Genomic DNA, 68,997 nt, shown 5'->3' on the forward strand with positions numbered 1-68,997 from the left:
ACCATGTTTTGCATAAAAGAATGGTCTTTGTACTACTGTTTGACCACTTACAGCTAGTTGTTTTATTGTTTCATTCGGTAAACTGCTGACTTCATTAGATAAGGCTCTTTGATATTTTTATGTCTTTAGGAATCGAACATTTTCGAAAAAACTTGTGTAATCTGTTACGATTGGTTTTTGTTTCTATTGGTGAAGGTGGAAACTTTTTTTTTGGGCTGCTTCATTGAGTGTGGTTTGTATTAAAGCTGTACGTTCATCCTCTGCGCGCATAATCTTTATTAGATTTGCTGTAACTGCCTTTAATTAATCTTCAACGGAGTATCCAGGGTCCGTTCCTCAGAAAACCGTTAGGTGTTTTTTGGATATAATTGATTACCCAATCATAAGGCACGGAGTCATTGTCTTTTCTAGCTATCCTGCTGTTATTGTTTTTAAGTGAAATTTGTGCGCTGGTGACTACTGATTTCATGTTGTTGTAAGTAAAAAGGAAACGTAATTCGTTGTTCATTGCCTTTGTTAGATAAGTTTGAGTAGGTTTTACATGGGTATGTTTTGTTTTGATAAGGTAGAAATTGGGTTTTTTTGGCTGTTTGTTTTTCCGTTTTTCTGTTTTTTTTTGTGAAACTAAATTTGGTTTAAAAAATTGATCGTTTTTCGTCGTTACTTGGATCTTTTCGTTTGGGTGATGATTTTTGATTCTTACGAGAATGCTCTCTATCTTCTGAGAATTATTTTTGATCTTCTTGTCTACAATGTTTTTTTATGTAGAAAAGTGGATATTTTTTTAGATTGATCTGTTTAAATGTTCTTTTTATTGTGAAAGTTGACTTATTGTGTGTTTGTTTTTCAAGTTTGTTGTTATTATTAAGTATGGTCTACGCATTGAGAATTTTTTTGTTGAGCTTGATTTGCTAAGGGATTATTGAAGTTTCTTTTGCGACAAAGTCATAGTGATGATTTTTGGATTTTTGAAAATATTTCTTCCTCTTAGATGTTTTTTATTAAAAATACGTTTTTTGGTTTAATGTCTGTATTTTTGATGATACATATGTGAGTATTTATCAAGAGGGTCTGGTTTAGCTGTTGATGTAAGTTTGATTGATGAAGCGATATACTATTTTGTAATTGTGGTGGGCTGTAATGGTGAGATAGTTTGTTGTAACAATTTCTTCAATTGTAAAATGCAATGGGGTTTGAAAATGTTTTGATTCAGTGTTGTTGTTACGTTCAAATAATCTCTAGCATGATTGAATGTCGAATTTAACTTGACTTTTTCTGTTCCGGTTTGAAATATTGTTTTATAATTTTTTGGTTTTGAATCGGATGTTAATGCAATGAAGTTAAAATAGCTCTCATGAACTGAAGTTATTTCAATTGCAGATCTGTTAGGCTGATATGCTAGGATTGTCTCATCCTTACAGCTTGGGCAAAATTGTTTCCTAGAGTGTTTTATGTTATGTTCAAAGTAGTCAATTATGATGGTCTTGTTTTACTATAGCGGGTTTGTCTGTCTCAATGAGGGTTTCTCGGATTGTATCTATAAAATATAAAAATAGCTTTTTTTTACCTTTTATGTCCTATTGTTTGCGCTAGTGATACATGAAAAATTTATTATGAATATAGGATAGAAGTGTAACCAAACCTTATTGCGAAAACATTATTTGTGAAAATTGAGTTTGAATTGTGAATACTCCATTTTCCGAGGTTATGTTGCCCAGACTTGGTAAGTATTGTTCAAGTATCTGCCTTTTAATCATGACGTTTCGAAATTCATGTTTGCATCGACTATGGCCTTTGGAAAGCAAATTGTTTTTTAGATAAGAATATAACCTGTCATCGTGATGGATCGCGATCTGCATCTATGACAAAGTGTTTCACAGTTATCGCAAAATAGTCGAGCAAAAATTATGCAATGAGGTGGAGGCGCTAAGTTAAGAAGCGTCAAATGCTGTGAAGCTCCAGATAAAGTCCTGTGACACCCAGTTGTTTTGTTTTACGGCTTTTTATCCCCATCTGAAATATTATGTTTGGCCAACTTTTGGATTTACTGTCCGGCTATTTTCCAGATATCAGTACTCTTTTAAGATACACAAAAGAATTGTTCAAAACTTTTACAAAATCTTGTTCGTTTGCTTACGCTCACAAGTTTTATTCTAGTAAGGTAAAACAACAATTATTGAATTGAAGGTCTTTGTAATTTGAATTTCAGAAAAAAATGAAATGAAAAGACAAAAGAACTCTTTGTCCATTTACGTTATTAGACAGTTATCTAGTTTCCTCTCGCAAAAAAAAACTTCTGAAAAATTTCATATTGCAGTCTGCTTGAATAAATTTAGTTTAAAAAATTTTTCAAGTATTTTCAAGATGTTTTTGGAAAACTAGAGACCAATAAAAAAGATGAAACCTAAAAAAGTCTCAAAAATTCCATTTGCAGCAAGGATAGCCGGTCGCAGTGCAAGTCTCCGACAAGATTCATTAAAAACTACAAATGATATGAAATTTTTACAGATAGGAAAATAGAGAATTCGGCATAATCAGTAACAGTTGTTTCCAAAAAATTTATGAAATAATGATATTTTTCGGAAAAAAGTCTTAAGTGTTTCTTGTTGTTTGCACAATTCCAAAAAATTTTTATTGCAAAAAAATTTCAATTTAAAGCATCACGAAGTGTCTTTTTTATTCAAATGTTAAGTTTTTCAACCGTAATGACTAACTTTCAAGTTACTCTATCATTTTACTCGCTTGAAGTTAGAATGAAACTCAAAAACTCAAACCGGTCTCCGGACAACAAAATAAGTTTAAAAATCGTCCAAAAGACAATGAAAAGAGTTTAAATATAATATATTATTCGAACAATTCCAAGACTTCGAGAGAAAAACGAAAAAAGTGAAACACAAGGTTATTCATAAAAAACTTCAGAAACGTTTTGTTTTTGCGACTAAAATAGTGTCATTTTAAGTGCGTAGCGTGACAAGAGGAGTATAAAAAAGGGGAACAATTAGTGAAATAGACAAATTTTACAACAATTGTTTATGTCCTGAATCAGCTAGTGGCAGAAAACTTATGATTTAAATGAGCAAAATACAAAAAAAACGTGCGTTTTCTTAACTGGTTTAGATTTTTGTAAAAGTTGTAAATGTGAACACAAGATTGCTTTTGAGTAAAATTTTGCTAGTTATTTAGAGATTCGTGGTACAAGTACCAGTTTTTTGACATAATCAAGTGGTTTTTGGAAGCTTTTGGGTTGTTTTGTTGTCATCTCCTTATGTCTATGCTTATGTGTTTTTTTCCATTGAATGAAAGTTTCGACTGCCTTTTTAAGCCTTTGAAGTAGCCTTGCCTTAGAAAATTGATGAGTTTTTTTTAAAAAAAATTGAAACAGTTTTCTTAAAATATTTCTTATTATCACCCCAGATGCCATATAAAATACAAAGTGATAGATTTCGCTCAAAGTAACGTATCAGTTAGGACAAACAACTTCCTTCAGCCAATTTAGATTGGTTTCTAAGACGGAGTAAATTGCCGCATACGCGTTAATAATGCGAAATATATCACGCCTTAATGGTGCAAAATTGGCTAAAATGTAATCTGTAAAACAATAACTTTACAAAAAAAATGATCACAGGTAAAAATTGTCTCAAGTTTGAGCTCAAGACAACAATTCTTTTGGTGACTTCCTTCGAAGGTCATAACAAAAGTAGCTTCATTACTCAATTACAAACACATTTTGTCCTCTTGCACAGCTTATTGAAGTCAATGGATGGATGCAATGCAAAATTGATGTTAATGGTAAAATATGGCTTATGTCGGGGGAACGGTAGAAGATTGAAACTTCCAATTGAGAAACAAAATTAATGTTTTTAAATTAAATGTTTTTGCTTTCAAACCAAAACAATTGTGTATTCTTTCTGTGCAGTATTTTTGCTATTTAAAATTAAAAACCTCCAAGAGGACGAAGAAAATAAACCGTTTACTTTTTCTGAAAAATAGAACTTTTTCAATGAACTTTTTCAGTGCTTCTGTTCCTTTTTAGCCATCCAAGATGTTTGGCAGTAAAATCTCTATTTTTTACCCAGTTGCTAAAAAATTGGCAATTGAGCACAAAACTTAAAAAAAAAAGTTGAAAATTGGTCCATTTGCATTAAACATATGTTGTAAAAACCTGGTCACTTAGTCACACTTACACGTTTTTTTTGCAGCTTGGAGCATCAAAAGTCATTCTAATGGATGTTTGTATTTTGAGTTCCAGGAAAAAAATGGGGAAAATTCTAATTGTCAATCAAACCTTGACTAGAAGGGCTTTAAAATGATATATCACTCGACCTTGTCCGATAATTACTTGTGGTACCTGATTTTGTGTGGAAAACAAAAAATTTGAAAAAAAAAATGGAACTAAACCCAAATACAAAGTTCCTTCCTATTTTCAATGGTCGGAACAATATTACGTCGTCTTTTTTTGCAGAATGAAAATTTTTTTGATACCTTTCCGTTTAAAAAGTAACAGCCGGTTGTAGTGCAAGTATCATCGAAATTTTCGTTCGTTTCATAGTTATCGCAAAAGTTTTAAACAAAAATTATGCAATGAGGTGGAGGCGCTAATTGCAGTGAAGTTCCGGATAGAGTCCTCGAACACCCGGTTTGAGGTGTTAGAAATATGTTTCGACCAAATTCGGTCGAAAAAACGAATGCAAATGTTGTTCGACCCAAAATATAAGGTTCAGAACAGCCCTTTTGGTCGAACACAATGTCCATCATACGCGAAAACATGGTGGAGACGTAGTTTAACACTATTTCGAAACCTGTTCGGAAAAAAGTCGAACAAGAGGTGTGGCCAGAATATAGTTGAACCCAAAGTCAAACAAAAATTGGAAACATAATTAAGCGCAAAGTCTATAAATAAGTCGAGCTGGAAATAAGTTTGTCCTTCGGTCGAGTCGGTCAAAACTAGCCATTTTTCTCGAGTCGCTCGAAATGTAACTCGAGCACCTCAAAGCGGGCAGCGAAAACCAACTATGTTCAAAAATTTATTCATTCCTTCCCAATTTGGAATTCAGCGAATCTGTCAAGTTTTAATTAGTTTTGCTTCGCCAATTGGCAATCAAAATAATGCTGCTCTTCATTTGAAGAATGGTTTAAAAATTTAAACCTCAATCAAATTTAAACTGGACGATTTATTATAACACCTGTGCAAATAGACTGGACTGAATAGAGTTCACTCTCATTAACTGGATAAATTTCAAAAGTACTATTATGGAAAACGCGGAAAGCCCCTCCTCGGATAGCGAGGAGATGGTGTCTTTCCTGTGGATTGTGCGTGCATGGCTGCTAGACTGCAGTGCCCATGGGGTTCCTCGCGTGATAGGGACGACCAACTTCAAGCGGAAGCTGTTCTGGTTGGCAGCTGTCACCACCAGTGCCTGTCTCCTTCTCTGGCAGATAGGGACCATGTGGCAAGATGTCAGCAGCCATCCAATCACTGTCAACCTGCAAGTGTTGCACAGGCGCCAGCTCAACTTCCCAGCTGTCACCATTTGCAACTCCAACAAACTCAAACAGTCCCGCGTGTATGAATTCACTCATGCAGGTGGCCAAAACTACAACCTATCCTCATTTTCTTCTTCGTCTTTGGCGCTGGAGGACATGGCAATGACCCTCAAGTTCATACACATGGAGTCCATAGGACTGCTGTCTAACTACGATAAGTTTATGGACGCTAGATTCCTAAGAGGCAGTGGTGCAAATAATGGGCCTGAGCTAGGTGTTTTTGGGGACTTAAATGGCACTTGCTTCGCAAATCGCAGTTACTTAGGCGAGAAGGTGGCAGATGAAAAAGACAGAAGGCGCCAGAAGCGTGTGAGACGATCCGGAGACGGAGTAAATGATGGTAAGAACAACGAAAAGGCAAATGTGCGATTTGTGAGGAACGTTGAGTACGATTATGAGGACCAAGTATCGCCCAGAAACCAGTTTCAGTGTTTGGATGGCAGTTGCATTTCGCAAACTTTCATGTGCGATGGTCAAACACACTGTCCTGACGCATCAGACGAGTCTGTTGAGCTGTGTGGAAGCTGTCCAATTGCTAAATATGAATGCAGGAGTGGATTGTGCATTGACCCCAAGCTAAGGTATCTCTTCGAAAAATATTTAAAAAAAAAGAGTTTAGCGAAGTGCAGATAATTGGAACCGACAAAAACAAAAATTTAAAGTTGCATTATTACATTGTACGTGATAATTCTGCGGAGTCTGCGGAATCCAATTACAACAAATATGTATTCATTACACTCTAAAAAAACTGTTTAGCAAAGATCGTGAACAAAAATCCGCTTGCAAAATCCGCTTGCAAAATCCGCTCACATTTTCCGGACTCTGCTTGCATTATTACAATGTACGTGATAATTCTGCGGAGTCTGCGGAATCCAATTACAACAAAATATGTATTCATTACACTCTAAAAAAAACTGTTTCGCAGAGATTGCGAACAAAAATCCGCCTGCAAAATCCGCTCACATTTTCCGGACTCTGCTTGCATTATTACATTGTACGTGATAATTCTGCGGATTCTGCGGAATCCAATTACAACAAATATGTATTCATTACACTCTAAAAAAACTGTTTCGCTGAGATCGCGAACAAAAATCCGCTTGCAAAATCCGCTCACATTTTCCGGACTCTGCTTGCATTATTACATTGTACCTGATAATTCTGCGGAGTCTGCGGAATCCAATTACAACAAATATGTATTCATTACACTCTAAAAAACTGTTTCGCAGAGATCGCGAACAAAAATCCGCTCACATTTTTCGGACTCTGCTTGCATTTTTTCATTGTACGTGATAATTCTGCGGAGTCTGCGGAATCCAATTACAACAAATATGTCTTCATTACACTCTAAAAAAACTGTTTCGCAGAGATCGCGAACAAAAATCCGCCTGCAAAATCCGCTCATATTTTCCGGACTCTGCTTGCATTATTACATTGTACGTGATAATTCTGCGGAGTCTGCGGAATCCAATTACAACAAATATGTATTCATTACACTCTAAAAAAACTGTTTCGCTGAGATCGCGAACAAAAATCCGCTTGCAAAATCCGCTCACCTTTTCCGGACTCTGCTTGCATTATTACATTGTACCTGATAATTCTGCGGAGTCTGCGGAATCCAATAACAACAAATATGTATTCATTACACTCTAAAAAACTGTTTCGCAGAGATCGCGAACAAAAATCCGCTCACATTTTTCGGACTCTGCTTGCATTTTTTCATTGTACGTGATAATTCTGCGGAGTCTGCGGAATCCAATTACAACAAATATGTCTTCATTACACTCTAAAAAAACTGTTTCGCAGAGATCGCGAACAAAATCCGCTTGCAAAATCCGCCCAAATTTTCCGGACTCTGCTTGCATTATTACATTGTACGTGATAATTCTGCGGAGTCTGCGGAATACAATTACAACAAATATGTATTCATTACACTCTAAAAAAACTGTTTCGCTGAGATCGCGAACAAAAATCCGCTTGCAAAATCCGCTCACATTTTCCGGACTCTGCTTGCATTATTACATTGTACGTGATAATTCTGCGGAGTCTGCGGAATCCAATTACAACAAATAAGTATTCATTACACTCTAAAAAAACTGTTTCGCAGAGATTGCGAACAAAAATCCGCCTGCAAAATCCGCGCACATTTTCCGGACTCTGCTTGCATTATTACATTGTACGTGATAATTCTGCGGAGTCTGCGGAATCCAATTACAACAAATATGTATTCATTACACTCCTAAAAAAACTGTTTCGCTGAGATCGCGAACAAAAATCTGCTTGCAAAATCCGCTCACATTTTCCGGACTCTGCTTGCATTATTACATTGTACGTGATAATTCTGCGGAGTCTGCGGAATCCAATTACAACAAATATGTATTCATTACACTCTAAAAAAACTGTTTCGCAGAGATCGCGAACAAAATCCGCTTGCAAAATCCGCCCAAATTTTCCGGACTCTGCTTGCATTATTACATTGTACGTGATAATTCTGCGGAGTCTGCGGAATACAATTTCAACAAATATGTATTCATTACACTCTAAAAAACTGTTTCGCAGAGATCGCGAACAAAAATCCGCTCACATTTTTCGGACTCTGCTTGCATTTTTTCATTGTACGTGATAGTTCTGCGGAGTCTGCGGAATCCAATTACAACAAATATGTCTTCATTACACTCTAAAAAAACTGTTTCGCAGAGATCGCGAACAAAAATCCGCTTGCAAAATCCGCTCACATTTTCCGGACTCTGCTTGCATTATTACATTGTACCTGATAATTCTGCGGAGTCTGCGGAATCCAATAACAACAAATATGTATTCATTACACTCTAAAAAACTGTTTCGCAGAGATCGCGAACAAAAATCCATTCACACTTTTCGGACTCTGCTTGCATTTTTTCATTGTACGTGATAATTCTGCGGAGTCTGCGGAATCCAATTACAACAAATATGTCTTCATTACACTCTAAAAAAACTGTTTTGCAGAGATCGCGAACAAAATCCGCTTGCAAAATCCGCCCAAATTTTCCGGACTCTGCTTGCATTATTACATTGTACGTGATAATTCTGCGGAGTCTGCGGAATACAATTACAACAAATATGTATTCATTACACTCTAAAAAAACTGTTTCGCTGAGATCGCGAACAAAAATCCGCTTGCAAAATCCGCTCACATTTTCCGGACTCTGCTTGCACTATTACATTGTACGTGATAATTCTGCGGAGTCTGCGGAATCCAATTACAACAAATAAGTATTCATTACACTCTAAAAAAACTGTTTCGCAGAGATTGCGAACAAAAATCCGCCTGCAAAATCCGCTCACATTTTCCGGACTCTGCTTGCATTATTACATTGTACGTGATAATTCTGCAGAGTCTGCGGAATCCAATTACAACAAATATGTATTCACTACACTCTAAAAAAACTGTTTCGCTGAGATCGCGAACAAAAATCCGCTTGCAAAATCCGCTCACATTTTCCGGACTCTGCTTGCATTATTACATTGTACGTGATAATTCTGAGGAGTCTGCGGAATCCAATTACAACAAATATGTCTTCATTACACTCTAAAAAAACTGTTTCGCAGAGATCGCGAACAAAATCCGCTTGCAAAATCCGCCCAAATTTTCCGGACTCTGCTTGCATTATTACATTGTACGTGATAATTCTGCGGAGTCTGCGGAATACAATTACAACAAATATGTATTCATTACACTCTAAAAAACTGTTTTGCAGAGATCGCGAACAAAAATCCGCTCACATTTTTCGGACTCTGCTTGCATTTTTTCATTGTACGTGATAATTCTGCGGAGTCTGCGGAATCCAATTACAACAAATATGTCTTCATTACACTCTAAAAAAACTGTTTCGCAGAGATCGCGAACAAAAATCCGCCTGCAAAATCCGCTCATATTTTCCGGACTCTGCTTGCATTATTACATTGTACGTGATAATTCTGCGGAGTCTGCGGAATCCAATTACAACAAATATGTCTTCATTACACTCTAAAAAAACTGTTTCGCAGAGATCGCGAACAAAAATCCGCCTGCAAAATCCGCTCATATTTTCCGGACTCTGCTTGCATTATTACATTGTACGTGATAATTTTGCGGAGTCTGCGGAATACAATTACAACAAATATGTATTCATTACACTCTAAAAAAACTGTTTCGCAGAGATCGCGAACAAAATCCGCTTGCAAAATCCGCCCAAATTTTCCGGACTCTGCTTGCATTATTACATTGTACGTGATAATTCTGCGGAGTCTGCGGAATACAATTACAACAAATATGTATTCATTACACTCTAAAAAACTGTTTCACAGAGATCGCGAACAAAAATCCGCTCACATTTTTCGGACTCTGCTTGCATTTTTTCATTGTACGTGATAATTCTGCGGAGTCTGCGGAATCCAATTACAACAAAATGTCTTCATTACACTCTAAAAAAACTGTTTCGCAGAGATCGCGAACAAAAATCCGCCTGCAAAATCCGCTCATATTTTCCGGACTCTGCTTGCATTATTACATTGTACGTGATAATTCTGCGGAGTCTGCGGAATCCAATTACAACAAATATGTCTTCATTACACTCTAAAAAAACTGTTTCGCAGAGATCGCGAACAAAAATCCGCCTGCAAAATCCGCCCAAATTTTCCGGACTCTGCTTGCATTATTACATTGTACGTGATAATTCTGCGGAGTCTGCGGAATACAATTACAACAAATATGTATTCATTACACTCTAAAAAACTGTTTCGCAGAGATCGCGAACAAAAATCCGCTCACATTTTTTGGACTCTGCTTGCATTTTTTCCTTGTACGTGATAATTCTGCGGAGTCTGCGGAATCCAATTACAACAAATATGTCTTCATTACACTCTAAAAAAACTGTTTCGCAGAGATCGCGAACAAAAATCCGCTTGCAAAATCCGCTCACATTTTCCGGACTCTGCTTGCATTATTACATTGTACCTGATAATTCTGCGGAGTCTGCGGAATCCAATAACAACAAATATGTATTCATTACACTCTAAAAAACTGTTTCGCAGAGATCGCGAACAAAAATCCGCTCACATTTTTCGGACTCTGCTTGCATTTTTTCATTGTACGTGATAATTCTGCGGAGTCTGCGGAATCCAATTACAACAAATATGTCTTCATTACACTCTAAAAAAACTGTTTCGCAGAGATCGCGAACAAAATCCGCTTGCAAAATCCGCCCAAATTTTCCGGACTCTGCTTGCATTATTACATTGTACGTGATAATTCTGCGGAGTCTGCGGAATACAATTACAACAAATATGTATTCATTACACTCTAAAAAAACTGTTTCGCAGAGATCGCGAACAAAATCCGCTTGCAAAATCCGCCCAAATTTTCCGGACTCTGCTTGCATTATTACATTGTACGTGATAATTCTGCGGAGTCTGCGGAATACAATTACAACAAATATGTATTCATTACACTCTGAAAAAACTTTTTTGCAGAGATCGCGAACAAAAATCCGCTCACATTTTTCGGACTCTGCTTGCATTTTTTCATTGTACGTGATAATTCTGCGGAGTCTGCGGAATCCAATTACAACAAATATGTCTTCATTACACTCTAAAAAAACTGTTTCGCAGAGATCGCGAACAAAAATCCGCCTGCAAAATCCGCTCATATTTTCCGGACTCTGCTTGCATTGTTACATTGTACGTGATAATTCTGCGGAGTCTGCGGAATCCAATTACAACAAATATGTCTTCATTACACTCTAAAAAAACTGTTTCGCAGAGATCGCGAACAAAAATTCGCCTGCAAAATCCGCTCATATTTTCCGGACTCTGCTTGCATTATTACATTGTACGTGATAATTTTGCGGAGTCTGCGGAATCCAATTACAACAAATATGTATTCATTACACTCTAAAAAAACTGTTTCGCAGAGATCGCGAACAAAATCCGCCCAAATTTTCCGGACTCTGCTTGCATTATTACATTGTACGTGATAATTCTGCGGAGTCTGCGGAATACAATTACAACAAATATGTATTCATTAAACTCTAAAAAACTGTTTCGCAGAGATCGCGAACAAAAATCCGCTCACATTTTTCGGACTCTGCTTGCATTATTACATTGTACGTGATAATTCTGCGGAGTCTGCGGAATCCAATTACAACAAATATGTCTTCATTACACTCTAAAAAAACTGTTTCGCAGAGATCGCGAACAAAAATCCGCCTGCAAAATCCGCTCATATTTTCCGGACTCTGCTTGCATTATTACATTTTACGTGATAATTCTGCGGAGTCTGCGGAATCCAATTACAACAAATATGTATTCATTACACTCTAAAAAAACTGTTTCGCTGAGATCGCGAACAAAAATCCGCTTGCAAAATCCGCTCACATTTTCCGGACTCTGCTTGCATTATTACATTGTACGTGATAATTCTGCGGAGTCTGCGGAATCCAATTACAACAAATATGTATTCATTACACTCTAAAAAAACTGTTTCGCAGAGATCGCGAACAAAATCCGCCCAAATTTTCCGGACTCTGCTTGCATTATTACATTGTACGTGATAATTCTGCGGAGTCTGCGGAATACAATTACAACAAATATGTATTCATTACACTCTAAAAAACTGTTTCGCAGAGATCGCGAACAAAAATCCGCTCACATTTTTCGGACTCTGCTTGCATTTTTTCATTGTACGTGATAATTCTGCGGAGTCTGCGGAATCCAATTACAACAAATATGTCTTCATTACACTCTAAAAAAACTGTTTCGCAGAGATCGCGAACAAAAATCCGCCTGCAAAATCCGCTCATATTTTCCGGACTCTGCTTGCATTATTACATTGTACGTGATAATTCTGCGGAGTCTGCGGAATCCAATTACAACAAATATGTATTCCTTACACTCTAAAAAAACTGTTTCGCTGAGATCGCGAACAAAAATCCGCTTGCAAAATCCGCTCACATTTTCCGGACTCTGCTTGCATTATTACATTGTACCTGATAATTCTGCGGAGTCTGCGGAATCCAATAACAACAAATATGTATTCATTACACTCTAAAAAACTGTTTCGCAGAGATCGCGAACAAAAATCCGCTCACATTTTTTGGACTCTGCTTGCATTTTTTCATTGTACGTGATAATTCTGCGGAGTCTGCGGAATCCAATTACAACAAATATGTCTTCATTACACTCTAAAAAAACTGTTTCGCAGAGATCGCGAACAAAATCCGCTTGCATAATCCGCCCAAATTTTCCGGACTCTGCTTGCATTATTACATTGTACGTGATAATTCTGCGGAGTCTGCGGAATACAATTACAACAAATATGTATTCATTACACTCTAAAAAAACTGTTTCGCTGAGATCGCGAACAAAAATCCGCTTGCAAAATCCGCTCACATTTTCCGGAATCTGCTTGCATTATTACATTGTACGTGATAATTCTGCGGAATCTGCGGAATCCAATTACAACAAATAAGTATTCATTACACTCTAAAAAACTGTTTCGCAGAGATCGCGAACAAAAATCCGCTCACGTTTTTCGGACTCTGCTTGCATTTTTACATTGTACGTGATAATTCTGCGGAGTCTGCGGAATCCATTTACAACAAATATGTCTTCATTACACTCTAAAAAAACTGTTTCGCAGAGATCGCGAACAAAAATCCGCTTGCAAAATCCGCCCACATTTTCCGGACTCTGCTTGCATTATTACATTGTACGTGATAATTCTGCGGAGTCTGCGGAATCCAATTACAACAAATATGTATTCCTTACACTCTAAAAAAACTGTTTCGCTGAGATCGCGAACAAAAATCCGCTTGCAAAATCCGCTCACATTTTCCGGACTCTGCTTGCATTATTACAATGTACGTGATAATTCTGCGGAGTCTGCGGAATCCAATTACAACAAATATGTATTCATTACACTCTAAAAAATCTGTTTCGCAAAGATCGCGAACAAAAATCCGCTTGCAAAATCCGCTCACATTTTCCGGACTCTGCTTGCATTATTACAATGTACGTGATAATTCTGCGGAGTCTGCGGAATCCAATTACAACAATTATGGATTCCTTACACTCTAAAAAAACTGTTTCGCAGAGATTGCGAAAAAAAATCCGCTTGCAAAATCCGCTCACAGTTTCCGGACTCTGCTTGCATTATTACATTGTACGTGATAATTCTGCGGAGTCTGCGGAATCCAATTACAACAAATATGTATTCAATACACTCTAAAAAAACTGTTTCGCAGAGATCCTGAACAAAAATCCGCTTGCAAAATCCGCCCACATTTTCCGGACTCTGCTTGCATTATTACATTGTACGTGATAATTCTGCGGAGTCTGCGGAATCCAATTACAACAAATATGTATTCATTACACTCTAAAAAACTGTTTCGCAGAGATCGCGAACAAAAATCCGCTCACATTTTTCGGACTCTGCTTGCATTTTTTCATTGTACGTGATAATTCTGCGGAGTCTGCGGAATCCAATTACAACAAATATGTCTTCATTACACTCTAAAAAAACTGTTTCGCAGAGATCGCGAACAAAAGTCCGCCTGCAAAATCCGCTCACATTTTCCGGACTCTGCTTGCATTATTACATTGTACGTGATAATTCTGCGGAGTCTGCGGAATCCCATTACAACAAATATGTATTCATTACACTCTAAAAAACTGTTTCGCAGAGATCGCGAACAAAAATCCGCTCACATTTTTCGGACATTTAGGATTCGTACAAAATGAGAACGTAGCCAAAAAAACCAACAAGACTGCTCGTATTAGGGCAAAGCTTTTTAAGGTTTTTGGAGCAGTAATAATATTAAAAATTTAAGTGTAATTAATTGATATTTAAAAAAAATTTTATCCAATATTTGATATTTTTTTGAAAATCATCCCCCCACACGCCATATAAAGTACAAAAGAATAGATTTCGCTCCTTGTAACAAATCAATTATGGCATATGAGCTTCTTTCAGTCAATTTGGAACAATTTCTAAGACGGAACAAGACTGCTCGTATCAGGGCGAAGCCCTGAATGTTCCGACTGCCTTTCAAATTTTATGGAGCAGTAATAACATAAAAAAATTAAATGAAATAAAATAAAATGTTTTTTTTTTCTAAAATTTGATTTTTTTTTATTGAACATTGTCCCCCCACATGCCATATATAGTACAAAAAGATATAATTTGTTCCTTGTAACAAATCAACTATGGCAAGTTAGCTTCGTTCAACCAATTTGGAACAATTTCTAAGACGGATTAAATATCCGCTTACGCGTTGTTAGCTCGAATCATATCGCGCCTTTATTGTTCAAAATTGGTCAAAATGGCCAAAATGGCAACCTTTAAACCCCCGTAACTTTACGAAAATTGATCACAGGTGAAATATCTTTTCAAATTTAAGCTCAGGACAACAATACCCTTTGAATGATATAAAGAAATTCCGTCAAAAATGGCTAGTTAAAAAGTCGAAGTTTGTCTGAAGAAAAAAAACCTAGCCCTAGCACAAATATTCCGTTACTTTCGTATCGAAAGTCGGAACAATAAAACTCTGCTTACGCGTTAAAAGCGCGAAATATATCGCGCGTTAATTGTCACATATTGACCAAACTAGCAATCTTTAAACGCCCATAACTTTACGAAAAATGATCACAGATGAACTATCTTTTCAAGTTTAAGCTCAGAAAATTAATAATTTTTGAATAATATTTAAAAATTACGTGAAAAATGGCTAGTTAAAAAGTCGAATTTTGTCTGAAGAAAAAAAAACCCACCCCGAGCACAAATATTCCGTTACTTTCGTATCGAAAGTCGGAACAAAAATTTTCCTTTTAACGACAGATAATTTTTTTCAATTTAAATACCGGCGATTAAAAGCAAAAAATGGCAAAAATTGTTCTAGGAAACTTACATAGAAAGTAAAATTGAAAATCCAACCAAGTTCACGAGTCTTTGTCATAAACCCCAAGCTCTTGTCTGTACAAAAACTATAAATAATGCTTATTTTATAATGCTTATTTTGTAAATAATGCTAATTTATTAAATTTATAAATTTTGCGTCTCTTGCAATACAATACAAACACAGTGAAGCAAGTTAGACAAAAGAAAACAATACGAAAGCTTAAGAGTTATGTGACAAAATAAAAAAAAATTCCATTAAAATTTTTGTACGTATGTCTCAATCAACTTCAATTGATCAAACATACCTTCAAAGCAATTGCCAGGGTTTAATTATCATCGAAACGAAATTACTAAATCATTTCGAGCTCTATTAATTAATGCTAATTGTAAATTATTTACCCTAGTCAGCCGTTTTTTTGGACCAGAGCTTTCTTGAATAAAAACACCCAAACTCCAATTTTGTTCCCATATTCTGTGGTTGGAACAAGAATCCTAGCTATATTTTTGAAGACTACTTTGAATTAGAAAAACAGCGCGGAAATAAGAGAGTTGAACCACCCTTTCTTGAATCTACAAGTTTTTTTTCAAAAGTTGGCCCTAATTATTGTAGCACATTTTGCGTAAATTTACATATTACTCCCAATTAATTAGCTTACATACGATAGGGAGCAACAATTAAGCTCAAAACTTAAGAAAAGCGATGGGATGAAAAAGATGCGGTGCGAAATATATGAGTGCAAATTGAATTAATAATTACTTTTTTCTTAAAGAGAACCAATTTTAGATGCGACAACAACTTCGACTGCGACGACGGCAGCGACGAGAACGAAGATATATGCGACTCTCAACGCAACAGACATGAGACGCACTTCACATGTTGTAGCAGTGATCGGAAAGTTCTCAGAGAGCACCTCTGTGATGGCTATGACGACTGTCCGAGAGACAAATCAGATCAGTTTTTAGAAGCGTGCGAGCAGAACCCCACACCTTTCAAGACGGAGGCCGAGCCAGGGTACTTTCATTGCCCAAAAGCGGCAACACAATACCTCTATGGAGTCTTCAACAACCAGATAAGTCGGTCACAGCTAGGAGACAACATAGTAGATTGTCTGTTCAGTCTAGACGAAACGTGCTCCTGGAAACACAACTTACAGAATTGGAGGGATCCTACAAAGTTTGATAAATATTACCTGGAATACGTTGACTTCATGAAGATGTTGCGTCAAAATCCCATATCTGCCAAATGGTACACAATGGTTTCCAAGGAACAAGCTCGCGATTTAGGTCACGAAGAACAGGTGGTTATAATTTTGGCGCAGAGCTGTTACATTGAGAATATGACGACTTTTTTTTATTAATTCAAGGTTTTTTATGCATTTGCCAACCATAGAGTTGCACAGAAATTATTTTTATTTCTGCTTCGAATGAAGAACACATGGCTGCATTTAGGAGCCATTGATTGATAGCAGTTGATTGTGGGAATCAAAACCCCTGCAAACACTCCTACCATTTACCGCATTATAACCTGCTGCGGTAGTAAAATTTTGATCTAGATTATTGTGTTTGGATTTAAGACTACGAAGTAGTCAAGAGAAGCTTTTCATCGTGTTGAGAATTTTATTATGTTTTCAGGATCTGGTCATCAATTGTATGGCAAATGACAATCCCTGTGAGCGATATGTCGACATTAATGAAACCTACTCTCAAGACTACGGAATGTGCTACACGTTCAAAATGCAGCAACCAGTTATGAATAGCGGGCGAAGCTACGGGTTGAGTTTCATATTCAACTTGGAGGTGTACGACTCTTTGGGAATGTACACAACAACGGCTGCTCTCAAGATGTTCTTAACTCCTAATGGTAACTTAGAAGAATCCGAGTATGTTGACTGGTCTCACGAGATCAGTCTACAGCCAGGCTATGACCACTCCATCAGTGTACATCCCCAACAAATCCATAAACTCTCAGCTCCCTTCAGTAACTGCGAATACTACGGCCATGGACCACTTTCAGCTTATCACGATAGATACGAATGTCAATTCCAATGCAACCAAAGGCGAGTTTAACTAAGCGTTAGTTGCCCACAAAAGGTAACAACCTTAAAAACTATCTTTAAACACTTAAACAATTAAGGTAAGTTTGCTAAAATTTGTTAATTTTTTTAAAAGGTAATTTACCTATAATTACCTTAACATTAAGGTAAATTTACCATAAAACTTTCCCTAAAAATAAAAAAAGTCTAACGCATGTTGATAGTCCAAGCCCCTTTGATCTATAATTTCATTGCAGATCATTTTCAATTCCGTTTGATACTGGTTATGGTTTTATCTTGAGAAAACTTAAGCTATTACTGAAGCGTTGCAAAGAAATTACAATTTCCTATTTATTTTTTATTATAATTAGCAATTGGGAGGTGGTCAAGAAAAAGTGATATTATTAGGTTGAAACAAGAAAATTGCAGCTGTGTGGACGACTTGAGATTCCAAAACGGTCAACTATGCACTATGGCGATGGTCAACGAACGACACTGCGTCGAGGACATCGATAAACATTTCAGTCCAAATGTTGACTGTGACTGCCCGAATGAATGCGTGAGAAAAACATTTGAAGTCGAAATGACTCAATCAGACTGGCCGACCAACAAGTCAATTCCGAGGTTCATTAATGGGGTTTTTGAGCAGCTGCGGACATCAGCAGCAGATTTCATGGTCCAAGTTTTTGAAAAATACTGGAACGATAAAAGAGTTGGTTCTCAGGATGCGCTGAACACTATCAGATCCAATTTTGGTCAAGTAAACATCCATTTCAAGGAGCTGTCCGAAACTATAATAAAAGAGAGACCCGTTTACGAAGTTGTGAATATTTTATCAAATATCGGAGGCCTTCTTGGATTGTATTTGGGATTCAGCGTTCTTACAATTCTCGAAGTTGTTGACTTTGGTTTCGATTTCTTGGAATATCTCAGAATCAGAGGAAAGAAGAAAATGTTGCAGAACAATTACGCAGGAGTGAAAACTGAAAAAACAACAAATCGCGTGGAGCCCCAGTCTGAAAAACCTCCTTGCTACACTTCGAAGCTAGATTCGTGTGCAAAAAATGGCAAAAATGAATCAAATGAGTCGAAATCTATTGATTTGATCTCAATGCGCGCTCTAGTTCCCAACTCTCATTTGGCTTCTGGCCGCGAAAAAACTTCAGAACAATCGGTCGAACGCATAGACAACGTAATCCATGATGTATTTCAAATCTAACACAACAAATTTCTCGGGTTTTTATTTGTCAATTATCAAAAAATGCAGCATATGATCCTATCTGGGAATCACGAATAATGATAACAAAATAATTTACTCTTTAAGTAACGGGAATTTCTATAAATTATTTTATTTCTAATCTGATTTCTGAGCAAAATTTTTCTAGATTTTTCTAGATAGCATATCCATATACCAACAGCTATTGAAACTGCTAATGAAACAAATCGAGGTGATGGTATGGAGTGTGAGTGATACAAGTTTCAATTATCAGCCATATCACGTTACAGATTTTTGGGGAAAAGCTGAGGTTTTGATGACTCAAATGTTACTGAGAGCCTCGTGAGACGAAGCCAAAACCCAACAAACAGAGAACCCACCGTCACTTAAAGTTATTACCGCTATGTTGATTAAAAAACCAAAGTCGTATTCCGACAATAAGCAGCTTTTATTCAGGTTTTATTCCGAGGAACTGAATCAAAAACTTAAGAGCAAAAATTGCTCCGTCTCAGAGTTCAAGGAATACACTATACAGCTTGACTCGCAGCATCAGACTTTGACTTATATCGGAAAGGGAAACCGATTCAAATGAACACACACCTTCTCAGCTTTTTAGTAGTTTACGACGGTGACGACAACAATCTGATTATGGTGTCGGAAACACTGACCATTTTCCCATTGAATATCGACAAAGATTTTTCAATTTTCAATCTCGGGAATCGCCAATCAACTGAAAATTAATGGAGATGGGCAAAAAGATCGTTCGAAGCCGTCCTTCACTATTTTTATAGACTATTTGAGTGACAGGACGAATCCATAGAGGAATTGCTTGGAGATACAAATAATGAGAAATGCAACTACAGTGCTGATTTAAATTATCCGGACAAAACGAACAAAACTTGAAATTTCAAACGCGTTTTTCTCAAATTGGGTTAAGATTAGACAAAAATTGAAGAGAACAAAAGTTGCTTAGAATTTCATCAGAATTAATATGGTGCCATTTTTTCCCCGAAATTCTCAACAAAAATTTTACCCCAAAAATGGGTCATTTTGGCTTTTTTCAATTAATCAAGAATTACGCTGAAACTACTGTGTTAAAGGATGAGAAAATTATATCACAGGAAGCGTCTCACGCAGTTCAACAAAGTTTCGGTTAAATCTCCAAAAACCAGTATAAGAGAAAAAGTTTTCACTTGATAGTCAATAAATGTGATTTTTACTATATAAAACCCAGAATCTCTGTTTAAAAATAAATTTTAAACAATTTGCGCCAATTTTTGGAGATTTAACCCCTCTAAAACTTTGTTGAACTGCGTGAGACGCTTCCTGTGATATAATTTTCTCATCCTTTAACACAGTAGTTTCAGCGTAATTCTTGATTAATTGAAAAAAGCCAAAATGACCCATTTTTGGGGTAAAATTTTTGTTGAGAATTTCGGGGGGAAAATGGCACCATATTAATTCTGGTGAAATTCTAAGCAACTTTTGTTCTCTTCAATTTTAGTCTAATCTTAACCCAACTTGAGAAAAACGCGTTTGAAAATTCAACTTTTGTTCGTTTCGTCCGGATAATTTAAATCAGCACTGTATAACAATAGACTGAAAAACGGGTTTCTGCAACCAAAAAGAGGAGAATTAATTTTAAAAAAGATTAGATCGCTCTGGTTGAGTTTATCGACAAACCAAAGCAATTAAAAAGTACAATGACAAAGACAAGTTTTTCGATAACACGCCCGTACGAGTTTGGCGCCAGAAGATGGTTTTGAAAAATTTAAACAGCGACTGAACTCAAGTAACTCACTAACGAAAAGCATTTTCACCAACTATAACTTGACCTCAAGTACAGAATCTGGCCATACGTAATTTTCAGGAATTTTGTATGAGCACTGAAATCTCTCAAACAACATTTCATCCTAGCAGTTGGTAAAACTGGATTACATTTATAGTTTTCTCCAACAAATATGAGGCCACCTTAAACTCAAATCCACTTTTGACACCGTGTGCAATACTATTAGCGCTGCCCTCGCTCTACTTTTGTGATTTTCTTTTGGACGGATGACCACCAAAAAGGCTTCCGAGATCAAAATAAAACAAACTGTCTTTGCTTCGCCCCATGTAAAATGAGTTATTTGATGTTGACCGTTTAACCTTTGAGTTATACTTAGTTGTGACCTTTTACCATACCAATTTTAAAAAAACACCTACCAAAAGCGCAACGGCTTTTGGTAGATTTGGAGTTTGTTCACTATCAATTTCGATATGCAAAAAATCATCTGAAACCAATTCAACCTTTTTAACATCTCTTACCTTAGTTAGATACCACAGTCTTTTATTTAGTCTTAGATAAAAGCCTACAACCACCTTGTAGGAATCTTAAACAACCTCGTCTTAAACTAGTCTTAGTTTAAGTTATACAGTCTTATTCAACCCAACGTTTTATCCTAATTTTTTAACATGGCGCAGTCAAACGAGTCGAACCTACGAGGACTAGAGTTTTTTTGGAACAACTCATCGAATGAAAATCAACACGATTGGGAAAGGTGGTCAGAAAAATTTTAACTAACAATTATCGCGAAGGATTCCGTAGACATCGAAGATGTAATCAACCCACCGGTAAGAACTGAACTAGTTTACCCCATGGCAGAACCACCGGACCCGTCCAATGATCAAGCCCGTCGGGCCGAAAAAGAAGAACACCACCGAATAGCTATACCAAACTACAACGAAGAATTGAGAAGGAGAAGGGCAGAAGACAACGCAAAATTCAACGGACTTCAAATCGGAGATATTGACAAGAAATTAAAATCACAGTTATACCTAGCACTCGGAAAAGAAGGACAGAAATGCTTTTCACATGAAAATCCTGGTAAAAGAATTTTGGGCATTAATTTTGCCGAATTCTGGGAATAACTCAAAACTACCTTTACGGTCACTACAAATCTAACATAGGAAAGTCTTAAATTTTTTGGCCGAAGACAGAAAGAGCATGAGTCTTGAGAAAAATTCCACGAAACACTTTCCGAATTGGAAAAAAACTGCAAACTGGGGGAACTCGAGTCAGAATTAGTCAGAGACATTTTCATCACAAATATGCGAAACGTCGAGATCCAAAAGAAACTATGTATAGAATACTTGACCCCAGAAAATGTACTATCTTATGTATTAGTTCACGAGAAATGCACTAAAATCCATCAACAGTACCTAAAACTCCCAACCTATAACGCGGTACAGAGACCTCAATACGTAAAGAATGAACCAACCCTAAACATTGTCGAAACCAACAAGTGCCGCAACTGTGGCCAGCAGTTCAAAAAATGGACACTTAACTACATGCCCGGCCAGAGACAAAAATTGCAATACGTGCGAACGTAAAGGTCACTTTGCTAAACATTGCAGGAGTTCAGCAAGGACACAAACAAACATTTTTGAACAAAATCAAGTACCCCAGGAAAACGAAAATACCCGGGCTAACACGCAAGAAAATCCCGGATTTACAGCCAACTTGGACGACTTCCTAGTTCTAGCGGTAGACACGGACAGCCAATTAAATGCAGTAGAAGACAAGATAGAACGTGGAGTGAGAACTGTATTTAACCACGAAGGACTAGAATTAAAGAAGACGTTGAAAGTATCTTTGGGAAATTTCAACCCTTACTGTACTGAAATCCAGATTGACTCAGCAAGCCCAGTTTCATTCATGAAAAAAGACCTACTACATGAACTGAAGATACGAGATAGATTTTTAAAGTTAGAACCTGTGGATGAAATAACAAAGAAGGCGTATCAAGGCTTCGGCAGCACAGTCAACATTATTGGAAGAGTTCGAGTGAGACTTCGATCGAAGGGCTGGGATGCTAGCGATCAGAAATTTTTCATCACCGAAGGAGCAGAAAGAAATCTCCTCGGAAACGATATATTACCGAATCTGGGAATAGTAGTACTCCAGAAACAACCTCCACCCAACGGGTCAGAGTCTCGGAAAATTCAGAAAGGATCACCCATCGGGATAGACGTTAATCAAATAAGATTTGCATCGGATAGAAAACAAGACCAAAACCAAGAGACACCTTCACAAAGTGAGTTTAAAACATACATATCAAGACAATTTTCAGGCCTCATAAAAAGAACCGGGAGATCAAAGAATTTTATAGTTAATACTTATAATAACGAACCATTAAAGCCGATACAGGTAAAGGGAAAACGCATTCCGATCCACCTTCTCCCTAAAGTCAAATCATGTATCTACCAACTACTAAGAGACGGGCGCATTGAAAAATTGTCTAGATACTCTGAAGATTGTTTCATCTCCCCTATCGTAATTACAGCTAAAAAGGACGGATCAATTAAGTTAGCACTAAACTCGAAACTATTGAACAAACAGATATTCCGTAATAGATATCAAATAATGCCGAACCTATTTGAACTAATTGATAACGTAGCAGTAACGATTAGCGGTCACGACGAAAGAAACATTTGGTTCTCATCGATTGATCTAAAATACGCATATAGCCAAATACCGCTCTCAAAAAAGGCAAGTAACCAATGTACTTTTAAAATCGTGGGGGGAGAAGTAACGGGCTCCTACCGTTTTAAAACTGGATTTTATGGGCTAGGCGATATGCCTAATGAATTTCAACGTATAATGGACCGTCTGACGGAAAAATTACCAAATACCCATTGTTATCTCGACGACATCTTAATCGCCACCGTGGGTAGCGAGGATGAACACAAAAAGCTAGTTATTAACGTTTTAAAAACGTTAGACGACGAGGGATTAGCCATAAAATGGGAAAAATGCATATTCTTGACTCACAACATAGAATGGTTGGGATTTAAAATCGATGCAAAAGGGAGGACACCATTAATACGCAAATCGGACGCAATCAGAAACCTGAAAGAACCAAAGTGTATAAAAGATATAAGATCACTAATGGGATCGATTAATCAGTTCAACATGTTTATACCAAACTTAGCGTCCTTATCAGCACCATTTAGAGAACTGATGCAGAAAAATAAACCATTTAAATGGTCCATTTAAATGGTCCACTGTGTTGCATTAAGAAAGAAATTTGCAACACAGTAACGAACCATCATTTCGATGTAAAACTGAACACCCGAGTGAAATGCGATGCCTCACATTTAGGATTGGGCAAGTCCATCGAACCAGACCATCGGGGGAATTGGAAGACGGTAGCGTTCGCAAGCAGATTTTTGAACATAGCCGAGTTGAATTACAGTACCAACGAACTTGAATTGTTAGGGCTAGTGTGGGCATTAGACCATTTTAAAAACTATCTATTGGGTAAAGAATTCTCAATTTTAACAGACCACAAAGCCTTAATAGGAGCACTGAGAGATGAAAAATATACTAAAACGGCTCAATCACGTCTCACCCGTTGGGCGGACAAATTACTGCCATTCGACTTTACTGTCCAACATTTACCGGGTAAAGATATGGGGTTTGTTGATTATCTATCTCGACACCCATCGGGTGAACCCGTACCAGTTTCTCTTGACGACGAAAAATTCGTTATCGCATCGGTAAATCATATAAGTACACTCCCAGGTTTCGATCATTTGATGCCGAGAAATTCGTGGTCGCAAATAAGAAATAAATTCTCCCAACATTTCCTAGCACATGACGTCACTTACTGCAATACGATTGGCCAGTCGACAGATCATATGACCAGTCAAGAAAAAGAACGTGAGAATCGAATCGCTAACGCCGCTGAAATTTTCCAAGCTATAGCTAACTATTTTAACAATTCAGTGTGCCAAAATTCTCACTCGCGTACAGAAGAGTGTGACTCAGCCTGCAAAATCAACGACTTTTCGACAAATTTTAAAATAATGAAAGATATGGCTGAAAAATTAGAATCTACTGAACAACAAGACTATTCTACAAATGAAAATATGGATACTTTAACACCAAGTACCAGTAACCCGTCGGAGAATCCCGTAAAAAGATCACCTATTAAGAAAAAAACAGTTAACATTTTCCCTTTCTCTTGGCCAGAAATATTTGATTCAAAATTTATGTCATTATTATCAAAACAAGACCTTGTACTGAAAAAGATAATCAAAGCAATTGAGGAAGACCGCAAACAAGACATTTTACAATTGGGAAATTACTATAAATCGTACTTAAATAACCTACACGTTAGCGGAGGATGTCTTTATCTAGACAATCGACTAGTTATTCCAGCTTGCTTAAGATCGACAATGCTCCACCGATTACACGAGGCTCACCCAGACCAGTTTGCAATGAAGAGTCTGGCAACTCAATACATCTGGTGTCCAAAAATCTTTCGTGAAATCCAAGTCCACGGCAAAAATTGTATCGAGTGCGTTAAAGCAGGTAAAAACTTTAAACCTCTTTCAAATCATAATACCTTAAGAAAACTTTATACCTTAAGAAAACAGTTTAGAGAACTGATGCAGAAAAATAAACCATTTAAATGGTCCATTTAAATGGTCCACTGTGTTGCTTTAAGAAAGAAATTTGCAACACAGTAACGAACCATCATTTCGATGTAAAACTGAACACCCGAGTGAAATGCGATGCCTCACATTTAGGATTGGGCGCGTCCATCGAACCAGACCATCGGGGGAATTGGAAGACGGTAGCGTTCGCAAGCAGATTTTTGAACATAGCCGAGTTAAATTACAGTACCAACAAACTTGAATTGTTAGGGCTAGTGTGGGCATTAGACCATTTTGAAAACTATCTATTGGGCAGACAATTATCAATTTTAACAGACCACAAAGCCTTAATAGGAGCACTGAGAGATGAAAAATATACTAAAACGGCTCAATCACGTCTCACCCGTTGGGCGGACAAATTACTGCCATTCGACTTTACTGTCCAACATTTACCGGGTAAAGATATAGGGTTTGTTGATTATCTATCTCGACACCCATCGGGTGAACCCGTACCAGTTTCTCTTGACGACGAAAAATTCGTTATCGCATCGGTAAATCATATAAGTACACTCCCAGATTTCGATCATTTGATGCCGAGAAATTCGTGTCGCAAATAAGAAATAAATTCTCCCAACATTTCCTAGCACATGACGTCACTTACTGCAATACGATTGGCCAGTCGACAGATCATATGACCAGTCAAGAAAAAGAACGTGAGAATCGAATCGCTAACGCCGCTGAAATTTTCCAAGCTATAGCTAACTATTCTAACAATTCAGTGTGCCAAAATTCTCACTCGCGTACAGAAGAGTGTGACTCAGCCTGCAAAATCAACGACTTTTCGACAAATTTTAAAATGATGAAAGATATGGCTGAAAAATTAGAACCTACTGAACAACAAGACTATTCTACAAATGAAAATATGGATACTTTAACACCAAGTACCAGTAACCCGTCGGAGAATCCCGTAAAAAGATCACCTATTAAGAAAAAAACAGTTAACATTATCCCTTTCTCTTGGCCAGAAATATTTAATTCAAAATTTATGTCATTATTATCAAAACAAGATCTTGTACTGAAAAACATAATCAAAGCAATTGAGGAAGACCGCAAACAAGACATTTTACAATTGGGAAATTACTATAAATCGTACTTAAATAACCTACACGTTAGCGGAGGATGTCTTTATCTAGACAATCGACTAGTTATTCCAGCTTGCTTAGGATCGACAATGCTCCACCGATTACACGAGGCTCACCCAGACCAGTTTGCAATGAAGAGTCTGGCAACTCAATACATCTGGTGGCCAAAAATCTTTCGTGAAATCCAAGTCCACGGCAAAAATTGTATCGAGTGCGTTAAAGCAGGTAAAAACTTTAAACCTCTTTCAAATCATAATACCTTAAGAAAACTCCCAACGGTCGAAGAACCAAACCAAGAAATGGAGTTAGATTTCGCCGGTCCGTTACCACTAGTATGGGGAACAAAAAATACATATTCGTATGCGTGGATAGATTTTCAAAATTCCCATCTGCTCAAATAACATCCAGCGCATCGGCAAAATCCATCATAAACTTCCTTAGTAAATACATAGCTCTTCATGGGATACCTAGAACTATCAGAACAGACCAGGGATCTGGTTTTATCTCTAAAGAAGTCAGAACATTTTGCTATGAACATAACATAAAAGTTATATTTAGCCCAGTGGGTGACCATAGAGCCACCGGATTAGTTGAGCGTTTAATCAGAACCATTAAGGAAAGGCTCTTGGTTATAGCACAAGAACGCCCAAAACCATTGTTAGAATCTGCACTATTGAAGATAATAAAATGCCTAAAAACGGTAAACCAACAGTCGCTAAACTGTTCTCCCTTTAGATCCCCAAACACCATCTGGCATACTTTGGTCAAGTCACCCTCCTCAAATAACCTTGATTGGAACAAAACCTTGTTATGCATAGATAAGGGCCGAAAACTTATGAGTCGAGAACGAAGACATGACTGGGACGCCCCTGACGATGTAGAAGATGGAGACCTAGACGAAAACTCATCATCCTCTGATGATATTTCAAACGCAGTGAGATATGTTCCAACCAGTGCTGGCTCCCCAGTAAAAGTACTTTCACGGGCAGAAAAACGAGATGCCTTGGGCATAAAGGATTCAGTGCTGAACAAACCGCCGGGTAAGACCACTATTTATAGAAAAGTTCAAGAAAGATCGAAGAGTGAACCATTCTATAGAGAACTCAAGGATGAAATTGTAAGGGAGTCAGACAACCCAATTACCTTAAAAAATGGAAAAGTAATACGTAAATCTGATTTAGCCATCAAAAGACAATCCACTATGAAGAAACCCAGCCCGAGAAAAAGAGACCATTTTGTCAATTTCTACGCAACAAAGGGACTGAGGAAGACTGCGAAACCGCAAAGAAATGTCGGCTTTAAAAGTTCAAGAGCGACTCAAAAGAAAAGGAATCTTCAGTCGAAATTCGAAGAGCTCGATATAGCTAGGCGTAACGCGGCCATGAATAGCTCCAGAGAGACTCTACTTAGAGAGGAGGAAGAACAGCCAAAAGACAAAGATTTCCAATAGGCCTTGAGAGCGACCATGAGACAAGCCCGTCGGGCAAACCCGACCATCGTAAAATTTGTGAAAACGAAACTAGAACGACGATTCACCCAAATGAAGACTTATCAGACGACAATGCTAGCGACCTAATTGCATTACAAGAACTAATGAACAAAACCTCAGATCACCCTGTAAAACCAAAAGAGCATTTAACATTAGACCGAACAGATCTTAAGGCTGAGTTCATGGATCAGACCGAACAGAAAGCAGAGATGACTAAGATTCCGCTTATCGATCTGGATTCAGGCGACAATGGTGTGGAACCACAGGTGACCCCGCAGCTGGTTTTCTTGGATAGCTATGATGAGGCGGAGAAAGCTAATCAAGAAGGGCCGATTCCTCCGGAAAATCCTGGAGGGGAACCGATTGGGAAGAGCGACGAGCCGGTCGTTATGTCAGAGGCGGAGAATCAGCAAATAGACCCTATCAACAAAAAACCGAAACTGTCCGGTACAGCTAAGAGGAAAGCGTCATCTCCGGTGAAATCACCGCCCTCGAAGAAACTACCTGAGATTTTTACCCGACAGAATACTAGACCTATGCGATCCAAAGATGCTGGGTGGAAGAGTGTTTACCAGCGTAGTAGACCTAACTGACGAAAATTTTGACGAGCCAATATCTAGGCCTATTTATACTCCCCCAGCCTACTCAACGATAGAAGCAACCTCGGTCGAAATGGAGAGCCATCATGTTGACGTTGTGGACTTGACAACTTTGACACCACCCTCATCATCGCACCCACAGCAGTGTACCTGCTGGAAGAAAGCTTCGAGTACCCGAGTGATACAAAGTCCCTTGTAGCAGACAATCAAAGTACATTAAGCAAGAAGGTCACATTCAGTCCGGAGGTCTGCACCACCAAATTCCACCCATCGGGCCTACCCTCCGAAACTTCCGAAGCAACATCACCACCATTAGTACTCGATCCGGACTGGTTAAATACTTCCTCTATCATTTCAGCGATAGAAATCTTAGGACGGCCAATGACGCTCGAGGAATTAAGGAGATGGACGATTAATAGAGCTGCAAATTGGGACGCAAGTTAGAAGTATTGAAGTCCAGTAACCTTACCATAAAACTTTCAGAAACTTTTAGACATTCCAAAACTCTTTTAGTATCTTAGATTTTGTGTACTGTCGAGCCTCGCGTAACATTAAAACGCATTTAGAGCTAAAAACAAACTTCAAGTGCTGGCCTAATACGCTAAAATTGAATTATTTCTGGCACCACTATAAAGTTTAAATTGAGCCATATAATCACGCTTTCATCTACTGCTAAATCCTTCTCTCACCCATTGGGTGTCACCATTGGATAATTATGTGACCTATTCATTTTAGTGCTACTTTCATGCCCATCGGGCCCTCCTGTGGGGCTTTTCCTAACCAGCCTACCCGATCATATATCCTAGCGCTAAAACATTTCTTGGTGTGGCGAAGAGTATAAATCATATACTCTGTATTACATTATAGTGCTACCTTCTTGCCCATCGGGCCCTCTTGCGGGGCTTTTCCTAATCAGCCTACCCGATCATTTATCTCAGCGCCAGAACATTTCTTTGTGTGGCGAAGAGTATAGATCATAGTTAAATTTTCGCGGGGAATGTAAAATGAGTTATTCGATGTTGACCGTTTAACCTTTGAGTTATACAGTGCTGATTTAAATTAACCGGACAAAACGCGTTAAACTTGAAATTTAAAACGCGTTTTTCTCAAATTGGGTTGAGTTTAGGTGAAAACTTATGAAGACAAAACTTGCTTAGAATTTTAGCAGAATTAATATGGTGTAATTTGTTTTGCAAAATTCGGGCTCAAAATTTTACCACAAAAATGGGTCATTTTGGCTTTTCTTAGTTAATCAGAAATTACGCCAAAAATACCCAGTCGATCACAGACATAATTATATCAAAGTGAGCCCCTTACGTAAACCAACAAACTCTAAGAAGGGTATTTTCTCCAAACAAAATTGCGTATTGTTTAAAAATTGTTTTCAAATAAAAAGTTGGTATTTTTATAGTAAAAATGACCTTTTTTGTCTATCAAACAAAAATAAATTAACTTATACAATATTTTGGAGATTATACCCTTCTTAAAGTTTGTTGGTTTACGTAAGGGGCTCACTTTGATATAATTATGTCTGTGATCGACTGGGTATTTTTGGCGTAATTTTTGATTAACTAAGAAAAGCCAAAATGACCCATTTTTGTGGTAAAACTTTGAGCCCGAATTTTGCAAAACAAATTACACCATATTAATTCTGCTAAAATTCTAAGCAAGTTTTGTCTTTATAAGTTTTCACCTAAACTCAACCCAATTTGAGAAAAACGCGTTTTAAATTTCAAGTTTAATTTGTCCGGTTAATTTAAATCAGCACTGTACTTAGTTGTGACCTTTTACCATACCAATTTAAAAAAACACCTGCCAAAAGCGCAACGGCTTTTGGTAGATTTGGAGTTTGTTCACTATCAATTTCGATATGCAACAAACCATCTGAAACCAATTCAACCTTTTTAACATCTCTTACCTTTGTTAGATACCACAGTCTTTTATTTAGTCTTAGATAAAAGCCTACAACCACCTTGTAGGAATCTTAAACAACCTCGTCTTAAACTAGTCTTAGTTTAAGTTATACAGTCTTATTCAACCCAACGTTTTATCCTAATTTTTTAACACCCCAAACTCTAAGCTATACACAAAACTGTTTGACATTCTCGAAACGACTGAATCGCGACTACTTGTGATCTCTCTAATAATAACAACTTTTTCTGCATCAACATCTCGAGAAATCACCGTCGAGAGGCACTGTATTTTAAGAAGAGATCGGGATAATTTTTTTCGATGTTGTCAATGGTATCATCAAAATATTTGATAGCATCAACAACATCAACGAGCCAAAAAAATCCTCTAGTCATATTTCAAATAGGAGTTCTCAATCGAGTTTTACTTTTGTATTGTTACACTCACGAAATAATTCTAGAACATCTCTTCTTAATTGACGTCATCCATCCGACCCCAAGCGCTGGTTATAAAGATTCGCTTGAATTTTTGAATTTGCTACAGGAAGCTGGGACGATGTGCTTCAAGCTTTAGGCAAAATAGCCGGTCAAAGTGTAACAGTGCAAATCATTGCTTTAATCACACTTTTGAAATAACTTCGAGATCCTTCACTCAATTCCAGAGAGATGATTCTTCATGATTCGGTAATGAACACTTAGAATTTCGGGTTACTTTGCTTTAACAATGAAATCATATTTATGTAAGTCAGAAGAAATAATCTGATATTTAAATTTACAACGCTGCAAGACACTGAAAAAATGTGTAGGTGTTAGATTGTAAAAATATAGACTGACTGATGTACAGATGGTCAGACAATTAAAACTTTGTGCCCTAAATTTGGCCAGTAGATGAAAAGCTTGAGGACAAAATTGAGAAAGTGTCTCAGTGACGAAAGAATACAGTATACAGCTTGCCCCAATTGGAAAGGGAAATCTATTCGAATAAACAGCCACCTTCTCCGTTTTTCACTAATTTACGATGATAACAAAATTAAACCTGATTAGTGTCGGGAAAAATTGCAATTTTGCCAAACGAAATCGAAAAGGAGTTTCGATTTTTTCACAAAAAACTATTTTCAGTGCTCAACCTCTGAGAATCGCCAATCAACTAATGCTCATCGGAGAATGGCAAAAATTCGTTCAAAGCAAATCCTCAATATGACTGCACCTTATTTGGGTGACAACACGAACCCATAGAGGAATTGCAGGGAGCTACAAACATAAAAAAAGCAAACTTACAATTAAGAAGAAGAAGAAGAATTTACGTCTCCAAATAGTTGATAATACAAGCATCAATTTATTTAAATTATTATTTAAATTGACAGAAAACCGGGTTGCTGCAACTTCTAGAAATACCACGAGAAGGGCTTCTGTTAAAAAAAGACTCTTTTGGACCCTTCTTTGGAAAATACAGCAAAACCCGAAGAAACTTAAATAATTTTTGATGTTTTTGCTACGAATCAATGCAATTGGAAAAAACAAAGACAAAGACAAGTTTCATAGTTTCAACTCAAGAAACTTACAAAAGACAAGCATCTTCATCATCTACATCTCAAATTCTTATCCGTAGTTGAGGCGTTTGAGACCAAATTTTTGACCAAATCGGCCAAAAATGGCTATATTTTGACCGACTTGACCCAAACTGGTGTTTCCACTGACTGAATCATAAACATGTTTGATTGTGATCGACTCAAGCATGCTATGTTACGACGGACTCGGTCCAAACTGGCCATGTTTCAACGGACGCGACTGAAGCAAAAATGTGTTAGGCTATGCTCGACCCAAGCATTCTATGTTTCGACAAAATTTTTAGCAGAATCTTATAACTTATGCAATAAAAAACTTGATCAATCTTGATTTTTTCACAACCACTATTATGATAACTTGAAAGTTTTTGTTCTGACATAGTCTAAACTTAATTTTAATTAATCAGGTTTTTCAATTTGGATTTGGCGAAGTTTTTTCGCAATACAACTCTTCTCGGAATTTTGTTTTGTCGTTTTGATTTTGACTATGTTTTGACCACAATTTGTGTTTGACTACCTTTCGACCACACAAAGGTTCCGACTTTTGTACAATTATAATTCAAACTGTGGAATTACCGATCTACTTTTTTCATTTTCATAGAATTCTCAAAGTCTAACAAAATGAGGCCATTTTATTTCAAATCGACTTCTCACACCGTGTGCAATGAAATTAGCGTTGCACTTGCTCTAAGTTTGTGAATTTTGTGGTCGACGAGGTAACATATCTCCATCATTAAGCAGCTAAATTATCTACATCAACGTCTCAAGAAGTTGTCGTTGAGAGACACTATTACCATAGAAGAGTTCAGTATATATCTTTGTTGATGTAGCCAATGAGTGTCATCAAATTGTTTAATAGCATCAACAAAATCAACCGGTCAAAATATCCCTAAGTCAATTCTAAAACTATTTTTTCAATCGACCAGTCAACAGATATGTACTGGAACCCACTAAAGAATACCAGAACCTCTCTTTTTAATTGATGTTTTACTGATACTTTAAAATTTTCTACAGGCACCCTGGTCAGAATTTTCAAACAATACTATTTGGTATAATGGGGTCTAAAAATTTTTTTGAGAGAAATCAGAAAAGCAAATTGGTCGACCGCCTAAAGTTACCAGACAAATTTTTACTGCGCAAGCCAGAGTTTCGTTTGTAAACAATTTGAGTTACAGTTTGCACACAGTAGTGAAATGGTTTTGGAATGACGGCCGCGATTGCGCCTGCGGCTGCGGCTGCAGCTGCGGCTGCGGCAGATGTATGCCTGCGCTGTTGTTGACTGCTTCGAAGACTTCCGCTACTACATGTGAGTTTGCAAAGTTCTCTTTGGTCAGCGGAATGAACAACTCTGATGCTGATTCCGTATCAACCTCGCTTGGTTGCTGAACCAAAACATACGACGGAGGCCTCGACATGTCTTGCTGCTCTTTACTTTCAGTTGGAGTCAACTTGGTCTTCACGTCTTCTGTGTTCGAATTCTTAGTGTGAAGTGATTTGTTGTGTCCTTGGATTCTAAAATACTCTACTAGATCAAACCCAAAATCCACCAATTCCAGTAGTGTGAGCATACTGAAACCAAGGTACAGTCCTAGCAAACCCCCAATGTTGGACAGAATAGTCACCACTTCGTAGACCGGACGCTCTCTTATCAATGTTTCCGACAAATCTCTCAAATATATATTGACACGCCCGAAGTTGGATCTCAATGCGTTGACAGCGTTTTGAGATCCATCTATTTTATCTTTCCAGTATTTTTCGATCACATTTATTAAAAAGTGTTGCAAAGATGTGGATATTTCGTAGGGAATTTTGGTCATGAAATTTGCCAGTGACTTGTTGGAAGGCCATTCGAGTTGTGAGATGCTCGTATCGAATGTGGCACTTTCGCACTCAGCAGGGCAGTGGCACTCATCACTCGGACTGAAAGTGCTGCTCATTTCTTCGACACATATCCTCTCTGAGACCATGTCAATCGTGCAGAGTTCTGACTCATCGAATCGCACGTCGTCTGAACAGTTGCACTTTTGAGTCTTCGCTCTGAAAGTGACAAGCTAGCAGAAATTGAAACAAGTGGGAACTTTTCGTTGTTTATTTTACATAATGAAAGCGCATATTTATAGTGCCGATTTAAATTATCCGGACAAAATGTATAAAACTTTCGAATTTAAAACGCGTTTTTCTCAAATTGGGTTGATAATAGACAAAAAATGAAGAAGACGAATCTCAGTTAAAATTTTTGCAGAAATAATATTGTGCAATTTATTTTGCAAAATTCGGGCCCAAACATTTACACCAAAAACGATTATTTTTAGTATCTTTATCAAACAAACATTAATCCAATCCTATTTGTTCATTTACTAAAAAAACTATATCACTGCAAAACTCTATAGTACCTCAACAAATTTTAGCAAAGCTAAACTTTTTGGTCAGCTTTGTATAAACATATATTTTTTTATTTGACAACGACAAAATGTCATTTCTACTTTATAAAACTCCATTTTAACTAAAAATAGTTTAATTACTTTTTCTGCCCAATTTTGGAGATTAAGCTCATAAAAGGCTTGCAGTGATATAGTTTTGCCAGTAATTGAACAAAAAAGTTTGGTGTCCAAGAAAAGCCAACAATGATAGTTCTTGCAAAAATTTTTGGTCCTGAATTTTGCAAAATATATTGGAACATGTTACTTCCGCTAAACGTTTAGGCAAATTGGTTTTTCATTTTTTTTCTAATATCAACCCGATTTGAGAAAAATGCATTTTAAATTTCAAATTTCATTCCATTCGTCCGGATAAATTAAATCGGGTAACGCGACAAGTCGAAACAAAAAACCATCCGCAAAACAAGACAACTCGTAAAATCCTTTAAATAAATAACTAGCAAAAAAAAGACAACTCGTATAAAACTCGGAAGGAAATTAAACTTCTCTTTAATCTAACTGTGAAACACAAATGCGGTAAGACTTCAGAGCCTTTGAAGTGTCAACATTTCTGTGGTATACAGGGGTTTTACAGATCAAAAGTAAATGAAAGAATTTCCAACTGCAATATAAGATCATTGCTTTGATAGTTTTCAAAAGATTCCCATATCCTTTTTTGCAATTGTTCATATTTTGGTCATTTATAGGGCGTTTTTCTGGATTTGAACAAAATCAGACACATTTCAGTTCAACTTTGCTCCTACCTTATTTGCTGAATGAATTTTGATACAATGGGGTGATTATTACTTAATTCTAATCGAAAAACTCTGTGCCATTCTTTGACCAAACTGTTGTTTTTTGATATCCATTTGACGCATTGATGAATTGATTCCATATACCTGGTTCGAAATCTAGATCCTTTCGTAGAATTCCACGCACATATTTCTCCGCCCATGTTTTATCAAAATAATTGAGATATAAATGGAGCTGATCAATCTCAGTTGTTGTTGCGTAGAGATCTTCTAGTTCGAACTTCATGTCGCTTTCAGGAATGAGAGCCAGCGCAATGAATGATTTCATTTTCTTTCTTAAGTCTTCGTCTTTTCTGCATTCAACCGCCAGTCCTAATTTTTCTCTTTTTTTTGGGAATTGGCCAGCGCAAAATAAAAAAAAGCACCAATTATTGATGCTCTGGTATTATGGATTTGAAAGCAGAAGTTACTGCTTTTTTGAAAACGATAACAATTTTTGTTAGTATAAGGGTTTTTTGTCACGTAGCACACAAATTACTTGTTGATTTTGCTGTTGTGTTTTTCGTTGAAACAGAGAGTAAACCATTGGGAGGGAGCAGTTACTTATTACAGCATGTACAGTATATATTTGATTGAGTAATGAGGGACAACTTTAAATGTTCCAGCAGCGTACCAGAGGTGAACACAACAAGTCGGCCGGAATCCTCTGGCCCCGACTCAAGAGCATCTTCATGAGATTCTCCCCCATAGAGTGGTTTGAGGTTCCATGTTCTCCGGGCTCTTTGGCACAACTTCAAATCTCTTTATCGTTGAATCGCCCTTACAACAGAAGTACTTTTGGGCATTTTTGCTGCGACTACTCAGAAGTGCTGCTCGTTGATAAGTAGATCGGGGATTTGGTTGCGTGTTTTGCACTCTTTTTTTTTACATTTCGCATGACACTGAAACTTTTTGAGAGTGTTTGGCAATTTTTTTTTCGCGCGTTCCCCCAAGATTTTTAACTGCTATGCACGTTTAACGGTCATACTTTTTAACCTTTTTTGAACCGATTTTTTTTGAAATTTTGAAAAGAAAAAAATGGAAAAAATTTTACACACGGATAGAAAATGCAATTTTCAACTTCTAGTTCATGCGGCAACAATGTAAATAAAAAAATCATTGTTTTTTTCCACATAAATCAGTAAATACTTGCAAGGTCTTTTTGATTATCTCCAAATTGATCACTCGCTTTTTTCATTAATCGGACTTCATTAAATTTTTCCTCATCAAAGATCAAGATTCGTTTCCCGCTCTGACTTTTAGTGAATTGCAACATTATTTGACTGAGTCGAAACATATTTAGAAACCAAAATGATGATATACCAAATAATGCAATCAAGGTTTGGACTCTATTTTTGGTGTTCAATGAACGAAAAGATTCATATCTTTTCCCTCTAATTGTTTCGAATTAAGAATAAAATTAACTGATTTTTATTGGGGGATTACGGGTTTTAGTTCAGGGGTAAATTAAAGATTATCTTCCGAGTTTATCGCGAGATATCGCGTTTTGCGAGTTGTCGTAATTGCTAATCTATGCAATTTGTCTTTTGCGAGATGTCTTTTTTTGCCAGTTGTTGTCTTACATTTACATCAGCACTGTATAAGTAACAGATTTGATATAATTGTAAGTTTTGAAAATATAAAATACGGATCTGTCTGAAAAAAGTGTATTGATTGCCTAACCCACAGAAGTTTGATTTAAAAACAACCTTTTAAACAACCTTTGCTCGCATTGAAAGAGACAGTCGTCTTTGTTGTGGAAATTTGCCAGAGATCCTTCTCCGTATAATTCACAATTGCTGAAGGGAGCTCCCAGTTTGTGAACTTTCACTGGGTGTATACTTATGTAATGATCAAAGCCAGGCGGAATGTTTATTTCATTCGACCAGTCAACAAACGTAGAATGACCGGGGTCTCTTCTGTTCTGCTGGGGTGTTACAAACAATTTCAACCCTGAGCCCATTGTGAACAACCCCAAATAATCAAACACTTCAAGGTTGAAAGCAAAACTCAGTCCAAAGTTTTGGCCAAAATTGGTAACTGGTTCGCAGAAGTTGAACGTGTAACACATTCCATACTTTTGAGAAAAAGTGTCTGTGATTGAAGCTGTCTCGTTGCACTCTTTGCCGTTTGCTCTGCAAGTGAGTATCAAATCCTGAAATGTATTAAGAGACTTATTTTTCTTGTTGGCCGGTTTTCTAACCGGCGTGTTAAACAGCCATTGGCCGGTTTTCTAACTTTATTAATCTGTGTATGTTTGCAACTAGATTAAAACTCATGTCCATTTCCCTATTGGTTTCTATATAAAATGTACAGAAGAAATGGTCCTATCAAGATAAAAACACTTACCAATCCTGATGCATAAAACCGTACATTGGAATTGTGAACTTCCAAACTGACAAGATTTGCCTTCGGGTTGGAAATCAGTCGTTCTCAATTATAAAATTGAAAGGTCTTTTGTCTATATAGATCTAACCCCAATAAGGAAATAACATGCTTTTATCAGGGGGAAGCAGGGAAACCGGGTTGCATTTTCCACAAAAGTGCTCATCCTACGAACTGCTCATCCTACAATTGCATATATTGAGTACATGAAAAAAATGTTTGCCATACAATTTTCATACAAAATTTAAAAATTGTTTTAAAGACTTTCAAAACAAACTTTTTGCCTAATCGCTGGTTTGAAGCTTTATTGTTATCAAAAATGCTTATCTTACTATTTTCATGTATGAAATTGTATGACAATCGTTATTCCACAGAAAAAACATCCAAAGTTGAAATATATTTTTGTTCCGACTTTCGTTACGAAAGTAACGGAATATTTGTGCTCGGAGTGGGTTTTTTTTCTTCAGACAAATTTCGACTTTTTAACTAGCCAATTTTGACGGAATTTTTATATGCTTCGAAAGGTGTTGGTGTCCTGAGCTCAAATTTGAAAAAATATTTCACCTGTGATCATTTTTCGTAAAGTTATAGGGGTTCAAAGATTGCCATTTTGGCCAATTTGGGACAATTAACGCGCGATATAATTCGCGCTATTAACGCGTAAGCGGAGATTTAATCCTGCTTATAAATCGTTCCAAATTGGTTGAAAGAAGCTTATTTGCCATAATTGATTTGTTGCAAGGAGCGAAATCTATTGTTTTGTACTTTTTATGGCGTGTGGGGGAATGATTTTCATAAAAAAATTTCAAGTTTTAGAAGAAAAAAATTTTCATTTTGTTTTATTACATTTAACTTTTTAATGTTATTACTGCCCCAAAAACCTTAAATGGCAGTCGGAACATTCAGAGCTTCGCCCTGATACGAGCAGTCTTGTTTCTTTTTTCTAATCATTTGTGCTCAAACAAACATTCAATGAAAAAGATTTTTAATGTAGTCCAGTCTGAATTTTTTAACCCCAAATGTCCAAAAAACTCAATAAAATGTTTTTGTATTGCCACCAATCGCTTTTTGTTCCGAAAGTTGAAGAAAGTGACGGAGTAATTGTGCTCAGGATGGTTTTATTTCTCCATGCATATTTCGACTTTTTAACATGCAAGTTTTGATACCAATCAAAAATAATTGTTTTTCTGAAGTTAAATTTTAAAAGGTGTTGTACCTGCGATGATTTTCGAAAACTTAAGGTAGGTTAAAATTGCCAGTTTGGCCAATTTGGGTTAACTATTGCGGGATAAATTGTGCTGTTAACGCGTAAACGGAAATTAAAACCGTGTTAAAAATGGTTCTAACTTGAGTTGAGGCATGTCTATTAGACTATGGAACCTGATCCAAACTACATTTTATGATTTGATAAATTAGATATTTTACCACTGTAAAGTATTTAATATTAACCAATCATGATCCATCTAACTAACAACCCACTTATTTGTAAGTGCTGAAATTACTTGTAATTTCAGCACCAGAGAGATTTGAATTTAACTTAGAAATTAGTTGTCTCTCCAAGAGAACTTAAGCCGCCGCAACAAACCAGTATACCCTAGATCTATTGAGTCTAGCAGAGACTAGTTAAACACCCTGAGACTAGAAAGTATAAGAGTAAGATTAGGATCGGTATTAGACTAAGAAGTTGCACGAATCTATCCGGCCGAAAATAAGATAGCGTGACGAGCAGACGGTGTGCCCTATCCGAAATTACTCTATGAGTTAACCACATCGGTCATAACTCATCTGGTGCGACCATAAGTCTCGAATAAGACCTTAATAGCTTAGAATTAACCAAAATATAGATTAGAATTTAGACAAAACTTTTTAAAAATGTTATACGACAATAATTTAATCGAAATGTCTCTACGACTCAATAGATCAGAGCCGATAATCCGAACGATAACAGAACTACCCGGAATTGGAAGAAGACCTCAAACAAGAGACGACATACGACAAAGTAGAAACTTACCAAATAGTTTTATGATCGTACGGCAAAAACCAACACAAGATTTATATTTAGAATCTTATTAGCAATGAATTTAGATTTTCATTTGCAAACATAAAATTTTGAAGTAAATCTTCATGATCATTTCAGGCGCTAAACAAAATTATTAATATGCAATAACGATTGATAAAAAGATCTCAGATCGTTTTCTTAATTTCTGCAGTCTTATATAAAACATGTTTGAAAAATTTTTATTGAAAATGAAAATAAAAATTAGTAGCATGACAATAAATTGTTAGTAATCATAAAATCATCTGTTGTTCCAGCTTTATCACCTAAACATAACAGCAATCATAAGTTCACTAAAATCATTGAAAAACTAAATTTTTTTCTTAAATATATTTAAACAATTTTAAACTTAAATTTTCACTTAATTTTAAAAACAGATCATCAAGGCTTATCCTTAGATTTTAATTAATTTTCTATTTCACTAAAATTAAAACCTGATCATCAAGGCCTATCCTTGGATCAAAAAGAACAATTTTGTTCTCCCCACCCACTTAGCAAGTGTCTAACGATCTCAAACGTCGATTCACTATCCAACCCTTCCAAACGACCCAAGGTTAATAGAAATTTTTTTAATAAAACTAACCATTCAAATTAGGATAAACAGTGAAGAACTTCGGTTATTCATCCTTCACTTGAACCCTCCTCTTACCAGACCCAGGATAAATCTTAGACTTAGTAAGTTTAAAATAGTATCGAACGAACTACTTGCGTTCTAATTATACCTGAACCTTGTGGATCGATTTACTATTCTCCAACCCTTGAACACAATCACTACCCCTAAGTAAGATTAAGTAAGTTAATACCTTAGCTTAGACTAGCCACGAGAAAGTAAAAAATCATTCTTCGGAATCGATATACTTTTCTCTCCAACCCTGAACAAAAAGACCCAGGTTAAGCTAACCAAAAAATCGTAAGGACTAACAGCCTAAGAAAATAGAAATCACCTAACAACTTTTTGCATCCCTCATCCTAAACTTTATGTCATTCAAAAATTTAGGAAATAAACAAACAATCGTTTTACACAACTGCGAGATAGATAACCAAAAATACGACCTTGTAATCACACCTCATACGCAAACAGTTGGATACATTAGAACAAAACGACTGACAATAAAAAGAAAAATAATAAACAAACAAAGAAAAATCACACGAAAAAGATTTTCAAAAAATAGAAACGCATTTTCAGAATCAAAAGCCAGCAATGTAGATGAACTCTACAAATTAAAGGAATCAATTGATAAAAATTGTCCCATTCACGATCAATTATATTTTTCCGATTCAGAAGCAACTTCAAATTCATCAAAAAGAGGAAAAAGAAGAATAAAAAAGCAATATAAACACAAACCAGTACACTTGTATAATTGGAATCAACCAATTAGACACCTTGATAATTATATATTAACAGTCATTAAACGAAAAAATGAGCCACAGCCACACTCAAAGTGACGATAGTCCAGATGACGAAGAGGTTTACCCCTTCCTCATAGATGCACCCGATAATAGAGGGCAACATGATTTTTGCAAGAATTTACTCCTAAATTTGTTTGAACCCGGAATCAGCCCATGCAAAGCAGAATTCCCAGATGTAAAAATCAAAAGACAAATTATTGAACATTATCTGAAAGATATATGTAATTTAACACAACAATACGGAATCTACACCATAGAATTCAGCACACCAAATCCGAATCATCGAAAATATGTAATTCAAACAGACGATCTTGAATTAGAATTTTCAAAAGTGTTCTTAGAATATATTAAAAGCATACAAAATCATAATTCACAAAGAGCAAACTCCATATTCACTAACGAAGTTTTTGCAATAATATATACCTATATTTCTATATTAGAAAAAACAGAACTTCAAAGTATCTCACCAACTGAAACATCCAAACATACAAACTTACGACAGGAAATCACATTATTTTCAACCTTCCTACATATAATCAAAGAAACTTTCACTAAAGACGATGTTTCACAACACACAAAACATGACTTACAAAAAATTTTGGCATGGTTTATAATAGATTATTTCACACACAATATAGACTTAATTTCACAAGCAAGAAAAAATTTCAGACCTCAAAATCCAAATGATGATACTGTCATTACAGAACAGTCAGACTACGTTTGGGACCCTGAATGGTCTCATCATGCATTTATAAATATTCCACAATCAATCTCAAGTCAAGCAATAAGTACAATATCTTACCAAAGAGATTATGTAAAAGTAGTACCACTAACCATTGATGCAACACCATTAAACTACAACACATTTTTACCCGATACACGAAATAATAGTTTAAATTCGACCGTCATACATAATGAAAACCTTAATGGAACTAGAAATCTTACACAACAAGATATCCAAACACCATCACACTTCATAAGTGAAGAAATTGTCCAAACAACAACAACTACACAACAAAGTATTTCACCAATACATCCAAATTTATCAACACCAAAAAATACAAATACTTCATTGGCACAAGTAACCTTACAATAAACCGTAAAACCTTCGGTTGCTCCAAAATATTCACAAATGGATTATCAAACATATAGACCTATGACAGTACCATCAAAACCACGAAGAACGTTCACAAGAAACACTTTTGCAGAACATAATTCTAATTATGCACATTCATCCGAAACAAACTATCCCCCACGAAAGACTAATAATAATCATGTAAGATCTCACTATTGGGATAACCCAATAACAACAACCAACTCAGTAAATTTTCGGACTAATTCACATCCTCCACAGGACCATAGTAAAAATTATCCATTCTTTCAACAAAATAAAAATAAAAAGCAAGCACCTCATCAAACGGATTACTTATCATCTGATGATGATTATTTACAACCAGACATTTTTGCACCATATACCCAAGAATATCGCAAACAAGGATCGCGACGACCTCATACCTATAATAGAATTTTTTCTCCAAATCCAACAGATACACGAAGTCAACAACCAATCCATATGTCAAATCCAATAAATACACAATCTTTTCAACCAATTCAACCACAAAACCCAATGACTATTCACTCGTATCAACCAACTCAAATGCAAAATGAAGTACCACTCCCATACTACCTTCAGAGATAACAAAAAATCAACTTTCAAATTTTTCGCAAATGCCAAATGCCGCAGAGTCACTACAGATGACAATGAATCCATACCTTATGGGTGGATCATCAATAACATCAAATAAACCACTAATGGTATTCACAGGAACAGACCCTGAATATTCTGTAGAAGATTATTTAAATGCAGTAACAGCAAATTTAATTTTAAATATAGGACCTGAACCAATTAATACGCCGCTACGTCAAAATTGGATACATCGACGCACAGCGTTGATACAAACAACCTTAGATGGCGCAGCTCAAAAATGGTTTTCAGTATTATCTATAGAAATAAAATCAGACTGGAAAAAATTTACACAAGAATTTTCAAAAATGTTTGACTCCGAAAGAAATAAACAACACCAAAGAGTTTTATGTAATGAAATTCGCAGATTACCAAATGAAACCATCAAACAATTAGCAGTACGTATCAAAACACTAGTTCGAAAAGCATATTCACTTAATACACATGACTATAAAAACACAAAAATGACAGAAATTTTAATGATGACTTTAACACCTCAATAAAGGAAAATAGCAAAAAAAAAGAGAGCATCTCATCCTTCTTCAATTCGAGAGCCAGATTTAGATTTTCGAAAACTAGTAGACAAACTAGAGCAAGCGGAAATCACAATGAAACTTGAAGAAACAGAAAATCTAAAACTACAATATCTTAATCGAATTGAAACAAACACTACAAATATCAATAACATACAGGAATCAGATACAGACTTAGTTGAAAAAATCACTGAAATACTAGATATTTACGAAAAACACCCAAATTTTAAAGGCAAACCATCTTTCAAAAAATGGTGTAATTATTGCCGACGATACGGATATAGTATATCCGAATGCAGACAAAAGCAACAGGATAACCAAAACAAACCTCAAAAATATAAAGAACCAAATAAATCATTCTATCAATACATGAAGAAAGATCAAAATCTACCAAACAAAAATGTATACAGTAACAACAGTTCAAGAAAACCACTTCCGAACAACACCAGTTACACGAGAAATCAATCAACATATAACTCAAGTTATAGAGGAAGATCACCAGAACGAAAAATACACAGAATTCTTCACAAAATCATTATAATCGATCAAATAGTCGAAATAACTATTCGAGATCAAATTCGAATGCAACACAATTTGTTTCTAATTCCAATTCACAATCAAACCCAAGAAATAAACATTATTCCAATAATCTAACACGAAATTCATCATATAACAGAAATAGAAACTATTCACATAATCGAAATAGAAGTTATTCAAACAATCGAAATCAGAATTACTCAAACAATCGATCAAGAAATAATTCATATAACAGATCAAACTATCATAGATCAAATAATAATTATCAAAACAGACAATTCACAAAATCGAAATTCAAGTTATACTAATCAATATAGAAATTATTCCCAATCACCACATAGGAATAATAACCATTATAATAATTCTAAACATCGATACAGAAGTAGTACACCAAAACATCAAAGTCATATTAATCAAGTACAGTCAAATGAAGAAACAACATCAGACCCCCCAGGTATTGATGACACAGGAAATAAAGAACTACAACTAAATCAAATAAACTGTGAATCATCAGACACAGAAAGTGATACAGAAAACACCATCTCCATAAATAGGATAGAAGTCGAAAACGACTACGAACCTATTATATATGAACAACCTTTTACATCACATATATATGAAAATCAATTGGAACTCCTTCACAATTATTACATTGAACCCATCAATACTACACAAACTGCACAAGAAATAAACGAAATTAACACGGCAAGTAAACCCAACGAAAATGACAAAACAAAATGTTTAAACACAAATCATATCTATCAAAATATACAAAAAGAAAAACCCAGAGAAAAAATTTGGACAATACCATTTCTCTTAGAAAGTCCAAGAAACAAAGAATTTCAACCACCAGATCTTGAAATTGATTTTTTAATTGATTCAGGAGCAGAATCAAACATAATTAACATTCCCACATGGAATGAAATCAAAACATTACACCCAAAATTAACACCTCTTTCAACCTCTAGTAAACTAGCAACAGCACAAGGATCAACACTAATAAATTATGGAAAAGTTCAATTATTCCTCCTCCCCACAAGAACAATGGAGCAAAATAGAATTCTAAACAAACCATTTAAACAAATATTTCATATTACTGATATTAAACACAATATCATTGGTATACCAATTATATCTAAATATATACCAACAATCAACATCTTGACTAGTAAACTACTAATCAAAGATAAGTACACAAAAACAAAAGATACAGCTCTAACATTTTTTCAAAGATTAAATAAACAACCACCATTCTTTTCAAAATTTTATCCAATTTATAACCAGCAACGGAAACACCTGAAACCACTATCAGGAAACATATATAACTTTTAAAAAAAACAAGTTCACCAATATGACAAAAGTCAAAATAAACAACAACTCTTTATGTCAGACTTTGAGTTTAAACCTATTCATAAGTTTTTCAAAATCACGATTTCATCTACAAAATATTTGAAAAATACGAAATCAGACATCGTTTCGCTACATGTGTATAACAACACACCGTACCAAGTAACATTACTCTTAGGACTTTTAGGATATTGCGAAACAAACGCTACAATATCACCTGTATATGAAAAAAAGCATACCGCGTAAATAATATACTCCAATTATTAGATATTTGTCAATCCACAATTCTTAACGAAGAACTATCCATAAATAGTATAATAAGCAATGAAAAGAGGAACACAGATTATTTCACAAAAACACCATATTTTAAACCAACATTCAATATAACAAACTACACAAAAGAACAAGAACAATTTTTGACGATGTTTAATTTTGAACACTCGCAAATTACACAAATCGAATTTGACGAACTAGCAAAACAACTGTTAAAATATTCAACAGTCTATGCAAAATTTGATGTTGGGAAAATCAGTTCATCACTCCATCTCCCGTTAAAACCTGACGCAGTTTTCAAAAAACAAAGAGCAAGTAAAGTACCAATTCATTTACACGATAAGGTAAATAGATTACTGGATATTTTAGAACAATACAAAATTATCTCACCAGTAAACAAAGAAGAACAACAAAAGGTAACACATTTATTAACCCTGTTATCATCCTAGCCAAAGGAGAATCATTAAAAATAGTTTTAGACGCTAGATATCTCAATTCATTAATAGACGAATCAAAATGCAATTGGCCTATTGAACCAATACAAAATATTTTAACAAAAATAAACGGAAAATACTTTACAACCGCAGACATGAATAGTGCATACAATCAAATGCCACTAGATGAACAATCACGACGTTTAACACAATTTGTTATTGGAAATCAACAATATGAATTCAATCGCCTCTTCTATGGAATATCCATAGGACCAGCAGCATTTTCAGCTTTTATGAGCAAAAATTTTAGACCACTAATACTTAAGAAAAAAGCAAACACCTATTTAGACGATGTTTTTATGCAATCACAGACAAAAGAAGAAATGTTTACAGTTTTAGAACACTGTCATAAAATACTTCAGAACGAAAATCTGAAGGCCGCCCCGATAAATCACACTAATTTTTAACACGAGTTAAATTTTTAGGACATAACATAGAAAGAAACACAATCACTCCATTAAAATTACGCATTGATGCTATTCAAAAACTTCAACCACCAACAAACAAAAAGAAAATCCAAGAATTCCTTGGAATGTTAAATTTCTTAAGCAAGTACGTTTACAAAATGCAATTATATTTAAGACCATTCTATAATATCCTCAGACAATAAAATAATTTTGAATGGACCACTGAACATCAAACACGATTTGAAGAAATTAAAAAACTTTTAACTGAACAAATTTCAAACACAATCCCAGATCCAAATCAACCATTCTACGCAATGTGCGATGCTTCAAATTTTGGCATCGGCGCAGCATTACTACAATCACACAGTGGTACAAATAAAATGAACCTTATATCAGCAAATTCTCGATTATTCACTCACGCAGAGCTACGACTCTCAACTCTAATGAGAGAATGTACAGCTATAATTTATGCACTTACAGAAAATGAATTTCTAATACTTGGATCAAAACATCCAACAGTTCTATTCACAGATCATAAACCAATCCTTTTTCTCTTTACACAAAAGTCAAATCCAAATCATCGAGTTTATAGATTTCAATTAATACTAATGAAATTTCCAAACTTACATATAGTTTGGACAGCAGGAAAGAATCTTGCATTACCAAATACATTAAGTCGAAATACACCACCTGAATTACTTACACGAAAAACTACAGTTGAAATACCTAAAAATATAAAATTTTACCTTGCAAAAGACGAAACATCACCCCGACTAGAATGCAAATATGCAGTAACAACTGACATTGAACAATCACAAATAAATAATCTCCAACACTTCCCACTTTACTTAGATTGCCAAAATAACCACTACGAAGTTGATCTACTTAGAACATCAACTTTCAAACCAATTCCATACTCACAATGGATACAAAATAACACTCAACAAAAACGAATAAAACACCACTCGCATCAAAAAGACTTTTTTCCGTTAATTGAAAAAGAAAACTTAACTGATAAAATAAATTTATCAGGACCACAAACAAATGATTCAAAAAACACAATAAATCAAGTTTTTGACCTCCATGACCCACTTGACACAATTTCCTTATCTAAATTAGAAATTGAAAACATTTTTCTCCCTCCAACAGATAAAAATTACAATTAATAGCTTGAAACAATATCAAAATCTTGACCCAGTAATTAGACAACTAAAATCATGGCACAAATACAAAACTAAGCCCGTAAAGGCAGATACCACAATTTTAGGAAATAAAACACTCCTCCGATATTTTCGAAAAATTTAATAATACAACAATTAACGAAAACACAGACCTTCTAGAATATCATTTAAACGATTCTACAGTTCCCTGTCTCCCTTTAAGTATGATTCTAATAGCTTTTAACATTTCACATACACAAAACATTAAAGGACACTCTGGATCAGAGAAAACATATTCAAAATTTACACAAAATTTTTACTTCCCAAATGCACCAATTTGGATAAAAGTACTATGCAATGATTGTATAGTATGTCAGCTAAATAAACCTTATCCAAATCAAAAACAAATAGCACAAAAACAAGATTTTAAAGGACAAAGTTTATATTTTAACCACCGTATATCATTTGATACAAAAGGACCAATTTCACCATCCTCTGAAGGAAACTCCTACATTATGGTAATTGTTGACGCATTTACACACTATGTAGCACTCAACCCAGTACCACATTGTAACGCTTACTAGGCTTACACAACACTTTACGAACACTGGATAGCCAAATTCGGATTACCCGAAATTTTAGTCACAGACAACGGTACAGAATTCATAAATAATGAAATCATCACATTATGTCATTTATACAACATTAAGCACAAACCGCGTACATCTCATGCACCTTGGACTAACGGTTTAGTCGAAGGTATAAACCGTTCGCTACAAGAATATCTTAGATGTATCATAAATGGAAATGATACAAGATACACAGAATGGTCAGCAGATTTAAAATTATTTCCCTTAGCATATAATTCACAAATTACGACAATTCTAGGAATGTCACCATACGAAATGGTTTTTAATCAAAAGCCACGTAAACCAATTATGTATACAGCAAATTCTCATAAAAATACACAAGGTCATTGCCAACCAAATAAAGACTCAATTTGTTATAACCTACCTTTACACACACATGATGAAGATCATTTTCATCACCCACAAATCCTTAAATTAGCCTCCGGCACACACACCGATTGGATTTTAAATAGAGATAAAAAACACAATGAAATTTATCAAAAAGTAACAAAAAAATTGTTACAAAGGCAGAACATTAATGAACAAATAAATTCACGCTTTATACCAGCCTCAGATTTAAAAATTGGAACATTTGTCTTAATTCCAAATTTTAATACCCAAAAAGGAATTTCTAAAAAATTACAACCCCTTCGTAAAGGACCATACCAAATAATCGCCAAACCCACAGACGTAACATATAAAATCACCGATTCAGACAAAAAAGAAATTGTTCAACATAGAAACAATCTATTGCCTTACTACCCAAAAGAATACGCACCACGCGAAATAACTCAATTATATTCTTTCACAGGTTTAAAAGTTATTCAAAATCACCCACATATAGAAAATGAAATAAATGAACAAAACGACATTCACCTTGAAAAACAAAATAAAAAACCAACTACAAACAAAAACAATACAAAAAAGCTAGATCAAAAAACACCTCAAAAAGAAAGGAAAAATAGAAAAATGATAAAAAAAATTATACCCCAAGAACAAGTCGAAAAATCAGAACATAGAGAGTCATCACGACTTAGAAATCAACCACGTAAAAACTCCAAAACATTCATCCCACAATCTAAAATATTAAAGAAAGTTGAATTTCAAAAACAGCTTTAATTTTAAAATAAATACTATTTGCACCTCTGAAACATTTTGAACTTTCATTTTTCAAAATAACATGCTGAAAACACACAGCGATTCTAGTTCAAAATTAGCCAATAGGATTCATTCAATCCGTCACCTTCTATAACTCTAACACAAACTATAACCTTACAACCTCCAGGTCAAAAATAAGCAACTTGCTAAAACTTGACGACTAAAATAAATACCACCATAATATCATAACCCTCCCTTATCTGATAACGCAAAGATCAACAATATTTTCCCAATTCAGACCTCAAAAACCCCCCAAACAAAAATGTTAAATTAGCCTAAAGTAAAAGTACGACCATAATAATTTAGTCTAAATTACAAAATTCTCAAAAATACCCCAGATCACCTGACAAATAAAAATAAACCAAAGAAGACCTCCCGAACAACATAAAATTCGCCCCCAACAATTTTTCACAAAACTCAATCCACTTGTCAAAAAACCAATAAATAATTCGACCGCACTTGAAAATCGCCCAAAATAACAAAAAATATTCCACCAAGAAGCCATTTCTTAAATGCTCTTCTCTCAATCAGTCAACATAATTTTCAACATTTTCATAAACTTTTTAACAATATTTAAACTTTTATTCATATTTCTCTTTGATACTTTTGAAGCTTTCATAATAATTTTAATCATTTTTTGCTATATATTTTTAATTTTCTACTCCCTATTTGAAATATATCTCCAACTTTCCCAAGTCATTGATCATATTCACAAGTACGAAAACCCAAAAATTATTTAAATGATTCGAACCATTTTTAGTAGAACAGATATCTTTTTACTATTTGTAATTTTTATAACATTTTTATCATCCCTAATATTGACAATATGCGAATGCATAAAGAAAGCAATTATAACATTCGCCTTAGCAACAATCTTTTTAATTCTTTTTCTTGAAGAATACTACAATAAACATAAATTTTTTCACTAAAAGAAATAAATCAAAAAACCCTCAAAAATTGCTAACCAACAATCACACAGTCAGTCTTCACCGACATCATCCCAAGAACACCCGACAATACCTACAACTACCCAAAACCCCCAAACATCTACACGAATTTCTTTCCAAGATAACCCATACACTTTTGAAGAACGACACGCTCGCCTATCTGAACCATTAGAACCAGTTCAGCGACAGGCACCTCTAAGTGAACCAACATATAACTTGTACTCAACACTACCACAAGAATTAAGTAGAATAAGAAATATAAGTCAAAACCAAAATACAGTTGAAATAGACAAATTATACATCCACGACGAAATAGGAATTTTCAAACCCCTCGAGTTCATTTTGATATACCCCAATCCCCATAACCAACTACTCCGGAAAACCCAATTAGCATACTACCAGAAACCCCTACACTTCTTTCACAACGTAGCACCTCAAGTCTACCCTCAGATTACTTAGGTTCAACACCAACATCTGAAAAAATACGTGAAAATCCATTCAACCCCCAAAACCAAACATCACGACTACCATATTGGACAACACAATCATTCACACAAGGTGAACCAAATTTAATAAATGATCCAATAGATATTTCTACAGATACAACAACATCATCATCACTACCAGAAACATTATCACTACCATCAACACCATCAATAAGCCAGATTTCACCGACGCCTTTTCCTTTAAATTTCCCAAATAACCTCGACGCTAGATATCGAGAACAATCATCAACAAATATCCCTTTAAGATTAGACTGGAACACATTCACAGCACCCCCACCATTATTTGGACAGCACCCAGAAAGTAACCGACTCCACAACTGGGCACTTCATAGATTACAGTATAGACAAGACATCCACGAAGACATTCGTGACCATAACATCCAAATACTCCAACAAAATAGTCTACAATTAAAATTTGAAATCACGGTTAAACTAAACAACATTGCTCAGCATCCTTACCCATTAAACCCACCAAATATAACAGCTCAATCACTACCACCACCATTCATAACAACTGAAGTAAAAAATAAATACGACAGATATACCAAAAAGACAATTTGTTACATAACATGTTATATACCGTACTCAGGATTATCATATATATGTATATTTTAAAAATATTGATATTCCTCCAACTCTTTTTTCTAATCATCTCCGATCAGAACATAAATCCTTCTCCCCGCACAGGACCCCAAGACTTATTAGTAACACATTACGATTGTGAAGAAAACGAACAAAAAACACTACACAAATATGCAATAAATCAAGTATCACAATGCGAAACGAAACCACAAGCTATAGAAACTACAAATGTAATAGCGACACTATATTCAAAAGCCCGAGCAACAACAGTCATAGGATATAAATTTACAGCAACATTTTCCGAAAAGAAAGTACATTGTTCACAAGTTTCAAACGGAAATAAAAACCGACTTGACCATGAATCATTCTACCAAAGTAATATAGAACGACTTCTACATCTAAATCCTGATGATTAAAAAAACGAGCTACTCGGACTAAACATCACAAGAAATAAAAACACCGACAGAAAACTAGTATATTTTCAAGTCTTTGCCGATTCTGTACATCAAGCAGAACTCGAAAGATATCAAGGACACATTAAATTAGATGAAAAATACCCATACAATGGCGCACACGGAAGATTAACTTATGACATACACGATAAGCACTGGATACCACACATTGGTATATATAATCCATCAAACTGCAAAGCAAACACAAAAAATAAAGGATATCAAGAAATAATGTTTTTCGATTGGAAAATACAACCCGAAAAAATACAACTCACACGAGATTTATCTGACAACACAATGATCTATCAAGGAATTAGACTACCTTGTAAAAACGATCAAGGTTAGTGTGATCCTACAACACGGACACAAGCAACAATTGTTTGGTTTCCCGAAGATACATGTACAACATTTCAAGTAGCAAAAATACACGCTCGAATGATAAAATTCCACGAAAAATATTTTATTCAATCAATTCCATATGAACAAGTCAATCCATCACGAAAACAAAGTACTGATTTTCGAAATATCCATAATATAGAAAATAAAATTACACGTTTTCAAATATATCAAGAAACAGAACTTGCATGCAAATACAGAAACCCACTTCACAAAACACAATATTCTGAAATCTTAGTTGAATACGAAAAAGATTTCGACATGACCACTGGAAAAATAAAAAATGACCCCTATGCCACAAGTCATCCTCTACACGAAGGAACATCATATATACCAGTTAACTTTCAAAAAAGTAATGGTCAACCTGGTGGACATCTAAAGCCACATGACGCTAGAAGCACACGTTTACAAGAACTATCACTAATGAATAATTCTTATTTTGGTAATATCCACTATGATATCCACTTAGATATGAAGTTAGACTACACGATTAGTCGAATTTTTCAAGAAATGTCACTCTCCGAATTAGAAACACTTCACCAACTATGCGAATTAGAAAGGACACAAATCCTACAATCACTTGCACTAGCAGTATTAAAAATACCCTACGCAGGATATTTACTATCAGGAAATAGATCAAATTTTCTAGACTACGAAGGAAACATCTTATGGTTTTATACTTGTACCAAAAAAGTATCACCACTATATGTTTTTGAAGATAAAAGATGCTATAAAAGAATCCCTATCTTTTATAAAAAAAAAAGTTTATTTTGTTGACACACTTTCAACAAGAACATATTTTTGGGATACCGCAGTCCCATGTGGATCAGAGAATAGCCACAATGTAGTGCAATTGAACCCTGATGAAGATAAATATTATCTTCTTACCCCATACCCCACATTAATGCAATCACTCAAAAAATTTTCACCCGAAAGCATCAGAGCTATTGCTCGTAACCCAAATATTGATTTACAATCAATTGGAATACATTCAAAATCTGATATCCAACATCACATTAGAACACCAGGAATTATTGACACAAATGGACACTATACAAAGACAATCAATTGACCAAAACTTACGCAAACTTGCCGAAACAGCAGGATTTGCAGATATCTATACACAAGATTATAGCGGATATTTTAAAGACATTAAAGACTATATATATCTAAACGGTGAAAAATACAGACCACAAGATATTTCACCCATAAATATTTTTAGCTTTGTTACACTAAAAAATGAAATTCTCGATTTTCTAGGATGGCCCTATTACATCTTAGAAAAATTAACTATCCTATACGCAATGTTTAACTTTATAGGATTTCTTTTTTCACTTTTAAAAGGAATCTACAACACATGTGCTATACACACACAAGTAAACACACAAGCAAGTGTAGCACGCATACTATTTGCAGGATTTTTCGGAATTTTTTCCCATCAATTAACAAAATTCTTCTAGACGCACAAATCAAAAAATATAATACAAAAATAGCAACAACACAGAACACGTACAACGAAGAACATAATAACATAGAAGTAACGCCTACAGCACCACAGCTGCCACCCCTACCACATAACCATCCATTATCTTTACTCCCACGAAATTTCCGAAACCTAGCAATAACACATAACCCAAATTTTAGACCAAACATATCGCAAAGTCCCATACAACACATAATGACACATCATTCACAAGATGAAAATACATATGAACAAATTATAGAACAACCCCATACCACCGCTTTTCAGTCTCAAAATAATAATTTTTTTAGCCCACGATGAGCCGACAACTTGGATCCCTACACCGCTCAAATTCCCATCCAACCAACCTCAACACTCCAATCACAATAATCCCACTTTTTGCTTTCCCGCCACCCGATTTTCCAACTAGTAATATAACATCAAGCATGAATTCGGATACTAATTCAGATATTTCAGTTTTATACTCCATTTCACAACTCAATAACCCTAATATCGAAACCCCTGACGAATTTGCAGACTCCGAACCATCTCCATCCAATAATTTTCAAACCAACTCCTCAGTTTTTTCAAAGCCCCCTTTTCAACCAATCCCAACAAGTAATCCACTCCCGCCCATTTCTACTCCCTCTTATGCTTCACAAGTAACCCCAACCTATTCTCCATTTCATTCCGACCGATCATCTAATTCTCCCGATACTCCCCAAATTTCCCAAGAACTTGATAATTTTATCACCCTACAACAACAGCTAATACACCCTAACACACGCACAATCAATCAAATTTCATCCACAATAGAATCCTCAAACCCACCTACTCCTACACCCTCCTCAGCCTATACTGCATCATTAGCACAATCATCAACATCCACCGAATCATCAAATAGCACTAACCGAGCTTATCGCACTTTTAAAAGAAAATTCCCAAACCATCCATTCCCGACCAAACCAGGAACAGCCCGTGAATATATTAATCATCCACACCACACCAACACGAAAGATTTTCTAGCAATCACCTTACCTTCATTTCCACATTATACTTTAAACACACCTAATGACACTAACGACACACGTAGTTTTGTAGATGAACATGTTTTAATGCCTACACTTCATTGACAACATATTATCATTTTACTAATCCCCTTTGCCTCCCACTATCTAATACTCATAGCGATATAGAAAAGCATAAAGATATGCTATATAGACTCACCGCAACACTAACACCTAGACAATTTACTTATATAGGATATAAAAAATCACTAAAAACATTCACTGCACCCCGAGCTAACGAATTTACACTAGAATATTACGACCATAATATCATCCGAACTAATCATAACCAATTTTTAGATGACGACCGCTTCGCTAACCCACAACTAACAGAAAAATTCTTCATCAAAACATCATATGTATTCACACTCAATATTTTCGATAGAAAATATGATCACATCATTTCTGAAGCACTAACTGATATGCAAGCTTACGAAAGTTTTAAAGAAAAATTTCAATTATTTTCACTAACCTTTCACTTCCTTGCACCACATGAACGCGATTTGCACTGTTCACATGACATCGGTCTACGCACTAAACAAACTCACACATATACATACTATCGCTTCATACAAAGTCATTTTGATCTACATACTCCATCAAGACAACCACACCATCGTTTTCAATTTCTTAAGTCGAAGTACACCTCACCATTTTTTCTAAATTTCACCTATTGCATCAAAGATACTAACCTCCACGGCATCCTCCGCAATTATGACCCAATAACACAGATGTATATATTTTGTCCCATCACGAAGACTTTTAATGCTGAAGAATCCAGACCCTTCCTTATCCCACATGAATTTATCCAACCTATAGAAATCCCTATATTAGAATTTATTCATAATACTAAATACAATCACAAAATATATAATCTCATTCAAAACACACCTTATGAGTTTGCAGTTGGCACCGAAGAACTAAAAACTATTAAAGCACTTCAATTGTTTTGGCCACTGCTTCAAACTAAAAACATCATTCGCATACTAGCAAAGTTACTAACAAATTCCGACATGATACACGACATCTTCCCCACGATTTTTTCCCAGACGATTAACAGGTAAGTATAATTTCAAATATTCTTTACTAATAAATTTAAACTAATACTAACCATTCTTTACTCATGTTTCTTTTAGATCTTTAGTCCTCATACCACAATCATCTGCAAAAAACAGAAAAGAAAAATAAAAAATAAAAACTTGTTAAAATTATTCTAAACTTCATTAATATTTTCACAAAATAATCTGATAAAATTTATACAAAATGTAGTAAATTAATTTATAAATTATTCCCCCATAAAGCAGTAAATTTAAATACGATGAAAATTTATAACTTCCCCCAAAACTAGCAGTAAAATTGAAATTCTATGTAATAAATTAAGAAAATAAAAATGCAGTACTAACCTTTGATATTTTCATTCACTCGCACAAGAATTCTATCCAAACTCGCACAGCTCGCCCACGAAAAATTGTTTCAATAATGAATTTCAGTTTCAAGTTTTCACACTCAACAACTCTAACACACGATAACAAGTTTCAAACTTTCCTTTAACTCGGTTGGAAAGGAATTATATACTAAAACAAACTAACCAACGCAGCTTACTAAACACCACAAACCATAAAATAACAGCATGACTAAGAAAAGAAAACCAACGGTACCCAAACCGGATTAACCCAGTTTAAAACTGGATAATTTATTCTTTTGAAGACTATTACAAAGTCTAAGAAAGAAAAAATAAAACACAAAAAAGTCGAAAGACAAACCCATAACAAAAACAATTTGATTTTTGAAAAAAGGACACAACCAAAGGAACATAAGAAAGACCAACATAAACCCAACATAAAACGTTATCACATAACAGGACCTCTCAAAGAAACCGCACGAAATCATACTCCCACTCCTGGCCTAACCCACCAGAGAGGACGTCCTGAGCATGCTCTATAGCCGGCTTAACCCACCGTGCTACATCCACGCTTTGTGACCACACTTCTAATTTTAATAAGAGGTACTCAAGGGTGAGTAACTCTTCAAAATAACCAAACTAAAACAAAACGCTTTTGTGAAAACGACTAACCAAAATCAGGATTAAAAAATTGAATTAACATAATTTTACAAAATGTAAATCATATTTTGCAGTATGTAGATCAATACACAACAACAAAGACGAACGTACAAAGAAAAAATGACCCCACTACACTCGAACAAGAATGGCTAACCACAACCGATATGCCGTCCACAATCACAACTCAAAGGATTTAGAGTACGACTTGACTTCGCAGAAAAGGACTTCATTGAACTAGACCAATGACCACCTCGATGTTCAAGTATACGTACAGATCCGAGTTACAAGGCATCCCCTCCACGCACAATCTCCACGCCATTCCCAGACGAGGTTGAACACAAAACAAGTTTTCTACATAATACAGAGAAACCCGTCATAGCAAACCATTTTGAAATCAGATTGATTTCGTTGGGAAACAAAAGTCGTTGTCACAAGAAGACACAACGATTGATGCCCCTAACTCCAGCGTCCTGGAACTTCTCTAACAAGAGGAACCGGACAAGAATACGATGTTCGCCCAATACCAACGTTCATCATCCATCCTTTGAATTGCAGAAAGATAATTCTAAAAAACTCTGTAAAACCCGGATGGGTGGAACCTGATCCAAACTACATTTTATGATTGGATAAATTAGATATTTTACCACTGTAAAATATTTAATATTAACCAATCATGATCCATCTAACTAACAACCCATTTATTTGTAAGTGCTGAAATTACTTGTAATTTCAGCACCAGAGAGATTTGAATTTAACTTAGAAATTAGTTGTCTCTCCAAGAGAACTTCAGCCGCCGCAACAAACCAGTATACCCTAGATCTATTGAGCCTAGCAGAGACTAGTTAAACACCCTGAGACTAGAAAGTATAAGAGTAAGATTAGGATCGGTATTAGACTAAGAAGTTGCACGAATCTATCCGGCCGAAAATAAGATAGCGTGACGAGCAGACGGTGTACCCTATCCGAAATTACTCTATGAGTTAACCACATCGGTCATAACTCAACTAGTTAAAACTCTTCTACTCGTAAAAACTTAACTATTTGTCTGTGGGGGAGGATTTTTTAAATTCTTTTTTTTGAACTTTTCTTCATTTTTTCTGAAGCAAACACTACTACATAGGCCTTGAAAAGCAGTCGGAACATTTAAGGCTTCGTCGCACTCATACCAAATTTTTTTAAACATAATAAAATAAACCTAAAACATACTTAAAAAACAGCCACTATGATTTTCTAATGAACTTTTTAAGGTAGAGGCGTCCTAGCCTTATGCAAAACACCCATGACTCTGTGTGAAAGTTATTATATTTATTTACATCGTAAAACATCAAATGTGTTTATCTGTGTTTCTTTGATCAAAAAAACTTTTGGTTATAGTGTTTTTGGAGAAAATTCAAATATCAAAACGGAACTCGAATAATTTTATTGTTTTTTATCAGGAAAAATTTCTAGTCACATAGTTCTTGTATCGCAAAAATACCTCAATAGTGTGCCTGCCTAGTTTCTTTTTGGAAAGTTGATTAGACGGAACAGCTCAAAATATTTTGGGTGTGGGGGATACATATCAAGCAAAACTAGAATTATTCAGTTGGCTCAAATGGAACTTTCAGGGGAAACAAATCTTGCTTCATCTGACTTCGCTGCGCTTAGTTGTGCTTGTGAATAAGTGTTTGTCGCTTTTTGAGAACGTCCTGGTCTGTTTGGTTCTTATTGTGCTTGATATATTCTAAACCTTCTTCAAGTGTATTCAGAATGAAAACGAAGGTCGCGCAAATAATGGAGTACAACTTATAAATTTCAATTCAGGTGAAAAAATTAGCCAAAGTTTAGCTCAGGAAATCAATGGCTCTTAGGTGATGTAAAAAAGAATCATCAAAAATGGCTAGGAAGAATTCGATTTTTTTTTGAAAGAAACAAAGCCATACAGAGATTGATAATTCCGTCATTTTCTTCGAAACTCTGAGCGCTAATAGTAGGACTTGAAATTCAATGTTGATTTTAGTATGAATCTATTAGGCCAAAATTAGACAGTCCCGCACTGGAGTTTCATGGGAAATAATCAATTATAATGGATTGTATCGGCAAAAAAACTTAACCCATATAATCGATTTTCATGACCCATCCAACCATGAAAATGTACTAATACTATGTGTAACGTACTAACGAGGCGTTGATCAAAAATTACTCTATGATATCAGCACGGCCGGCTTATATCACTTTTAGAGACGTTTTTATTTGGTTAACTTAATAACTTCGACTGTGAATGAACTCATAGTCTTGAACGAATTGAAAAAAAATCAACAATCTATTTGCTGTGAGTTTCTATCAGAATTTTCACTAATGTTCATTCAAATAGACAAGACGACAGTCTTGCAGACAGGGCATGAAATTCGTTCTTGAAATCGAGAAAAAAATCTATTTGAGCTCTTTGTTTGTTAATGTACAAGGGATCTACTTGCCTGGTAACTGTGCCCTAGTTTTTTGAGTTCATCCGCAGCAGCCATGGTGTACCACTTGCCCCAACTTGGTTTGCCGTATGATTTAAGGAGAAAGCTGCGGTACTGAAGATATTGCTCATTACTTCTGAACGGGTTCACCCATTTTTCCAAGTTATTTTTCCACAAACAGGTTTCATCAATACCAAACTGGCAGTCCATTACCCCGTCCCCAATTTGGGATTTAGAAATATTCAGATTAAACTGGCCCTCATCGTAATCCACTCCAGCCATGGGACAGAAATAAGTATCCGGATTGCCTGTTTCTAGCCCTCGCATGCTTTCGTTGCATGAGTCGAGAAACTGATCCGATTTGTCGCGGGGACAGTCGTCATAACCGTCGCAGAGAAACGCCCGTGGTATTATAGTGTCGCTGTGACAGCACACAAAGTCTTTGCTGTGGTCAACGCGCGTACATATTTGAGGATTTTCGTCACTTCCGTCATCGCAGTCGAACTTGCCATCACACCTTAAAGAAGCAAAAGTTTCAATTGAAAGTTATATACATTGATTTATTAGATGTTTTTATCGGAGTTCTAGAACAGATTTCATGGAATAGTTGCAAATTAATACTTGTTTGCAGACGAGGAAACTTTCTCAATTCAAAATAAATCCACAAAGAGGCACACTGTTTCTTCAAAGAAATTTTTAACTCCTATGTTGATTGATTATCTGGCTGCTAAGATAATACATCTCGAGGTAATTTTACAAAATGAGTAGTGTTGGAACCTCAATTTGGGGTTGATGCATTTTCCACTCTTGCACTCGTAGGTAGAAGAGGGACAAGTGCCACACAAATCAGTTGACTCATCCGACCCGTCAAGACAGTCCAAAATGCCGTCACACATGTCTGCTTGAGACACACAGGAGCCGTCCTCACACTCAAACTGATTGTTAGGGGATACCCTCAAACGGATGTCCGAGGGATCGGCTCCAATTACGAGATCCAATGGCTCAACCTGGTCACTTCGATTGCTAGTTGATTCGTCAGTTTGCTCTTTCAATCCGAGATCGAATCTATCAGCGTGGCATTTTCCAATGAGGTCTGTGTTTTTTTCTTCACCAGCAACTTGTGTGACAAGTTTGTAATAAGCGAACCGAAGTCCAATGGCTTCCATTTTGGAGAACGCGAATGCTTTCTGGAGACCATCAACGTACGGAGAAGTCTTGGCATCTTCCAAATTTTCTTCCAAGCTGATTATCTTTGAATATTTGAGTTTGTTGGAGTTGCAAATGGTGACAGCTGGGAAGTTGAGCTGGCGTCTGTGCAGCACTTGCAGGTTGACAGTGATTGGATGGCTGCTGACATCTTGCCACATGGTCCCTATCTGCCAGAGAAGGAGACAGGCACTGGTGGTGACAGCTGCCAGCCAGAACAGCTTCCGCTTGAAGTTGGTCGTCCCTATCACCCGAGGAACCCCGTGGGCACTGCAGTCTAGCAGCCACGCACGCACAATCCACAGGAAAGACACCATCTCTTCACTGTTGGTGGACAGAGCCGCCACTTCATTTTCCATTTTAACTACTTCTTTAGTATTTTCAGTAAGGATCGTTCTGTTTTGTGATTTAAAACTACGGTTTTTAATGATCCAATTTATATAGAAAGCAGCATCTCTCTTTCCTTTGAGACTGAATATAAGCCTCATGATTATTCATAGTGGTTTAAAGCTTAGCTATCTTCTTCAGATAATTAGATCTAAATATTCGATGACCAGCCAAACGATATTCTGATTTCTGATTCAGTTTTTGAAATGAGAAAAAAGTGTGGAAAGTCTTTGTTCCTGTTCACAATCGGGCAGCTTAGTGGAAATTACCCAAATCTAGAGTACACTTTTTAAACTATTTAAAATTCCCGATTTCTCCCGTTTAAAAAGAACAAGACTGCTAGTATCAGGGCAATGCCTGGCTCATATCCACTCACCTCGCCCACCTTTTGAGTTTATTTTACTTCTACAATTGTTTCATGTGTTTTTGACTGAATGCGTAATGTTATGAAGTAATGTAAGAAGAACGATCTTTTGCACAATAGTTAGTTCCTTTACAATATAACATTTCATTGCATTATGACAACGTTCAGATAGTTTTCTGAACTTGAAACCAAAAAGTGGGTAAAAGAGAAAAACCTGAAGCCTTCAATGTTTTGACTGCCCTTCATTGGCTTGGAAACAGTTTTTGGAAACATCAAGTTACAATATTTTAAAAAGTTTCAAAGAAAATCTTTGAAAAAACTTTGGTTTTGTTTTCTGAAATTTTTTATTTGTATTATAATTTTGAAACTATATGAAAATATACATTAAAAATTTAAATATATATTTAAAATTTGTATGTTACTATAAATTAATAGAAATTTTAGGAAAATCGCATATTTTGATAAGTTCAAATTCAAGATTGGCTCAACTGAGCTAATGAAATAAAACATTTGAAACTTTTTTTTGAATCTGCTTACAATGTGTGTGATTCTTTGTGTGAGAGTTCTCATTATTCTTTAATAGGGTATGATTTCCTCCAAATGCCTCGAGGATATTGAATATCTGATTCGCAGGAAAGTATAAAGGATTTAATGGCTACCCCTAAAAAAGAGTACTAACACCCAGATGCCATCGTTCTGCAGCATTTCTGGTTCGAACTGAGTCATAATCTGCTCCCTAGAAATGGTTTCATCAACTAAATGAAGAAGGGTCTTGCAGCTATTTTTCCTGTGGTGTTCCTCATCAGATAACATTATTGAAAATAAGAAGCAAGCTCGTTCAGTTTTTCACTAACTCTACCGTCCAGGTCGAAGCGATCTGCATTTCTTTCTATTTCTTCACTGAACGTGGTCAAATGCTAGTTCAATTATCTCAAGAAAAGAACGCTCGTGAAAGAGCCTTAGTGCCAAGTTCAATTGGTGTCTGCTTTCAAATAGGCGATTGAGTACAACCTAAATAATTGTACGACTGAAGGTTTGAGTAGGGTTAATGTAGCAACTAATCAGCTGGGTTGAGAGAAAATGGGAAATGTCGGAAATTAGCACTGCTTTTGAAACCAAAGAGACTGTAGCTGCTCCTTTTGAGTTAGCTCTGACAAACCGTTCAAGAAATTCTTGTAGGTAGGCTCAAATTTTTTGGGGAGCAGATCATATATGCATGGCGGGTAGAAACCACCTATCTGTGTATGAAAATACACACAGTTGGTTAAACTACGTCAGATATATTATGAAGGTTCCATTGTAAAGCCAGAGCTCTGTGTGCAGTTGGAGAAAGTTTAGATTGTCGCGATTGCCAAAAAGGGCTATTTCCGTATCAGTAGTCATGAGAACAAGTCAACCATCATGAGCACAAATATTTCATCATTTACCTCAAAAAATGAAGCAATGAGCTTCCTTTGGTACCATTTTTGTCCAGTTGAGCTTTTTTCAGAAACGTAGCTGTTTCCGCTAGCTAGTTCAAAGTCATTCTTTCAGCTCTTTGAGGCTGAGAGTATCAGTAGTTAGCAACATAATTCAATTCAAACAGTCGGGCTATACAAAATTTCGACGAAACTTTTTATATTACTCGGAACAAACATCGGAACATACTCGGAAGTTTGTCATCCGAAAAATTTCTCAAGAAATTTTTCAAGAAGTTCAAAAAATCTATAACCTTAATTTTTTTTTTGAGAATGTGTGGAATGCTTAAAGAAAGTAGTTTTCCATGGAACTCGTTCCTTGCGGGTGAGTCCATTTGTAAACAGAAAAACCTAAATCCATGAAACTGACAACTCCCCTTCTTGGTCGTTTGTAAAAAAAAGATAGCGATGCAAAAGAACAGCATTCTTGGGAGCTTGTTTTCGCCATTCAAAGTGAGAGATGGAAAAGTGAAAATGTGTGGATCATCTTAAAGACCGTGTGTGTGGATGAATTTCAGGATTTTTTAAGGAGCCTGTCTATGGATGATACTCCATAGACATTAAACTGCAGTAGGAACATTCGTGACGTGACCTTGATACTAGCAGTCTTGCTAAACTTACGTTAGCAACAGATGAGAGGATAAAAATTTTCTTGTAATTTCAAAATTTGGTTCATGACTTTTTGTTTTCAAAAATTGAACGCTTAATTTCTAGCTTGTTTCGACTATTTTTGAAACAGTTTTTTTTTCTCCAGACGATTTTCGATTTTTTAATTAGCTCAATTTAGCAAATTTTTGTAATACCATTGTAAACGTATTGCTGCCCTGAGCTAACATTTAAAAACAAATTTTATCTGAAATTAGTTTTCTTAAACTTATGAGTTTTAGGAGATTGCCGATTTGCCTATTTTTGGACACATGATGCGTCAATATATTTCTTGCTATAATAACGCGCGTGCTGTAAGCTTTGTGCAAAAATTCATTCATTTTGTTCGAAGCAAACACTTGTCCATAGACCTTAAAAGGCATTGGGATTTATATAATCTAATATATAAAAGGCACTGGGATTTATATAATAATAATAATAATAATAATAATTGTAGTTCCTGCGAATCGCAGAGGAGCTATCAGTAGGCCTTAACAGTCCTGTCGAGGATAGTCCATTTGTATTATCTCCCCACATTCCAGACATTGTTATTTTTTTGCGACTCAAGGCCGTTTTTTTCGCGTCTAGAACTTTTACGTGGTACCACTATTGCAGCCAAATTTGGTCAGGTTGTGGTAGACCTGAAGGTGGAGGTCAAGTGAGAGCTTGTCCTCACACTCTATCATTGCCATGGCATGGGATCGAATAGACGATCTGACGATTTCGAAGTGAACGCCTTACCACTGTGCTAAGTGCCTCTAATAAACTAAGTTATATAAACTAAGGGCTTCAGCCAAACACGAGCAGTCTCCTTTTTGTTTCACTTTGCCTAAATTTTTGATTAAAATGAAACGGAGTTATGAAATAGTATATCAGAACGTCAACAATCTTAGCAGCCTAGCTTGGCTTTTATAATCACATATTTGCTTCGCCCGTACCCAGTCAAAAACTTCAGAATGATTTTGTCAAATTCTGCAAGAAAAAAATCATATCAGTGCGATAGGTAATATCTGTGAACGTGTTTGTAAAACGTGTTCGTTAAATTTCCGAAGCTTATAAATCTAAGCAACAGTGTTTTTTTCTCTTCTAAGGAGACTAAAGAAATGTCTGATTTGTATAAACAGAAACCTGGTACCACAAAAAAGAAAAAAGATTAGGAGAAAAATTGTGGTAACTAAAGATAAATCTAAAAAAGCAAAAAGCAGGACTAAGTAAAAGAAATAACCCCGCTGGATATATTTGATACGTCAAAATACGAAGCCCTTAATTTTTCACCACCATCCGAATTTGATTTTAGGGTTTGAGGTCACTGGCATTGGGTTGCGAGTAGTGATCCTTTGGATAGAGCAAAAAGTCATCCATTGGACAATCTCTGGGGTTTTCTTCTTTAGAAGGTGCATCTTTCTTTTGCTGCTAAATTTAACGGAATGTTAATACATTGAGCAATGGGTTCCGAAATTACTGAAATTGTCAATGGACCGGGACGCAGTTTGCCTTTGAACTTGGGATCTGATTTACGCAACAAAAATCTGTTGTTTAGGGTGACGGCATGGCCTGAGGAGTTCATGGTCGTTTTTTGATGAGGTTAAAGTAAGGCTCATCGTTTTTCCGATTTTTGACTTTTTTTCTCTGAAAATTAGTATATTTCCTGCAGCTTTTTCCTGTTCAGGTAGCCGCCTTCTTCTTCATCCTACCAGGTGTAAATTCTGCTCCTTGAAAGAATAGAACTTCCTTCATCTAAATGATTATCATGTCAAGTCAATTTTCTTCGAGCCTGTTTAGCAGTCCGGTTGAACAGTCTTTCATAAGAAGTGTACTCGGTGTTTCATTGTTTTGTAATGCTCAAATTGCAGATGACGAATCTAATATCGGTTGAGGTAATGCGAACAACATAGACAGTTATTTAGCTTAAAAGGTATTACAAATTTTTCTACAAATTCATTTCATCTATGCTCTCCCACTGTACAATAAAAAAGTTCAAAATTATGTTTTTCAAAGAAATTAATTCTTTTTTCGAATGATTTGAAGCCAGAGGATAAGAACATGACACAACATTTTGACCTTTTCTAGGGAACCTAATTAAATGACCAAAATTACTGTTTAAAAAGAGATAACTGAAAGTGAACTTTTATTCTGTGGGTTTTTCTAATTAACCATTTTTTCCAAGTAAATTTCGTGAATTGATCGATATCTTATAGGGTATATTTTTTCGTTCCCCAAATGCCCTCCAACGGTCCAGCAAAGTGAAAATTCTGTGCTTTATTGGAAATTGATAAGTCAGGAAGTTTAGTCGGGTATTCCGTTCCCAACAAGACTTTGAGAATCTTACTGGATCTTAGATGTTGGTGACCAGATTTACTCAGCTAGAAGTTTCACTCGAATAATAATTAAAGCGCCTCGTTTATCATGGAGTCGAAGCCTGCATGTATAGCTGCCAGGACAAATAGTTTGATGTCCAGGAAGAGCAGCACATCCTTCACCTGAAGATATTTTCCGTAGTTTTTTTGTATGTCCCATGAACTCACAATAGTCTGCCGTTCTTAATTGTCCAAATTAAAACCCAAATTAATTTGTCGCTTTTGGCCGTTGTTTGGAGCAATTTCCTCGATCAGTGATTTTCTGGGTTAACTGAGAGTTGGGTAATGAGAGATCAGACTTATAAAAATTTTAAAAACAAGGTGGTCGTCGGTAAAAATTCTTTTTTGAAATTCAATGTTTTTTATCTTCAACTGAGACAACGAAAAGAGGGTTCAGGGAGTATGTGTTTCGAAAATCGACTTTGCTCTGTGGATTTTTGGATTGTTGAAATGGAAGTTTTGTTAGATATAAAAAACTTAAAAGTGGTGCGTCTGAGAAGTCATTTTTTATATAACTGAAATTGGAGTTGTCTACTGGTAAAAAATAAGGTACAATTTTGTGCCCAAATGTAGAATTGCTACAAAGTTTGTATAAGGAGCAAAACAAATCATAATAGCAGTATCAAGTTTAGATTTGAAAAATGCTATCGAGCAGGTTCCGGTCTTTCGAACAAACATATGCCAGCGACGCCCTATTTAAAAATAATTTTTTAAGCATGATCGTAATCACTGTTTCATGACTTTTACCAAGTTTTGCCAAATGCAGTCAAATTAATTTTTTCTGATTTTAGTTTTTTGAAAGTTAGGGTATGGACGTTGTGCCAATAGTAGACTGACTCTTAATTCAACAGAAGTCAGGAAAAAAACAAGCGTTGACATATTACGTACAATTTTCACATATTAGTTTATCGACCCAAAAAATGAACAGTGTGGCAGAGAGGTTTTTTGCACCAGCTTTACCGACCACAAGTTTCACCCCATTTTTGGATATTTTGAATTGCATTTTATTAAGAGTTACTGTAAGAATGCACGTTTTTCGTTATAACTATCATGTTGTTTTATCCAAGGTTGCGCGTGTATTAGTAACAATTGTTTTGTGTTTTTCCATTGATCTTTAAAAAGTTATTAAAATTTCCTTGCAAAATTCAGTGAATAGCATGCTTTTTGAAAGTGAAAACTTGGCTCTTCGGAACTCGTTTGGCTGATTGCTGAATTCATATAAGCCAGTTAAAGCTTTTTAAGTACCTGTGGCTTTTGCACCTATTACGGTAAAGTTGCATTGGTTACTCGTTTGAATTAGCTGTAAACGTTTTATAGGTCTGACTTACTGAACTATATTTGTCCATTCAGAAATTCTGGCAATTGCAAAGCTACGTTTTCACGGTTATTCGATGTTTGATACTTATTTTTAAATTTTTGATCATTTAAAACATTGGGGTCATGAGTAATTTTAGATAGCCCGTCCTTTTTTTGTAATTACGATAGGGTTAATAAAACAACCTTTGTGGCATTTTCTAATCTTACGATGTGACGTTCGTTGTCCATTCTCTTGAGTTTTTTTTTACCTTGCCAGTAAATGGAAGATAACTATTCTGCTTTTTGCTTAGACCAATTTAGAAGGTGAAAGAAAGTGTGTAATCTTTCAATCACTTGGCTCTTACCAGTTCTAATAATTAGATATTTGAAACTTATGAAAATATTGGTGTGAGAAAACTGTTCTGTTCGTCTTCTATCCTCAGTTTAAGAAAAATGTCATTTCCCAAAGTTCCTTGCCAGTCCTCCGAAAATCAGCAACAGTGATTCTTCAGAAAAATTAGCTATTGAGCGGAGTTCTAGTTTTTGACCTTGATTTTCCCCATCATGTTGATTTTGCCATCCCTAAAATTGCAATATATTTTTTTTCTTCACTTTTCCTCAAGGTGTTTTTTCGGATTTGAAAGTCTGAGGTTTAGCCCGTGAAGGACGTTCTGTTTGATGAAGCTGGCGTGGTTTGCTGAGTCAACTGGTTTTTTCTTTTTTTTAAGGTAATTTTCCAACCCATTTCTATGTTAAGAAGCTTTTTTGCTTCTAATGCGTTTTGATCAGATACAATTCTTACACTGAGTTCAGAATAATTATCATCGACGCTCTGAGCGTTCTCGTTCCTCATCGATCACTCCATTTATTGATCACAATACTTGCTCCTCGTTGCACAGTAATTTCAACGCGTTGTATGTACAATTATTGTTTTGTTCAGTTTCTTGCACAATTTTTATAGAGAATCGTTTGTTTCTTGGTTTGAAAAGTTTGGCAAAAAGTCCTAGATATATAATTTATACATATGATTTTTTAGATAGACAGAAAACCGAGTGACCCTTTGTAATTGAAATTCCATACTTCATGCTTGAATTGCTCCCAATTTTGGGACTGTGTTCATTTTTGCATTAACATTTTTAACTTTCAAAATCATAACTCGACCAGCTGGTCGTCAGTCTTGTCAAATCTTTCAGTTTCTAATAATTAAATAGCCATTCTAGTCTATTAGAGCCTGAAAAAGCGCTTCCTTATAGTGGTAGAGAGAAGTTTCAAATGGGTCTCACTCTTCTGCATATTGCTAATGAGAACATCTCTTATTTGTACTGCTGCATCGTTCTCTCGGATATTGCTCGTGCTTGTTATGTCTTTCAATGCTCCACAGGACTGCTCAGAGGACTTCCTGTCTCTCTATGCTCGATTTATGAGATGAAACTTCTCAAATTTTGGATTAGTAGATTTGTTAAAAGCAGAGTGTAGATATTCCATGAAATTTTCAAATTATTTTGCTAAGTTTTTATTACTCTAGGTATGTTCTGAGCAAAGACTTTTTCTTCGAGGGTTAATAAAAGATGGAGCGCAACTTTTTGGGAGTTTCTGCCCTTCCCATCCCATTGAACCTTTTCTTTTTTTTACCTTATCTTCTTTTCCTCTGCAGATTGGTATATTTTCATAGCGATCTTGTTCATTTTTCCCGACTGACTCTTTATCAGTCCAGCTCATCACCTGGCGCTTGCTCCAAGATTGGAGTTTGAGTTACTGGGATCTCTGGTCCGCTAAGAATGTCGATGTACTGTTTTTTTGCAATCATCGCCACTTGAAATTGGTCACTCCGCTGGGTCCAGAAAATCGGCTGCTCCGAGATGTAGTTTGGCCAAAAAAGAATTTTTCACAAGTTCGGTTGATTTGACTGCACTATAAAAACATGTTAAGATGTTCTAACTTACGATGTACGAACTATCCACACTAAACTATAAATTATAACAAATAAGAAAGGCACTGAAGTGAACGAACTGTCTGTTCCTAAGCAAAAACGAACAGTGAAAAATCGACCGTTGGTTGACAGGTATCTAATCAATACTGGTCATAAGTATAAAGTGTTAAAACAAATCCCGACAGAGTCCAAGGCCTCTGGGGAAAAAAGGGCATTCGCCCTTCTTCTAATTACGCTTGTGATTTCTTTTGAATACTTTTGAACT

At 35.7% G+C, this 68,997-nt stretch overlaps 1 protein-coding gene across 1 annotated transcript; it reads right to left on the bottom strand.

Annotated features, from left to right (window-relative positions):
- Positions 1-32,670: 32,670 nt before the first annotated feature.
- Positions 32,671-60,655, bottom strand: LOC134841753 (uncharacterized). The gene is made up of 4 exons (XM_063857792.1): positions 59,868-60,655; positions 59,103-59,607; positions 36,761-37,194; positions 32,671-33,868 (listed from the first exon to the last, which is right to left on the bottom strand). The coding sequence occupies exons 1-4, from the start codon at positions 60,653-60,655 to the stop codon at positions 33,001-33,003; spliced, it is 2,595 nt and encodes an 864-aa protein (XP_063713862.1). The 3' UTR covers positions 32,671-33,000.
- Positions 60,656-68,997: the final 8,342 nt, after the last annotated feature.

This window comes from Symsagittifera roscoffensis, chromosome 3 (genome assembly GCF_963678635.1).
Source record: "Symsagittifera roscoffensis chromosome 3, txSymRosc1.1, whole genome shotgun sequence".
Taxonomy (NCBI): domain Eukaryota; kingdom Metazoa; phylum Xenacoelomorpha; order Acoela; family Convolutidae; genus Symsagittifera; species Symsagittifera roscoffensis.

What these genes read in the sequence shown, in the direction of transcription:
- LOC134841753 (XM_063857792.1), bottom strand. Translation starts at nt 60,655, where the DNA reads ATGGAAAATGAAGTGGCGGCTCTGTCCACCAACAGTGAAGAGATGGTG. An exon ending in AACTAGGGCACAGTTACCAG is followed by an intron (nt 37,195 to 59,102) that starts GCAAGTAGATCC and finishes AATACATTTCAG; the next exon opens with GATTTGATACTCACTTGCAG. An exon ending in CTCTTTCAATGCGAGCAAAG is followed by an intron (nt 33,869 to 36,760) that starts GTTGTTTAAAAG and finishes TGTCACTTTCAG; the next exon opens with AGCGAAGACTCAAAAGTGCA.